The following is a 72,089-nucleotide window of genomic DNA, read 5'->3' on the forward strand; positions in this document are numbered from 1 at the left end:
AACTTGATTGGGTTCTAGTTTACTAGTCTACAAAGGTAGATAAAGAGATAGAAGGAGATATGAAGAGGGAGAGTGAATGGGTGAGAGTATGTCTGTGTGTGTGTGTGTGTGTGTGTGAGAGAGAGAGAGAGAGGGGGGGGTGGGGATATGAGAGGGATAGAAAGATTATGAGATAGGAGGGATGGGGAGAGAGAGAGGTAGAGAGATTATGGGATAGGAGCTATGGAGAGAGAGATAGAGAGGGGGGGGATAAAAAAGAGAGAGGGGAGATAGGACAAAGAGAGAATGAGAGAGGATGGAATGGAGAGGAGAGGGAGAGGGAGAGGGAGGGAGGGAGGGAGGGAGGGAGGGAGAGAGAGAGAGAGACACACACACACACACACACACACACACACAGATTATGGTATATGATAGAAAGAGTGAGAAAGATGGAGAGAGGGAGAGGGAGAGGGAGGGAGGGAGGGAGGGAGAGAGAGAGAGAGAGAGAGAGAGAGAGAGAGAGAGAGAGAGAGAGAGAGAGATTAGGGTATATGATAGAAAGAGTGAGAAAGATGAAGAGAATAAGAGAGAGGGAGAGAAGGGGATAACATAAAGAGACGGAGGGAAGAGGACAAAGATAATGAGAGAGAGAGAGAGGATGGGATGGATATAAGAATTAGAGGATATGAGAGAGAGAGAGGATGGAATGGATAGAAGAATTAAAGGATATGATAGAGAGAGTGAGAGAGAGAGAGAAGGGGATGAGAGAGGGGGGGGGAGAGGGAGGGAGGGAGGGAGGGAGAGAGAAGGGGGGATGGGATGGATAGAAGAATTAGAGGATATTATAAAAAGAGTGAGTGAGAGAGAGAGAAGTGGATGAGAGAGGGGGGGGGGAGAGAGAGAGAGAGAGAGAGAGAGAAGAATTAGAGGATATGATAGAAAGAGTGAGAGAGAGAAGGGGATGAGAGAGAGAGAGGGAGAGGGAGAGGGAGGGGGAGGGGGGAGAGAGAGAGAGAGAGAGAGAGAGGATGGGATGGATAGAAGAATTAGAGAGAGAGAGAGGATGAGATGGATAGAAGAATTAGAGGATATGATAGAAAGAGTGAGAGAGAAGGCGATGTGAGAGAGAGAGATGTTAGATTGTGGTGACCGATCAAGGAAGTATTGTATATACTCCATAGTTCCTTAGCGAGGATCAGGGCTACTATATTGGAATTTTATGGCCGATATGTTGTAACTAATTTTTTCCTAAAGTAGCACAAATACTTGTATAAAAGGGATTAGGGTTAGGAATTGTTTCATTATGGGTGATGCAAAAATTGCTTCTTGTGATAGTATTGAGTTGTAAGGGATTACAAATTGTAATCAGGTTGTAACACTGGATCATAATAATATTGGACTTTCTATTTGGTGGATGTAGCCCAGGGATTGGATGAACCATGTTAAATCTTGGTTCCTTGTGTTCTCTTATGTGCGATCTATTATTTTATGTTATTGTTTATATTTGCATGTAATTGTTATTTCTATCTATGGTTTTATCCTAGCATGAGAGAGAGAGAGAGAGAGAGAGAGAGAGAGAGAGAGAGAGAGAGAGAGAGAGAGAGAGAGAGAGAGAGAGAGAGAGGGAGGGAGGGAGGGAGGGAGGGAAGGAGGGAGATAGAGATATGAAGAGGGAGGGGGAGAGTGAGGTTTGGGGAGAAGATAGAAAGAGTGAGAGAGAAGGGAATAGGAGAAAGAGGGAGGGGGGATATTAGAGAGAGGACAAAAAGAGAGATATAGTGAGAGAGAGAGAGAGAGAGAGAGAGAGAGAGAGAGAGAGAGAGAGAGAGAGAGAGAGAGAGAAGGGGATAGGAGAAAGAGAGACAAGGATAGTATAAAGAGAGAAAATGAGAGAGAGGGAGTGATGTAGAGAGAGGATGGGATGGAGAAAAGGATATGATAGACACTTTTTTATTAGAATACATAACCTAATAGATCTCTCTCTCTCTCTCTCTCTCTCTCTCTCTCTCTCAATCTAACCTTGTGAATTAGTAAAACAAAACCCAATCAGATTTTCTAGAACTCGATCAGGTTTTGAATGCATTTTTTATTTTCATAACCCAATCAAATTTTTTGAATCCAAAAAACTTCATCGGGTTATGGCCTAGTATTAGCCTAGGAAAATGGCCCAAAGGCTTGGGAGATTGTTTTCCCTCCATTTTTTTCCCTTTAGAAATTTTTTCATCTTTTAAGATGAATTCTCATCTTTGCCTTCATCAGGTTTTCTAATAGTGAAGTGGGTATATCTAAAATCACCATTGTAATCATACACATCTTCTTAGCTTTCTAAACATATAAATTTTTCTTTTTCTAGACAAAATTAACATTGCAAACTTTTATCAGTTTTACCAATGCCTTGACATTCCTCATAGACATATGTCTACCAAATTTTAAATAAATTTTTATATACTTAACCAAATTCAAAATAAATTATATATAACTATTCTACACTTGATTCTATACACTTTACATTTATTTTTTTCATTTTCAATTATTTTGATGCAAGTTATGCTTAGCACACAAATAGGTACCAAAATTTTAGAATGTACTTAGTTCAATAATTCATGATTTAAAAAATACTCATCATAAAATCACAAAAAAATACACAACTTCTAGATATCACTCTTACCTATCATCCTACCAAGGGATATGCAAGATACTAAATATAACTTGGTCTTTTGTGCTGCACATGAAAACATTTATGTTATGTTTTCTAAAAAAAATTAGGAACTATTTTTCATGTACATAGAGTTTGACCCACCTAATCTTATCCATTTCATAAAAATTCTAGCAGTTTAGAAAGTATATTCAGAGTAATACAATTTATATATTTTATACATTTTGTCATTTTCAGTGGATGACCCTCAAATGTCTTGTCCAAGTTGAAGTTTACCTGATTTCAAAAAAAAAGATGTCCACATATACCCCCCCTTTTGCACACCTTTTTGAGGCACTCACCCCTTGACCAACGGATTTTATCATGCTTGCCTAACCATTCACCTTATTAGAGGATTTAACAAAAGTTCATACGTGAACTTAACTGTCCTATAAAAGACTTTATAGATATTATAGAAAACTAATTAAGTATTTGCATTGGATAAATTAAGTTATTTATTTTTCTTTCTTAAGCGTGTTAAATCCCTTAATGGTTATTTTCTTTCTCTATGATGACCTCCTCATTTTTTTCTCCATTCATTGTCTCTCTATCTCTCTGTCTTCTTAACTTGATTCCCTTATTCTTTATTTATAACCCTACACACAATCCTAACCATATATATTAGGGTTAATCTTGTTCTTTATCATATTGTTGGCTTCCAAAAAAACTTCTCTTGTGGGCTTCTGATTATGTTGATCATACTCTTCTCCAAAAGCAAGATGTTTTAGAACTATAAATATACTTGTTGGAAACTACAATTGGAATAATAGTTAGTTTGCATTCCATCTCTTCCACCCTCTTGAAATGGATATATTAAGACCTTTCCCAACTAATCCAACTAATTTTCAAAGGTTATGACCATTGGGAGGTGATATTGCAAAAATTGACAACTTTTTGTAAAAGTTAATAAGAAACTTTTGTTGAAAAGTGCAACTTTTTGCAATTTATGCAAAATGAACTCTTTACCCATGCTAGGACCTTCCTCTAGTGTCCTAGGGACCTAAAACATAATTAAAAGTCTAAGAATACATCTAACCTATCCTAGGACTAAGATGTGCCAATTGACCAAAGTAAAAACCTCATGGTTTATAAAACATGAATGGTGACTAGGCCTTATAAGTAGGCTTATTAACAAATAAGTAAATAAATTCTAAGACTCATAGGCATGAATTCCCTTGAGTTAATTTCATGACGATATTGAAGGAGTGGATGACTTAGAGAGTAGAGATAGGTGATCCTACCCCTGTTCTAAAAGAGACAGCCACTAATGAAGTATTGTTGCGTATAAGGCTGCAACATCAAAAAATGAATGAGGCTAGAATATTTCCTCGAGTGAATTTGGAACAATGGATACCCCTTAGTATTTAGACCTCAAGTGAATTTGGCATGGTGGATACCCCTTATTTCTTGGCTCTTTACCAAAGAGGTTCAACAAGTGGCTTCTTCTCCGGTGTCAAGTAGCTAAAAGCATTTCATGGAGGACATCCATAAAAAAATATTATATTATTGAGTCCATATAAAAAGAAATCCATCTACCAAGATACATGAGTTTCTAAACACTATACATGCTAGTTTTATAGGGATCCATTTTAGATATATGGCTCATCAATATGTTGAACCAACAAACTATGGGGTTAAGTACAACTTATAATGCACACTAACGTGTTATATGATAGATGATAAAGGCATAATAACATCAATATATCCTAATGTGTTATATGACATATATGAAATACAAAGAGCTAGCCTATTTATATGGGCAAGAGTTGGTAAGATACTTGGAAAAGTTTGAGACAAATTTCTCAACTTAAAGGAAGTAGAGTATGTTACAATCTAGAATTACCGTAGCACCAAAAGATCGACTTCTCAATGCCGAATACAACTACTAGAATTATAGAAAAATTGAAGCGGTTAAGCCATGTCATGAATCTCGAAGGGGAATGTTGGTGATTATTCCATCAATCTCCACTCAATATTACCTAATGAGATTCAAACTTGTGACCAAGCTCTAATGCCACTTGTTACAAGCTAGAGTTATCATTGCATCAAAACATCTATCAAAAATAGGGAATACTGGTGCGGGGTTGAATTAGTATTCTAAAAACTTATGTTGCCAACTAAATATTATTAATTACTTTGAACCATACATAAGAAAGAAAAAAGTAATGCTAAACAGTTTTAGTAACCACACACAAACATAACTCATAATACCATATTTTGTTAACTAGGGAAACCCTAGCCAAGGGAAAACCCCATTAGAGATGATACCCACTAGATAAAATACTGATATATATGTTCCTTGTTAAAGGATGGACCCTGTTAGGAGTCAATGAGAAAATTCTATATAGAGAGTCCCTGTTAAAGACTTTGAATCCCTTTTAGGAGATTCCAACCCTATAGGAGTTGTAGTACAATAGAAGCAAGATGAGCCCAATGCCCAAACATGCACTTCCAATTACAAGAACAACTCACTGCCCAAACAAGTAATTATTAGTCTTCAGGTATATAGGTGTTGTAACTCAAATTGCTACTCGGTTGGCTAAGACCATAATATACTTTTCCAACTTAGAGTAAACATCTAGGATGTTGATCCTAATTGGTCAGGTAATTATTTTGTAAACAAAATAATTCCTTTACCTTTAATTTCACCATTCTATTTCACTGGTAAAATGTGAATATCTCTTTTCTCTACTATCTGTAATGATGTCCCAGGTTATACACATCATCATGAATATGTATACTATCATGATCTAACTTTTCTAGTCATAATATGATGTCAATAGCAAGTTATATATAAAACAATGCACTTTTGTAAACCAATTTCATACTTAGACAATTTTTTGAGTGCCAACAGAAAAGTATCTTTATTTTTGAGGTTTTCTACAAGCATGTTCATCATTTTTTTCCATAAATAACAACAATTACATATCTTTATTAGCCAATTTTCAACAATCTTCCCCTTTGGCATTGATGGCAATAAAATAGGGAAAATTGGCTAAGTATCAAAACTTGTCCTAAATATTACAGTAACAATATATTAATCATCTTTTACAACTGATCCATCTTGCACATGCTCCCCCTTTCGATATGATTTCATACCTTACCTTACTTACAATTTTTTTATGCATCTCTCCCCCTTTGACATCAATGGCAAAGGTTAGAATGTCAAAAAGAATCTATCAAAAACTATTTATTTGTTGTCAAAAACTCTATTCATCTGCCTTAAGCTAATAACATCTTCATGCAATCATCAAAACTTTCCTTGAGATAGTTCAAACCTTTAACCCAAGTGTCCTTGGCTATTTCAGTAGAAGTGAGAATTACACATAGGGCATTTGATGTAATCTCAACTACATTGAGATTAGAGTATAAGAAATTTGAATAGGTATCTTTGGCTTTAACACACTCCTCCAACGATCTCTCAATAGTGTATATCTTTAGAGCAATAGACTCTCTAAATAATCTCTTCAAAATTTATCTTTCTCAAGTTCCAGTTTCCTGATATCACTATGAACACCGACCACTCATCCTTCAAAGTCATCAACTTTGTTGGAAGGTTGTTGTATCTGGCTTGTTAGAGCTTCTATCTCACTCATCTTTCCTTCAATCTTGCTATCAAAATCTTTGGTAAAATTATGAGATAAAGTACACTTAATGTACAATACCTTTCCATCTTGTTGACATCTCTGAAGTTCCTTGATACAAGTATCAAGACTTATCAAATCATTCTTGATATTCTGGCAAATGGTACTAAATAGATTATCATCATGAGAAATATGGGCCTTGGACTATGCAACATTCAACAAATTTTTTAATTCCTCATCAAAAAAATTTAATGCTACTTGTGCCCTCTATTTGGGATCTATCTCTATGTTCTTGACTGCCAAAGTACTATGTAATTTGTCAATTACCTCCATTAAGTTTCTTTGTAAGCTCATTACTTCTCTATTATTCTCAATTAGTTTTTCTAGAGATGAGATCAAGTTAGTTTGATCATCATCATCACTTGTTAGGCTAGGAAGTGAAAGTGGAGTAGATGAACTAGATGGTTTAGTTTCATCTTCCTTTTGCTTCTTCTCTGCTACCTCCTTTTCTTTTCTTTCCTTATTTCTCTTTTTCCTCCTTTTCTTTTCTTTTCTTCATCTTCTTCTCTTTTCTTCTTTTCTTCCTCTACTCTCCATTTTATTTCTTCTTCAAGCAAATTCTACTTGGCTTCTTTAATCTTTCTCTTTTCTACCTCTAATTGCCTCTTTTCTTCTTCAATTTGTTTCAACTAATCTTGAATTACCTCAACCTGAGATTTAGGTTGATTGAAACTTTCAAAAGGATTAGTGTCATCAATGTTGATAGTAACATTGGTCTAGTCAATCTGCATAGCATCACCACTTACTGACACTTCCAACATTTTAGGTGCTGGTGTAGGTGTTGTCTTTGACTCTATCATCATCTGACTAATAGCTACAATTGTTTCACTCCTTAATGTATTCTTCTCACCCACCATAAATAGAAATGGTGTTATCTTATTTCTCAAGTAGGGTGTCAGCTTGTTCAACAATTTCTTGACTTCTTTCTCATCATCTATTTTGCATATAGTCCTTAACATAGAATTTTGAAGTTCTATGTCCTCTTCCCAAGCTAGTATTTTCTTCTCTATAAGTTTTTCATAGGATTTATAATTTACTATACCTTCAATATCCTCAAGTTTCAGATTGTTAACAATCATATATCTCATAGTAGAGATATCAATCTAATACCAATTGTTAGAAATAGGGAATATTGGCGATGGGGTCAATTAGTATTCTACAAACCTTTTTCACCAACTAGATATTATTAATTACTTTGAACCATACATAAGAGAGTAAACAAGTAATGCTGAATAGTAATAGTAACCATGCACAAAGATAACTCATAACATCATATTTTGTTAACTAGGGAAACCCTAGCCAAGGGAAAACCCTAGTGGGAATGATACCCACTAGATAATATACTAATATATATTTTCCTTAAAAGAGGATGGACCTTGCTAGGAGTTAATGAGAAAATTTTGTATAGAGAGTCCTTGTTAGGAGACTTTGAATGCATGTTAGGAGATTCCAACCCTATTAGGAGTTGTAGTACAGTAGATGCAAGATGAGCCCATTGTCCAAACATGCACTTCCAATTACAAGAGGAGCTCACTGCCCAAACAAGTAATTAGTCTTTAGGTATATAGGTGTTGTAACTTCTTTCTTGACTAATCTCTGACCTCAGCTACATCTCAAAATTAGGTTATCAAAACTTCACATATATCACTTCACAGAAAGTTTGCATATCACTTATTACAATCCAATTGCACACTTCTTTTTGTAGCATGTCCTTTGCATAAATACCATGCCTTTAAAAAATCATTGCTAGGTTAGCTAAGACCATAATATACTTATCCAACTTAAAGTAAACATCTAGGATGTCGATCCTAATTGGTCAGGTAATTATTTTGTAAACAAAATAATTCCTTTACCTTTAATTCCACTATTCTATTTCACTGGTAAAACATGAATATCTCTTTTTTATACTATCCATACTGATGTTTGAGGTTATACAAATCATCATCAATATGTATACTATCATCATCTAACTTTGCTAGTCATAATATGATGTCAATAACAAGTTATATATAAAACAATACACTACTATAAACTGATTTCATACTTAGACAATTTTTCGAGTACCAAAAGCTAAGTATCCTTATTTTTGAGCTTTTCTACAAGCATATACATTATGTGTTTCCATAAATGACAACAATTACATAATTCATTAGCCAATTGTCAACAAGATCAACTTGTCAATGCTAGATACAACAACTAGACTTATACAACACAGGAGACGATTAAGCCATGTCATGAATCTCAAAGGGTAACATTAGTGGTTAGTCCAATAGAGTCCCGGAATGGAATCAACCACCTATCATCCACCTACAATCTAGAAGGGTTGTGTTCAAATTGAATTGAACCATATCTTAGGAGTAGTTGAGTCAAAAGTATGACTCAACAATATTCTCTTAATAATAATATACAAAATAAATAACTTCTCCTATTTATGAGTCCACCTAAGTAAACCTAATAGAAGAGTGAAATAGAAAATAACCATTTACTCTAACAAGAATATTTAGTGCTCTTTAATTTTCTTCCTTGTCAAAATTTATTGGGATAAAAGTACATTCAAAACTCCCAATATCAAAAAAGAGGGAGGCTATTAACTAAGAAAGATTTAGAAAAGGGAAGGGCTTACCTAAGAGTCTAATAATTATGTTTAAATAAAATATTAACTTAAGGAGGCCTCTAGAAGTGCACCCATCTTTGGGAAATCATATATATGGGAGGTTCTAGCACTTTTGAAGTGATCCAAAATTCTATTAAGCAGAGCGAAGGAGAGGATTTTGACCTTGCATTCAAAATCCCTTTGGACAAATACCCTAAAGAAATCTTAGATTCCTACTATAATCCCACTAAGTAGGATGATATAGAAAACAAAGATCATCTTCAATGCTCTTAAAATTCATCTCACACTCTAAAACAAAGAATTGCGAAAAAAAAGTGAGAAGCATAGTGATGACTACTAGAAGATGCAAGGAAAAGTAGAATAGAAAATATATTCATTTGATAGAATTTTTTAAGGAAGTCTCTCTTTAAGATGCTTGCTATTAATAAATATCTAATGGAGTTTGCTATGAATTTGCATACTATCTATAGAAAAAAGCACAACATGAAAAATAACTATGATCTAAAGGAAAAGAGATGCAAATAAAACATAAAACTAGGGAAAATTTTGGATTGAAAAGTGCACAAGGAGGGAACTATATTAAATAAGAGGAATTATACATTGAACCTAGTAATGGATAAGTAGAAGACTCTAGTGATCCCTCACAATATTAAATTAATTATTATTTTATTTTATAGTGTCTCTTTTCTTTTTCTAACTACTGCTATATTATTCTGATAATTTTTTATTTTTTGGGTGCAACAATTGGTTATATCTTTAGTCATGGGACACTTTTTCCAGCCTATCTAATAACATAATAAAATTGGAAGGATTTAAACTTCTTAAGGGACATTATGCATTAGATTTGAATTAAGAGTCATCATCACCAACATATTTTTTTGTCTAAACACTTCACAACATTGATGAACATGGTCATTTTCGAAGCAAAGAGCCAACCAAATGGAATAATTATTCGGTCTTTGCCATGTTTAATACCAATATAAAAGGTTACAATGAAATCATTATACATAAAATCATACAAATATATTTGATATTATTCATAAGAAAAAAAGAAAAAAGAGGGGATAAAAACGGTACCCATTATGAATATGTTCTAGGAGTAATGACCCTTTCATAATAGTCTCAATTTAAACTGATAAGTATAATATGTTTCAAAAAAAAATTGGTGTAAGTAAGACATCCCTACTTACTTCTATATTCTCTCCTGAAATTGTACAACTTAACTCCATAATAATAGCTTGAAAATTTTTTTGTTATAATGAAAAACTAAAATTTTATATAACAAAGAAAAATCCTAGATTAATTGTGGAAGAAATTAATATTCCCAACTCTAATAACATGACAAGTTTTTATGGCGTGTCGTCATTCTTTGAAAATGTTGTAGTATGACTTTGTTTCTCAATTCAGAATCCTCTCCTTTCATTTTAATTAAAGATGGTACAAGTTGAATAAAGATGAAAACTGAATGGCATATATTCTCGCCACCTCAAAGGTAACGTATAAATGAATAAAAACAGTTCAATTAGATGAAAATGAACCTAAAAATGGGAAAGACCGGTAAAGAAACATAGAAATGCACCTCAATCATTGGAAATTCCGGAAATATGAATTTAATACATGGTAAACTCAGACAACGTCTTACTAAAACCATGTTCTACATATGAGACAACGCCAAGGAAGAGGACATCTAAAATATTGCGATATGATTACTGCAATAAGAAAGCATGTTCTAAGCATATGCTTATCACTTCTCTGTAACACATCACATATGGCGAACCTCTTGTCATTCTTCATCTTCTTCTTTAGCTCCTTTCGTATGTTCTCAATCTGAGGAGATAGGGTGGAGTGAACTTAACTTCACTCGCTTTCTCCCTACCGATCTTTTGCTGCCAGGAAGTGCTATTATTGTTTCTGTAGAGGACTTTTCATACATCCCTCTTTGAACGACTTAAATATCACACATTAAGTTTCATTCCATCACACCATGGCCAATCAGGAAGGACAACTTAGCAAGCTCAGAATCGGATGTGTTCAGCTTTGGGGCAGTGTGTCTGGAAATTGCATGCGGGAGGCGGGCTGTGGATCAGAATCTGGATGACCATAGTTGGAGACTAGTCGAATGGGTTTGGGACTTGTACGGAATGGGGAAGATTTGGGAGGCAGCAGATGCAAAGCTGGATGGGAATTTCATTGCTGAGGAGATGGAAAGGGTGTTGTTAGTGGGGTTGTCCTGCTCTCATCCGGATCCCAAAGCGAGACTGAGCATAAGACAGGTGGTTGATATCCTGAAAATGAAATCCCCACTCCCTCTTCTTCCTCCGAGTTACCCAGAAACAGTGTACACTACCTCTCATGCTCCTGCCTTTGCTGTGTCGTCCATAATTGACAGAACATTTTGCACTGCAGAAAACACATGGAGTGTTGAGAGTGTCTAAACAATATGTAGGAGAGAGTGCAAATAATATGTAGGGAAATGTGTTTCAATGACCGTCATGACTACTGTTATCTATTTGTTCTAATTATCATTCATAAAAAATTTCTAAAAATGATAGCACATGTAGTGATACTCGATCATACATGTACTAATAGTTGATCATTTTTTATCTTTCTTGGTTGTTAATTGGTTCATTTGTGTAAAAAGTAGTAATTTCATGGTAAGTGGCAACGTTTTAAAATGATACTTTTAAACCACCTCGCACTCTACGGGTTCTACAAAGAGCTTTGTAAATATGGAAAAGTTGAAAGGTTAACTTTAAGCTCTTCCTTCACCTACAGAGGTTCACCGAAAAAATTAGTAAATTTTGACATACAGATTAGGAATTCTACATGCCAAAAGTTAGCTTGGATGACTACTGGATTGTCTGTAGTATATACCATCTTCCTATCTATTGTCTTTGGTAAAGATGTAATTTGTGGTCTTCATATCTATCATAATTACTTCTTTAGGTATCCAATGATTGGTTTAAACACATCATTATGAACTTTTTGTAATTCTTTTTTTTGGTAAATGAAACTTTTTCAAAAACTTTACTAGATGTTTTTAAGTGGTATATTATCAAGCATTAAAGTGGTGCATTAACATGCATGATAAAGATATCTATTATTTTGAGTTTAGAGCATATACTAGCATTTTATTTTTGGCAGGTGTAAAATGTTAATAGTATGATATATTAATGATGATATTGTGATGATGTCATGAGGGATTTAGTTGTAATATATATGAAGTTAAATGAAAAGATTGCATTAATAATTTTCACATGTAAGATGATGTTTGATGAAATAATTGCATTTTTGCATTTCTATATATGCAAATAATTACATTTTCCTCCTCCTTCCTCATCTTGACCTTCTTCTTTTTCTCAAGTTGTTCTTCATCCCTTTCTTCTACTACCACTTTTTCTCCTTCCTTTTGTTTTGCAATGGTTGATATCTAGGATAGCTCGTAAATATTTATTTTGTAACCATAATTGATGTCTATAATTGTTGGTTTCAACATCCATGCTAGATCTTAAAAATTTATTATGTAGCCCTAGCTAATGCCTTAAAACATAGTCATAGTTTAATAATGAAACTTTCAATTATATAAATTTAATTTAACTTTAACCTTTCTTTCATCATACTTTAACACTTTTTATAATTATATCCCTATTCCTTATCCATGTTTAATCCTACTCCAATTCAAACCATGATTCTAATCTTATTGAACCCTAACTCTAAACCTAATTGAATTGTAATCCTAACCATAAATATAATTGAACCTAAGACTAAACCTATTAGTTATATAATTAAATACAATTTATTAAATGTACATATGTGTACACACTTGTTCATTTTATATATTGAAGAATATAATTCATTTTGCAACTATAATATATATTTGAACTGTAGTCGTAATTGAATCATAGCAAAAAGTTTTCTATTAGATAATTTTAATAGAACCCTAACCCTTATTCAATTTTAGATGTATTCCTTACCCTTTTGATATCCTAATCCAGCCTAATTGAATTGTAATCCTAACCATAACTATAATTGAATATCATCCTCATGCAGTAGCATCTAACTCAGATTTTGTAGAACATTGGTTTGTGAATTTGGAGATATTTTTGAGGCATATTAGTAAACTTTTTCCTATGTGCACATGAAGATTGGAGTTATCGTCTTGGGGTTAGAGCCATTTTAGTGACTACTCGTCATGTGTTCCTAATTTACTAGAAGACTTTGGAGATTACTTCTACAAGCTTTGATCTAAGGGTGTTGGTGTGTGCACTCTTGAACTTGGATTTTTGGGTGGCATGTGAACCTATGCCTAAGGGCATGTAATCTTATGTTGTCATTTGAGTTAGTTATGCATTGTAAACTTGGGGCTTGTCCTAAGTAATTAGTTATTCCATTTAATGTTTGTTTCCAATCTGACTTGTGGTTTGAGGTTATATTTAATGTGGGTATATTTAAGTAATGTAACTTTCTAGACTGACTTGTGGTTTGGTTTAGTATAAGTAAGGGGTCTTGTCTTTTGTTGAGACACCAAGGGGTCATCATTCACAATGGATGAAGCATAGAGTAGTTGAGAGGAGTGAAGTTAGGTAGAGCTAGTAGCTAAGTGTGGCTTGGGAAACATGAATATTTCTTGGTGGCTTGTGAGCACAAGCTTAGGTTCTTCTTGGGGTTTTCTACCAGAGTGTGGATTTGGGCTAGCTAGAGTTTGGATCCTAAGAGGTGTTGCATAATTTTACTATTATAATAGCTTATATATTTGGCCATAATCCAGAAGGCCTTATAAGTGGACATGTTTAATGACAATCTTATGATTCTATAATGAGATCTACTTTGGCATTATTTGGATCTAAAACCTTGTGTTATTGTTTGTATTTTGTTGTGTGATTATTTGTTGCGGGCTAGGACATCTCCTCTAGGGATTCACTTGCCTTGCACTATATCAAGTGGTATCAGAGAAAAAGTTGGATCTAGTTGATCTTGTAGATTTTTTGCTTTCATTTTATAAAGATCTTAGAAGATGGCTCTGAGAAGATTGGATTCTAGGATGGTTGCAGATCTCTATGATGTAGTGGAGAAGAAGATAACTTTAAGACATTTTCTCAATTGGATGTTTCTTTGTCTAAACGAGTTGATGATAAAGAGAAAAAAATTGTATGCTCCATTAAGAAGGAGAGTGGTATGGCCTATTAGAAGGATTATTTAGAGAATAAGACACTTTCCTATTGAGAAAGAGATAAAGGATGACTTCACTAAAGCTCGAGAGGTATGTGTGTTAGTTCTATTGATCAATTCATGGAGTCTAATATGAAACCTGTAGAGAAACTTGTGGTTGTTGTTGAGATACTTGAGCTTATCAAAGAATTTCATAACCTTGTTAACCGTAGAAAGGAGATTTTTCTTCATGATCAATTGCCTGGATTTGACATGAAAATTACAAAGCACTTTGTCATGGAGAATTAGGTTGATGCAAGAGCATCCTAGGTTGCCTTGTAATCTTGCCTTTATTTTGTTCATTCCATAAGTTTTCTTCGAGTTGCAGTATAAACCTAAAATGTTAACCAAGTTGGGGTGTTAACTGAGTGGGGTGTAAACCTATAGTATTAACCAAATTCAATGTTAACCAAGTGTTCCTTCATGTGCCGAGTGAACTAGATATTTGTTGATGCTCAAAAGTGGTTTTCTCATGCTCAGTCCTGTCTTTCTTCTAGCTTTGCCCAAGTTGTTTAGGTTTAGTTTCTAGTGTGAGCCAACCTTGGCATTTAATTTGGTTTTATTTAGTTTCTATTGTAAGTCAACTTGTGGCTTAAATATGCATTTAATGTAAGGGTTTATCTAATTTGTAACTTACTAAGCTGACCTATAGATTACTTGGGTATAAGTAGGGGGTCTTGTGGAGTCTTTTTTCATAATCATCCATCTTGGAGAAGAGAATGTGGTAGAGGAGAAAACTTTGAAGAGATAGTATCAGAGGCTTGGGCAACAAAGAGATTGCTTAGTGGGCTTGTGAGAACAAGTTTAAATCTTCTTTGGAGATTTATACCAGAGTGTGGTTTTCGACTAGCTAGGTTTGAGTTTTAGTTTGGATCCTGAGGGATCTTGTAGAACTATAATTGTAATTTCTATAGTATTTTTCCATAACTGAGAAGGCCTTACAACCCCACACATTGCATGTAATCAATTATTTTATGAATAAAGAGTTGTGTTTGGTATCAGATCTTATATCTTGTATTGTATTTCTATTGTGTGGTTATTTTCTAGGGGCTAGGAAATATCCTTTGGGGATTCTCTTGCCTTGCATTATGTCAGATGGTATCAGAGTGAAGGTTTTCTTGAGCATGTAGATAGATCGCCAAAGTTGACGTAGTTTGCACTAGGACTTGGGGTGAAGATTATATGATTGAAGATTGGATCTGGTTGATTATTGTAGAACATTTGCAAAACCTTGGAAGATTCCTCTAAGACAATTAGACCCTAGAGAAATTGAAGATCTCTATGATGCTATGGAAGAAAGGAGCCCAGAGAAGATTAAAGTATAATTTAGATCTGAGATGACACTGATGAAGAGTGATATGACCACTAAGATCATAAGTGCTATAGGCAGTGTACCTTGGCATGCAGGTGTCAAAGATGGTTATGAGGAAGTTTTTGAAGACTTTAAGGTTACCAGATCAAGTGTTGAGGGAAGAACTAATTGTATGGAGAAACCTATCGAAGATAGGCCTAGTTAGTTTGCTAGACCTACATCTCAATTAAAGCTGAAGTATAAGTTGGAGGTTTCTAATTTTTAAGGTACTTTGAATCTTGAAGACTTGATTTAATGATTGGTGAATTGGAAGACTACTTTGAGTTAGAGGATAATGGAGATCTTCTTAGAGTGAGGTTGGCACATATTAAGTTGAAGGAGCATGCTTCTCTTTAGTGGAAGGAATTACATTGAGATAGAGAAGAGGAAGGTGAAATGAAGATCACTAGATGGAGTTTGATGGTGACTAAATTAAAGGTTAAGTTTATTCCTAATGATTATGAACTTGAGTTGTTTAAGAAGTTGCAAAATTTGAAGCAAAAAGATATGACTATGAAATATTATACAAAGGAGTTCTACAAGTTGACTATTTAGTCTGGACATAGAGAACTGTCCAACAGAAAGTTGGTTACATATATTAATGGTTTGAGATTTAATATTCAAGATGAGGTTGGTATGATGAATATTGCTTTAGTTGAGGATTCTTATCAATATTCTTTAAGAGTAGACTAAAAGTTGAATGGGAGACATCAAGGTAATCCTCGGGGGAAGGAGAAGTAGGACTACTTGGCAAAGGCTAAACTGAGTGCAGAAGATGAACCAAAACCTATTGATCAGAAGAGAAGGATAGGTAGACATGAGTTTAAGGGTACTTGTTTTAGATGTGATGAAGAAGGGCATAGAGTTTATGAATGTCCTAAGCCTAGTAATAGAAGAGATGTTGTTGTGAACAAGTTGAAAACCATATCAGTGAACCTAAGCAAGGGGAGAATTTACTAAATTGGTGAGTACTTGTTAGTCAAATGACACTAGAATTGTTAGAGGAGTAATTTGTTTAGGACTCATTGTAAGTCTAGTGGTAAAGTTTTCAATGTGAGTGTGGATAGTGGCAGTAGTGACAATGTTGTTGCTAAGAAGATGGTTTAGAAACTTTGTTTGAGAAGAGTAAAACATTCTTGTCCTTATAAGATTGGCTAGTTGCAAGATGAACAAGATTTAGAAGTGAGGGAGAAATGTCTTGTTGGTTTTCAGATTGGGTAGTATAAGGATCAAGTGTTGTGTGATATTGTGGATATGAAAAGTTGTCACATATTCCTTGGTAGACCATTGCAGTATGATTGTAGGGCTATGCATGATTGCATCAAAAATGTGATTACTATTGACAAGGGTGGTAGGAAGTATTCCATGATTCCTTTACAAAATGAAGAACTCAGAAGATGGAACCTAAGTATTGGAAGCCAAGTTGAGTTGAAGGATTCTAAAAGGGTTAAGAGATTAGTGTGGACAAAAAACTTGTGGAACACTAAGGTTGGATATGAAGAAGCAAAAGTAGAACAAGGGAAAGAGTGTGAAAGTTGAATACTTGGAGAATATGTATATGAAGAATCAGTTTGAGATTTATGTGGTGAATTCTAGAAGATGTTCTTCTAGCTATTGAGAACATCTTTTCACACCTGGGGTGTCTAATGCAGGAGCATCTTAGGTTGCCTTGCAATCCTTCTTTCATTTTGTTTATTTTGGTAGTTTTCTACTGAGATCTGATTGAAAATATTATTGTTGAGAGAGATTATTGAAAGAGGGAGATTGTTGAAGAACACTATGTGTTTCAATCATTATTATGTCACTAATATCAAACCTATTATTTGTTGCTAAGACAATTGCTTATAAAATTCAAGTACTATCACTTAATTGATTGATGAAGAGGATTCGATCAATAAGAGGTAACAATAGCACCTAGAGGAAAGGTTGAGTTGTGACTATGTAATGAAGTACAAGAATTAGTTAAGACAATTATGACATGATGTATTGATAATCTACTTAAGGTTACAAAGGCTAGTTAAACTTAGAAAGTTTAGAAGAACAAGTAACATAAAGTTTGTCTACCAAGCTTGACCGAGTGGATGGTAGATGCCAAGAAAAGTTAGTGCAAGCCGAGCAAAAAGTTAGTTGGAGCTAAGTAAAAGTTCATTCTAGTGTATGCCGTGCAAAATAGTTGATGCCAAGAAAAGTCTAGTTGATGTTGAGCATCAGTAAACTTTAGTAGGTGCCGACTAATTTCACAGTGAATGTTGAGCAATGTAGTATGTACTGAGCATCAGACAATTGATAATGCCGAGCTACTGCATTATTTAAAAGATCAAAGATTCGATGAATCTAAGCAAACAAGTTTGTTTTCTTGAATTTTGTGAACCAAGTGGAAGATAAGGTTGATGAGAAGGTGGCAGAGAATTTGAGGTAAACTATTTTTAGGTAAATTCAAATGGATTCTAGAAGAAGTTTCTAGAAAAGATATGAAATATGGGGTAGATACATTGCATCCTACCTAATCCATCGGAACCCTAAATTTGGATGATGGAAAATGAGTAGGAAAATATCTTAATTTCCTTCTTATAGGATTTTCTGGTCATGAAGAAAAGTAGTTATGTTCAAGAACCTAAGGGATACAAGGATTCAAGGGTTTTACTTCATCAAGTGACCTAAGAGAAGATCTACAATGGCATGTTAAGCAAGAAGGCTTAAAGAAGATGAATGCTTTAAGGGTGAACAAGCTATCAGAGCTACAAAGTAGGAAGGCTGAGCAGAATTGAGGACTAAATAGAGATCTGTAATCTGCAAGAGAAGTTGTAAGTTGTATCTGATCAAAGCTCTATTGCTACTCTCTAACAATTGTATTAGTTTAGGATAAATTTTTTCGATTAAGGTTGACCTAACTGTCATTTGTAAATCCTTTAACCAAGAGGCATTCCAAGTGAATGGCCTAAAGTCCTTTAAAAAGGTTCACTTCTAATAGGGTGATTGAAATTCCTTAACTGGGTCACATTTAACAGTGTGTATCATAACCTTTAATAGGGTTGGCCTTTCATAGGGCATCACATCAAAAGAGTGAAAAGAAGTAGCATGTTACTGGTGGTTTTTCCCAAATTGGGTTTCCACATAAATCATTATGTCAAGTTTTTTGATAAATCTTTTATGTTTCATGCTTTACATTTCTACAAGTTGATTTGACGGTAACCTACAAGTTTTAGTGATTGCATAATCTTATGGATGCATGCATGAGTATGAATGTTTTATGGGTTTACTAAGTTGCAAAAAGTTCTATTTATACATTTGGACCTTGGATAACTAATTCACCCCCCAATTGTTCTAAAGTATTCCAACATTTTCTGAGTTGTAGTGTTAACCTATAGTGTTAACCAAGTTGGGTTGTTAACCTATAGTGTTAACTGAGTTTAGTGTTAACTAGAAATGTTAAGTGAGCTTGCAGTGTTGATCAAGTTTGTAGTGTTAACTGAGTGTTCCTTAGTTGTTGATGCTTAAAAGTGGTTTTCAAATGCTTGATCATGTCTTAGTTCCAATTTTTCCCAAGTTGTCTACGTTCAATTTCTAGTGCAAGCTAACCTTGGCATTTAATTTGGTTTTATTTAATTTCTATTGTAAGCCAATTTGTGGCTTAAATGTGCATTTAATGTTTATTTAATTTGTAACATACTAGGCTGACATATGGCTTAGCTGGGAATAAGTAGGGGGTCTTGTGGAGTCTTTTGTCATAATCATCCAGCTTGGAGAAGAGGATGTGGCAGAGGAGAGAACTTTGAAGATCTAGTAGCTAAGACTTGAGAAAGAAGGAGATTTCTTGGTGAGCTTGCGATACAAGTTTAGATCTTCCTTGGAGGTTTCTGCCAGAGTGTAGTTCTAGACTATCTATGTTTGGATCTTGTAGAACTATTATTATAATTTTTATTGTATTTGGCCATAACTGGGAAGTCCTTGCAACCTAACACATTGCATGTAATTAGTTTTTTTATAAATAATTTTTTGTGTTTGGTATTAGATCTTGTATTATGTTTTCATTGTGTGGTTACTTACTGGGGGCTAGGACATATCATTTGGGGATTCTCCTGCCTTGCGCTACGTCACAAGTTGTTGTGGGTGAGGAGTTACATGTTGCAGAGCATCTTGTTGTGAGAAATGAGATCGCTGATTTGAGTTTGGCGTGTATTCATAACAAGATTTGCATATGGTTGGTGATATGGATCTGAATTCATATGTTGTTGCTGAGATGATTGAGGATGTACTAGTTACTACTGATATGGTTGATTTGGATTTCCATATTGTTCCTAATTTGGATATAGTTTTGGATTCACATGTTGCTTCTTATATGGTGAGGACTCCATTGTTTCTATTAGCGTGGAGTTGGATATTTCTAGTGTGGATTCATTAGTCACTGTTGGGTGATGACCTACATGATATTGCTGATTTTGATATGTATGTTCCTGATGTGGATATGCTTTTGGTTGACATAGCTAGAGATTTACATGTTTCTCTTATTATCGATTTGAGATTACATGATGCTGATTTAGCTTTGGAGGTACATGATATTACTAACATGGATTTCATTTGTGAGGATGTTAGTCTTTTCGGCTGTGATCAGTTGTAGAAATTGTTTGTAAAGCATTATGTTCAGTTTGTTCCTGAGAGTTAGCATGTTGATTCGGTTGTTGAGATTTTTTTTATTCTAATGTCTGAATGGATGAAGAAGAGATAGTTGATGTGTGAATTGGTTCTCTTTTCCTTGATGAATTGGTAGCTTTTGGTGAAGATGAGGTTGGTTGAAAAATTTCTTTGGTATTAAAGTATGGGACAAACTTTTCCATCTACCTGGGGAGTCTATGTAGGAGCATCTAGTTTGGGTTTTGTGAACCTATGGTTTGCATGGTTGGGGATACTTTTGAGGCATATTAGTGGACCTTTTCCTATGCGTGCATGAAGATTGAAATTATAATGTTGGAGTTAGAGACATTTTAGTGACAATTGGTTGTGTGCCCTTGATCTACTTGCAAACTTTGTAGATTATTTATGTGAGCTTTGATCCAAGGGAGTTGGCATGTACACTCCTAGATTTGGATCGATGGATGGCACATGAACCTATTCCTAAGGGTGCATACTCTTATGTTGTAATCTAAGTTAGTTATGCATTGTAAAATTGGGGCTAGTCCTAAGTATTTAGTTATTTCATTTAATGTTTATTTCCAAGCCAACTTATGGCTTGAGGGTGTATTTAATATGGACATATTTAATTAATGTAACTTGCCAGGCTAACTTGTGGCTTGGTTTAGTATAAGTAGGGGTTCTTTTCTTGTTTTGAGACATCAAGGGGTCATTATTCAACATAGAGGAACCAAGGAGTAGTTGAGGGAGAAAAGTTGAGCAAAGCTAGTAGCTAAGTGTGGCTTGGGAAAATAAAAAAATTTCTTGGTGGCTTGCAAGCACAACTTTAGATTCTTCTTGGGGTTTTTTACCAGAGTGTGGATTTGGGCTAGCTAGAGCTTGGATCTTGTGAGGTGTTGTAGAATTACTATTGTAATTGCTTATGTATTTTCTCATAACTCCAAAGACCTTACAGTTGGGCACATTGAATGAAAATATTATGATTCTATTATTACAATTCACATGATTTGGATTTGAATCTTTGTGTTATTATTTATATTCCACTATGTGATTATTTGCTGGGGACTAGGACATATCCTTTGGGGATTCTCCTACCTTGCATTATGTCAAGTCCTAACCTTGATTGATTACATACTTCCATTGAATCCTTTATAGACTTATATAATTTAACCTTAGCAAAGCTTTATGTATGAATGTGAGCATACTATTGCCTTGACAAAAACCTAGATCCCTATTGGTATGATTTGTGTAATGTTGTCATTTCTGGAAAAAAAATCTATGTTATAAAGATAAATGGAGATGTCCTTATGTTTATGTATGGAACACTATTAGAGGTAAACATTTTATTAGAACCCTATAAGGTGTATCTTATCAAAGATGATACTTAAGGTCTATTGGTATAATAAGAAAAAAAAGTTTAAAGAAGGTTTACGAAAGTGTCTAGAAACCCTAATCATGTCAAGAAGAATAAAAGAACAAGAAAGCAAGAGAAAAAGAGAGGAGAAAGAGAGATTATTAGAAGAGTAGAAAGAAGTAAAGCTATTGGAAGAAAAACTATGAAACACACTATCAAAGTAGGAATCGTAAAGCAAACTATCAAAAGGAGGATAGTTAGTAAAAGGAATAACAAACCTATCAAGTAGAGGAAAGGAAAAGCACAAGTCAATTTTTGTTGTTTTGACCTAACAATTTTTTTAAACATATTGTAAAATCCTTTTATGAGGTGGTCTTTAATATGTCTTAAAATTTCTTAATTTAAAATTATTTGTAAATCCCTTAATTGTGTGAACGCTGAGATTGTGGGATTAAATCTCTTAACATAGTAGTCTTTAATAGGTCCATTGATACTCTTAGTAGGGTATTAGAAAATTTTAATAGATTGTAGTCATTCAAATGATGACACTATTGTAAGCTTTTAACCAAACACCTTTCTGCTAAAGTGATAAGTTGTGGATATCATCCCTACCATAGATTTTCCTTCTGACCAAGAGTTTTTTGTGATACCAAAATTAGTGTGTTAAGTGCTATGAGTTTATCTAGTTTGATTTTTATTTTTACATTACTACTACTCATGAGAATACATTAACTATTGGTATCACTATTAGCTAACTATTGGTATTACTAGTGGCTATAGAGAATTGAACAATGGAAGACTAAAACATATAGACCATGATATTTGTAATGTCCCATTTTTTTTAGAGTTAATTAGAAAGTTAAAAATTAAAAAATATATATGTTACAAGGTAACTTTTAATATTAAATAAAAAATCTTCTAGAGGTTGCTGGAAGAAGCAGAGAAAAAATTAAAAAGGAGGTCGACCTATCGAGGAAAAAAGAATAAATAGGCATTGAGGGCTCAATGCCTATCATCGAGATTTATATTGATATTTACTTATGTGTGTTGTGGAGCCTAGGGTTTCTATAGGTAGTCACAATTGGCCATTGAGAATGAAGACTCTCAATTGGTACGCAATTTTGAGGGTGTGAAAGATCACCTGAATTATTGCAGTGGTGGGAAGGATATTTCAGTCCTTTCACTTGTTCTCGATTGCTAGTTTGGAGTTTCAGTTGGAGTTGCACTTTCATCATATCATCTTCAGCATTCAATCTCCACCATTTGATCAATCCAGGTTCTTCATTTCAATCTGTAGTTGCAACAAGTTCTCAATTGTATATAGCCAGTTAGGGTTTCTCTATAATATGCCATGTCATAATGTTTTGGTGCTGAAAATTGCCATATCATTTGTAAAAATATTTGGTTTTCATTGAATGAATACATTGGCACTGTTATTTCTTTTATTCAACAATATACTTTCAGCAGTGTATTAAATTTGGGGGTTTTTTTAGTGGCCTATTAAAAAGGGTCATTATAGTGGTATCAGAGCAGTTTCCTACCAGCCTGATAGGGTTACCCAGCCACCATTTAATTTAGTTTACAAAAGAACCAACATAATAAGAATATAGCTAAGAGACATTCTCAAAGACCATCTAGAAGTGTACAAGATAATGAGACTTTACAGCAACAAGAGAGGCTTCTACAATCAATAGAGGCAAGTACACAGGCAATGATGGTTCTGATGCAACATTTGATTGGGGAAAATAGGAGAAATAATCATAATAATGACCAAGATGATAGGAGCATAGCAGGATCACAACACAGGACACAGTCTGGAACAGCTGATAGACCCACACGTCCTACATTCAGAGAAGAAACTCCAGCATGCACACCTAATGCTATGGTAACAGATATTGTAGATGAACTCTGAAAAGCAAGTAATGAGTGGGATTCATTACCAAAATATGTACAGGATGGATGGACATTTGACAGGTACCTGAACTATAGAGTTGCCAGGCAGAAGCAAGTAGATAAATACAGTGAGTTGCAATAGGTCACCAACAAGTTGGTATTACCCACATTTGATGGCAGTGGAAAAATGATTGCTCATGCTTGGATTCATAAGGTGGATACTTTCTTATCTTTTAAGACTATGAAAAAATTTGAAGCACTCAAGTATGCCATTTTACACTTAGATGGGGCAGCACATGATTGGTGGACACATGGCATGATCACATTGCAACACAATCAGGTAACCACTTATCAGGAGTTTGTGGATAGATTGATAGAAAGGTTTGATAAAAAAAATCTTGAAGTTTATTTCTGGGAGTTGGCCTAGTTGAAACAGTTAGGAGGCTTAGAACAATTTATCAAGGACTTCCAAAAGCTTGCAATGATGGTGCCTGACATTTCAAAAAGGAGGCTAGTCATTTTATTCACAGAGGGATTAACTAAACCACTCAAGGGGTGGGTAAAGGCCTTTGATCCTCCTACATTACAGGAAGCCATGAAGAAAGTCTGCAGTATGGAACTTGTAGCTCCAGAAAACCAGTTTAGTTCAAAGGGTTCTTCATCATTTAGAGATAACAAAGGGGAATTCAGCAAGGGCAAAGAGAAGGTTAGTGACTCAAAAGGCAAGCTAGCTACACCTTGGGATAAGGAAACACTTAATGACCTACGTAGGAAAAAGCTATGCTTCTTTTGCAAAGGTCCCTATGAGTTTGGTCATGATTATCCTATGAGGCCTAAGGGGAAGGCTAATCGAGCGATGTGGGCTTATTACGATGGTTCAGATTCAGACAGCTCAGAGCACCATGATGAGGATCCTGATGAGGTAGAGGGTGAACAAGAGGTAGATAGTGCTAAGAAAAAAGAGGCTCTAGAGATTCATTTACAAGAGGCACGTCTATCTAGTATTCAAAGAGAGGGATCTTTTAGATTTCGGGGAGTCTTGGCAGGACAGAAGGTTATTACTCTATTGGATACAGGTGTCATGCATAATTTCATTGATGCACAATTTGTGGAGAGGCATGGACTCATTACTGAGGAGTTTGAGGGACTGAGAGTTAAGGTAGCCGATGGATACACTCTTCGTTGTGATAGGATGGTGCAAGATCTACCTTTGCGCCTGAACAACTATGAGTTTAAGGTGGACTATCATGTGGTCAACATGGGTGACATGGACATAGTACTTGGGATGCAATGGCTACATTCTTTGAAGGAGGTTACCCTAAGATTGGAGGATATGGAGATACGATTCATGGTGGATGGCAAGACTCATGTGTTGAAGGCTATCCGTAATGGTGATGTGAGGACTATCTCATTTAGGAGGTTGGAGAGATTATCCAAGCATAATAATATAGAGTGGGTGACAATATGCACCTTGATGCCTACCCAGGGGGAGCAACATAAGATTGAATATCATCCAGGTATTCAGAAATTGAGAATCAAGTATGGGAAGGTATTCAGTGAGATTCCACCAAGCAGACCACCAGACAGAGGTATTGAGCACATTATTGAGTTGGAGGAAGGTGCTAAGCCTGTCATGATCACAGCATACCGGCACCAAAAATGACTCAAAGATGAGATCAAGAGGACCATCAAGGAGTTGTTAGCGATGGGACACATCAGACCAAGTAAGTCACCTTTTGCATCTTCTGTTGTTTTGGTAAAAAAGAAGGATGGAACTCTACAAATGTGTATTGATTATAGGGTGTTGAATAAGAGAACTATAAAGAACAAGTATCCCATCCCATGCATCGATGAGCTAATAGATAAATTTCATGGGGCTTGTTATTTCACAAAAATTGATATGAGATTAGGCTATCACCATATCTGAGTTCGAGAGCAGGATATTGAAAAAACTACTTTCAGATGTCATTATGGGCAGTTTGAGTTTGTAGTCATGCCTTTTGGTTTGACTAATGCACCTACCACTTTTCAGTCCACTATGAACAAGGTCTTCCACCATCAGTTGAGGAAATTTGTGGTAGTGTTCTTTGATGATATTTTGATCTATAGCGGGACATGGCAGGAACATTTAGAGCACTTGGAGATAGTATTGAGCATTTTACAAAGTGAGTCCTTGTATGCCAAGGAGTCCAAATGTGATTTGGGGATGACAAAATTGTTGTATCTTAGGCACATCATTAGTGCAAAAGGAGTGTGAATGGATTTTGAAAAGATCTGTGCTATTGTTGATTGGCCACCACCACCTTACACAGTTAAGAGGGTTCCTTGGTCTATGTGGATTTTATCACAGGTTTGTTAGTGGCTACTCATGACATGCAGCGCCCATGACAGATTTTTTGAAGAAAGGGGCATTTGTGTGGACTCGGGAGGTATAGAAGTTTTTTATGCGGTTCAAGGAAATAATGACTACATGCCCAGTATTAGCATTGCCTGATTTTACGAAGCCATTTGAGCTTCAATGTGATGCTTCTAGAGAGGGAGTTGGTGTTGTACTCATGTAGGACAAGCATCCTATAGCTTATGAGAGTAGGAAACTCAGAGGGGCTGAGAGATAATTCAGTATATATGATAAGGAGATGTTGGCCATCATGCATGCCTTGGCCAAATTCAGAAAGTATCTTGTGGGCAACAAATTTTGTATTAAAACTGATCATAATAGTTTGAGGCACTTTTTGGGACAGCAGGACCTAAATGATCATCAGCAGAAGTGGATGAGTAATTTACAGGCATATGATTTTGATATCACATATGTTAAGGGGACATAGAATATTGTTTCAGATGCTTTATCCCATAGGCCATACCTCACTTCTATGATTCAGATATCAGAGGATTGGCGACACTTGATTGTAGCAGAATATGCCAAAGACACGTGGGCCTTTGCTATAGTGGAGGGAAAAAAAATTGACAACATATACACTCTCATAGATAATTTGATCATTTACAAGAACAATATTTACTTAGTCCCATGATCAAAAGTGAAGCAGTTGATTTTGAGAGCATTCCATAATTCACCTACAGCAGGCCATCCTGGGTATTTCAAGACTTACAGGTTAGTACGGGAACGGTTCACTTGGAAGGGACCTAAGGCTGATGTTTTGAAGTATGTGCGAGAATGTCATGTTTGCCAGCAGAACAAACAAGAGCACACTTATCCAGGAGGGCTCCTATAGCCACTTCCTATTCCTGACAAGAAGTGGGAGTGCATCTCTATGGATTTTATTATGGGCTTGCCCAAGGCTCAGGGGCATGATTTTATCTATGTGGTGGTGGATACGCTAACAAAATATGCTCACTTCTTCCCTATCGCTACTACATACTCAGCAACTCAGGTGGTCGAGGTCTTCTTCAGGGAGATTTTTAGATTACACGGTTTGCCTCAGAGCATTGTGAGTGACAAGGACAGCCGCTTCATGAGTCACTTTTGGCAAGAGATATTTTGGTTGTGTGGCACTGAGCTTACACCTAGTACTAGTTATCACCCATAGACTGATGGTCAAACAGAGATTGTAAACAAATGGGTGGAAGGGTATTTGAGAAATTATGTGGTAGATCAATAGTGAGCTTGGGTCAGATGGATATATCTCTGTGAGTATTGTTACAATACTACATATCATATGACTATACAAATGACACCCTTCATGGAACTTTATGGTTATGAGGCACCTAGTTTCTTAGATTTTTTGTTGGGAGACAGTCGAGTACCCCGTGCAGGTGAACTACTACAGGAAATTAAGGATATAGTTGCTACTCTCAGAGACAACATTGCTAGAGCTCAGAACCAGCAAAAGTAGTATGCAAACAAGAAGAGAACTGAGCATAGTTTTGAGGTAAATGATATAGTTTACCTCATGTTGCAACCATATAAGCAGTCCACTCTCAAGAAGAGTGGTGCAAAGAAACTCAAGCCACGCTATTAGTGACCATTCAGGATCATCAAATGAGTTGGTGAGGTGGCTTATGAGTTGGAGCTTCCCACAGACTATAGAGTGCACAATGTGTTTCATGTATCACACCTCAAAAAGGTGTTGGGTCATAATGTGATGCCTTCTATAGTATTACCTCCCTTGGATGATGAGGGAAAGTTGATCTTAGTGCCAGAATCCATTCTAGATAGTAGAGAGAAGCAGCTTCGCAAGAGAGTAATCAGAGAGTATCTAGTTAAGTGGAAAGATTTACCTATTGAAGATGCTACTTGGGAGGGGGAAGTGATTTTGCAGCATCTAGCATTAAGATTGCTTGAGGCCAAGCAATTTTAGGAGGGGCAAACCTGTAATGTCCCATTTTTTTTGGAGAAGTTAATTAGAAAGTTATCAATTAAAAAATATATATATTACAAGGTAACTTTATATATTAAATAAAAAATCTTCTAGAGGTTGCTGGAAGAAGAGGAGAAAAAAATAAAAAGGCGGCCGACCTATCGAGGAAAAAATAATAAATAGGCATTGAGGGCTCATTGCCTATCATCGAGATCTATATTGATATTTGCTGATGTGCATTATGGAGCCTAGGGTTTCTGTAGGTAGTCACAATTGGCCATTGAGAATGAAGACTCTCAATTGGTATGCAATTTTGAGGGTGTAAAAGATAACCTAAATTATTGCAGTGGTGGGAAGGAAACTTTAGTCCTTTCACTTGTGCTCAATTGTTGGTTTGGAGTTTCAGTTGGAGTTGCACTTTAATCATATCATCTTCAGCATTCAGCCTCCACCATTTGATCAATCCAGGTTCTTCATTTCAATCTGTAGTTGCAACAAGTTCTCAATTGTATACAACCAATTAGGGTTTCTCTGTAATATGCCATGTCATAATGTTTTGGTGTTGAAAATTGTCATTTTGTAAAAACATTTGGTTTTCATTGAATGAATACATTGGCACTATTATTTCTTTTATTCAGCAATATACTTTCAGCAATGTATTAAATTTAGGGTTTTTTTTAATGGCCTATTGGAAAGGGTCATTACAATATTACAAAAATGAAACATTTTTCCTTAAAACCACAAGGGTACACACTGGTATATCTTATTCCATATAGTAAAATTTCATAAAGAAGTTTTTCCCTATTATCCAAAAGATTTAAAGTCCCATATTTGTTAAAAAATTATTGGTGAGTTCCAAGGACCAATACTAAAAAATCAAGACAAAAGGTATTTTTTACAAATAAAAATATAACAAAACAATTTCAAGGATATTGAAGTTTTATCAAACCCAGAGAGAATTTCTAGGTTCAACAACCAGAGAAAGATTCAAAATAACTTTTCTTAAAACCCTCAAAGACGTCTAGAAAACTTTTAAGCCTTAGCAAGAAACAACCCAATGATTGCATTGAAAAGGTGAAAACTAAAATTTTCTTTAAATTTTTTATTCATTTAATCTTGTTACTAGGGTAAGATCTCTTTGCATCTTCCCTGCTAATCCATTACATTTATTTGCAGTTGACTTCAATGAAATATTCATGCAAATATACATTGGAGGAGTTTCTTATCCTCTCTTTTTTAGCAAATAGTTCATAAATCATGAGTTTTTCTTGTTGGATATGAAGAAATAGAGTTCATGACATTAAGTTGCTTTCGTCATTGTAATGCGTCATATAAATATTATTTATGTTTTAACTATTTCAATTATGCACAATTCTATATTTGAGTTTTTGAAATTAAAATATAAATTATTATTTTTCTATTTAAGATGACTTTTAGATAATTGTTATGTAAATAATTATTAATTTGAAAAAATAATTATTGTACTTAATTTTAACTTTAACATATTTAAAATAATAATAAAATATAATAATCTTTAATTTATGCTTATAAATTAATATTTTTAATTAACATTTAAAATGAAATATAAAAATTGTTTAAGACTAAAGCTCATTTAAACATCAAAAAATAAAACGAAGGGACTCCATTAAAATTTATTTGAATATGTGAAAGAAAAAAACACTAAGTGTCCATAAGAAAAAAGTGCTTCTGAAATTATATGGCATGAATACAAAATTAAATATTTTAAAATTTCCTATCACTGTATGGGTTTTGATTCCTACAACTTTCATGCGAAATAGTTGGTTTTAGGTGATGGTAGCCTAAGCTCGATGACATTTAAAGTTGATTTCACATGAAGGCATGGAAATGGATATGGGCATGAAATTTGTTGGGTGCAAATTTTTGGCTAGTTAGCTAGTGCCAGTGATGTAAGCTGCTTGTGAATTCTATTTGGTAGATCTAGCAGTCAACATTTTAACTGCTATTTCCTTTCCCTCTCTAGTTGTTTCATGTAAGGAAATCGCCAACTTAAAGATCATAAGATAGAGCTCTGATTCTACAAGGATGCAGTGAAAATGTTTTAGGTCCCTTACAAATTCAACTATTCTAGATATGGAAAGTTAGATTTTTGGGTTTGAACTAAATAGGTCTGAAATAACAAATTTTGAATTTTTTTTTTCCTTAAGCTTTGAATCAAACAATCTGAAACTAAATTTTGAAAATCATTAGCCCGTTTGGCTACAAGAATACGAGTGGAATAGGCATATGTAAATTTTTAGAATTTTAAATTTTCTGTTTGGGTGCACCAAATTGGAATTGCAAATAAGAATACAATAGGAATATATATTCTAATTTAGGCCCAATATTTATTTTTAAAAACATAATTTTTTGGGTCCGTGAATTGCCCATCAGATTGTGGCTGAACCAAACAGAAAATAAGAATATGTATCCCTATTTTTTTTTCCAAAACTCCAATTCCAAAATTCTAAATTGCAATTCCTAAATCTTATTTCACCAACCAAAAGGAGCTTTAAGATGAATGATCTATGAGTAAGAACAAAAATAAAGGAAGATTTAGATTGGTATTACAACGGGAGAAAGTCAAATAATTTAAATGGCATAGATATCGATTATTAAGATTCCTGCGAGTTAACATTTGAGTGGTTGCATGAGCCGGTGGCAGGAATGAGAGATTAGGTTAAAGTAGTTTGATGATATAGGGAGCCTTATTATTGTTGTTTTGTTTTGGATGATTCGTCATCTTGATGAAGTTACAATGTGAGGAAGATTTAATTGAATCTGAAAATAAACCAAAAATCATTATAGGCAGTGAATATGTAACCTATCTTAGCCTTATTATTAATGATTATTTATGTAAACCAATAAAAAATCCATTTGTTTTATGATCAATTTAGAATTATAGAACAACCAGTAGTGAAAAGCACTTACCTTCCATCTTAGAAATATGTTACCACATCCCTTACAGTGTAGAGAAACCCTCATTACCACCTGTTAAAACAAATGCATTGTATCTGTCGGTAAGTGTTTTGCAAATGATGGTAGTATTCCCAAAACAATGTTGTTTGATTAGAATCAACTGTGTATGCTTTTGTATCCATATAAAAAAATGTTGTTTGATTAGAATCAACTGTGTATGACCCATAAATCAATAAAAATGCGTACACTTATAATTAAAACATACACTATAGAAAAAAAATTAATAAAAATGTTAACAATGAGTTAACATTTGAGTGGTTGAATGAGCAGGTTGCAGCGATCAGGTGAAGCGAAGATAATGGGTGAGGCAACCAAAACCATACACGAAGAAAATGATGTCACCTTACAAATAAAACCAACCCTCGACGTAGACTAAAGCAATTTCAAATGTGTATTAGAAAGCAGGTTAACAGAATATCTTACTGGCTCGACTTATGGAGCCTCTATATATACAGAGTAATGCGCATTTATTCTACCATCAGCTCATTCGTATCACCCTTCGTATTCTAAAAAGAATTTTGAATTTAGAGAAGAAAATGGCACCGAGGGCCAACGAACTTTTAGTGATAGTTTTCATTGTGTGTTGTACCTATGTGACTGCAAGTAGAAAGTTATTAACAGACAGCCCACCAGCAGAAGAGGAGGGGTCTTCAAGTCCAGAGACCGTCACCTTCTTCATGCATCACATTGCGGAAGGACACAATCCCACTCTTAATGGGAATGGGTATGGGAACGGCCCTCTCCCATTAACCATTCCAAGTGGAGCCATCAACAATTCTCCTTTCACCACTGGAGGAGTCCAGGGAAATATAGGCTCCCTCATTCCCGGCTTAGGGTTTCAGAATTCCTTCCCCAACACAAACATTGTTAACGGGGGGCTGAATCCTTTTGGAGGGGTCTCACCCATCCCGTTCAATAATGTAAATGGAGGAACGCACGGCACCGGCTCTCTCATTCCTGGCTCAGGCCTTCAGAATTATTTTCCCAACACAAATAGTATTATTGGCGGTCTATTAAATCCTCAGAATCCTCTTGGGGGAGCCTCGGATATGCTGCTGAATAATATGATTGTGATTGAGGACACGTTGACAGAAGGGCCTGATCTTCATTCCTCTAACGTGCTTGGAAAGGGGGAGGGATATTATTATCACTTGCCCGCCCCTGCTGAGAAGGAAGATCTTAATACGATGTTGCTGACTTTCACAGCCAAATTCGAAGGTTCTGAATACGGAGGCAGCAGCATTGAATTCGCAGGCAAAGACAACATGGGATTAGCAGAGAGGGAGATCTCAGTGGTGGGAGGCAGCGGTGTGTTCCAGAATGCTCAGGGCCATGCTCTCATTGAGACCGTTTCCCACACAGTGGATGAGACGGTTCTTAAATTCACGGCCACTCTCACCTATGAATGAAGTCATCCTCCTGTTTCTCCCCCAACTTCGTTTCTTCTTGTGTTTTTGCGTTTTGAGATTATCTTGTACTATTTTATGGCTATGTTCATTGTCGGTAGGTACTTCCTATGTGTTATAAGTTTCACTCTCCAAAACTCGTTGTAAAAAACCATTCATTCGCTTAATGTGTGATGAATCTCGATCTCTCTTCGGTTTGCGCCGTGTTTAATTTCTTGTTTGTAACCCAGCCTAAAGAAAGTATATATTCAAAATGATTTGTTAAAAATGTATTTGTTAGTTCCTTATAGTTTATTGTAAGATATGAAAGAAAGAAAGGTTACTGAGTATATTCCGTTGCAAATATGACATATCAATGATTAATTCTTAAGTTATAAGTATTAAATAGTTAAAGTTGATTTATTTTTTAAATTAATTTTTCATTAGTGTCTAATATATTTCAGAGTAATGGGTAAGTATGGTGGAAGAGGTGTGAAGATTTGTAAGAAAAAAATGACAGGAATATGAGGTGAAGTTATGTTTAAGTTTTAGGTGGTACAATTTGACTCATCATCTAAGTAGGAAAGAAAGGATCATGACTCCTTGTCAAAAGTCAATTAGTTAGGCTTGCTTTTAGCCTTAAAATTTCTTGGTAAACATCTATCTTCATTTGTCAAAGCTTTATGTTTTATATTTTCTAGTTTCGCTGTTTTGGTTTCTCATGTAGTTGTTTCTTTTATCTACTTTCAAGGTTTTTCCGCTCTTTAAAATTATAAACTTGATGAAAAAAGGTTATTTAGTAATGAACATTTCTTATAATATTTGTTAAGCTAGGCACACACTTTTAAAAGAATTCAGGAGAGTTCTTTTTTGTGTTTTCATATTTATTTATGGAAAGATATCAAATAAAATTTTGATGAATGAGTAAAAGTCAATTTTAATTAAATTTTACAAGCCTGCTAAGAATATGAAATGTCATCTATAAAATAGACATAAACAAAGAAAATTAGTTGATAAAACCTTGAAAAATTAAAAAAATGTAGACAAAGACTGAAACTTGAACTTTAATCCTAAAATAGTAAATTCATAAATATATAATATTCTCCCCATTGAAATAAAATGTCACTTCATAATAATTTTTAAAATTAAAAATTAAACATTCATTCATGATCATCAATTTGCTCTTACAATTAAGGAAAAGATTATATCTTGAGAAAAACTTAAATAAAAAATAGAAATAACCTTCTAAACTACAATCAGTAAATTTAAATGATATTTTGATGATATCAATAATCTACTTCTTTAAAAATTGATGGTTCATTATTACTAGAATGATTTGTACCTTTCTAAATGTATAATGTATTAGAAGTGATTTTAAATGAAGAAACTATGATGTTCATGTGCTTAGATACATGAGGTGCAAATATAATTATTTTTCTTTAGTTTGTAGAAAGTTGAAGCTAATGTTTTCTGGATAATTAATAGATTAAATAAGTCTCAAGAAGATCACATTTCTATTCAAACTTTGAAGAATATTCAACATATTGTAGAGAGATGTGAAATATATAGCATATTCTTGAATTTTTTTTTTACTACTATTGTGGGGTTTAGTATCATAATTATGACCAAAATAAGAAACACAATTTATAATAAAAAATTACAATAAAACAATAGAACCAAATATTTGTTTGGAGCAACCAAATCACAAAGTCCCATAGACAAAGCTATGGAGATTTATACTTGAATATTTTTACTTACTCCAAATGTTGAGTTGAAGACTAAAATGCATTCTATATTTGGTAAGTAATCAATAATCCTCATAATGATTCTTAAAGATTATTGAAATAAACCATTCATGGTGTTCATTTTAATATCATACTCTTGTTATTCATTTTACACAAAACTTATCACTTGAACAAGCCTACTTTTTACTATTGTGAAAATAATTTTTAATATATATACTTTAACAAAATTAAAATTTGTAAACAACTATTTAATTCCAATTCATATTGTCACAAAAGATAAGAAAATAAATAAGAAATTTGGCTAGTGACAAACACACTATATTCAATCTTCAATACACAACTTAGAATATCAAGAAATCTACAAATTTAAAAATACCATATGACACCACCTAGAACTTTTCATGCAACATGCATAATGTGCTCATTGAATTTTGAATCATGCTAGTATGAAAATAATCCTATGTTTCCATGATCATTCAAACAACTGAACCCCAAATTTACTAACCCTCTAATCATCATAAAATTATGTAAGAATAAATATTACTTGCTTTTCCATGTGATTATCAATTCTAGATCTAGGGAGTGACCTATACAAAAGATTAGATAAACCTAATTTTGTTGCATGAGACTTATTTTTTCATCATAAAATTAAAGCACAACTATCACTTTCTTTTCCATGTGAATCATAATCATAGATCTAGGGAGTGAACTTAATAAAATATTCTCAAAAGTTAAATATGTGACTTATTAATCAGATAAAAAATAAGATGTTAATTTATTAAATTTATCTAATAATTACTTTTTAATATAAATAAATCCTCCTTATAAACTATGAAAGTATTATATTTGTAATATCTTACAATAGAACCCATAAATATGTAAATAAAATAGTTGAAATTTATAATAACATTTGATATGTATAAGATACATATTTTGGATTTTTATTGAATTTTAATTAGTATACTTTTTATTTTTAATGTTAAAAGGTAGTTATTGAATGGATGTAGATGATAATAATGGTGAATAACCTATCCAATTGAGACAAGTAGAACAAACTTTTTCTATTTGTTTTCACAAATAAAAAAATTTGAAAATCTATACATCACTACAAATTCAAGTAAACTTGATACCATAAATGACTAATTCCAAAGAATATTGTGTGGTTTCCACTCAATAAATTCCATATTTATATTTTGATTTCTAAACACATCAACCTAATACCTTATTGAAAAGTTTAGAATTTTATATTTGTCTATCTAATTGGTGGAACATTGTACTAGTTTTTAATTATGTAGGGAGGGGAAGGTCCTTGATCCTTGACATAGAGTCTCATGTTATAATGAACAACACAATAAAGAAGTGCACAAGATCAGGCCAAAATGGCTTGAAACCACCCAATGCCTAGTTTAAAATATTCAAAGTAGAAGTAAAAAAAGAGTAACCCTTGTTCCATCTATCCCTACTATTCTAGTTAATCTTAGTTAACCAAATGTTACAATAATTATAATTATATTTATGAAAAACAACTAGATAATAATCACAAGCATAGTTCTTAATCCCTTAACTCATAACATGGTATATCCAAACATATAAAAGAGTCTTAGGAATATCACTAACAAAAAAAGGATAGAACAAATAACAACTAGGAATGAAAAAAATCAAAAAATAGTTGATCATTTGAAAATTCTCCCAATTTTCGGTAAGACTAAGAAAATTCTTCTTAAAATTTTCTTCTTTGTCCCCATCCTTTTCTAGGTTCTCTTGGTCAACCTTGTCCCCTTTTTAGTGATACTTTTTAATTCTTCTTCTTCATCTAATCATCCCCACTATTGAGTTTTACATACTCTCATCTTGAATCTTTTACATAGACAAGACCACCTTGTTTAAATCATCTCAAGGGACCATCATGGGAACCACTTCTCCTATGGTTGTAATTATTGTATTTAAAGTATCTAAGTCTTAGAAAGTAAGATCCACATAGATACTTTAAGATATTCTATTTAGAGTATCTCAATGTGTGTGTTTGATCAAAACCTATTCATCACATCTTCTACCTCTATCTAAGTTCACATAACTAGATTCTATCTCTATTAGTAGATATAATCCAAATAACAAAAACTATTATCCAGAAACGATGTTTGAACAATGTCTTTACCAAATCTTCAATACCTTTGCATTGTCTTTGAATTTTCCTATGCACTCTTAATTGTAGCATGAACACATTATTTACAACATTATTTCAAGTTCACATAGGCTCATCTAAATAATCCTCGATCCTTGTGAAGCCGATCTCTATCTATTTCTCTACTAGTCTCATAGAATAACTAGTATGTTGACATTAATGAAAAACTCTATCATTAATGCACCATAGAACTTATGAATCACGTCTCCAAAAATTCTAGGATACCCCTTCCCATAGGAATATCATCAACATTCATGCTTAACAATCTCCCCCTTTTTCATGAATAAGGGATACTCTCCCATGTGTAATTGTGAAAATTTTTAACGTAACGTAAGTGTAATATCTTATGATGGTTTTATATTATAATTATAAATTAGGAAAGCCTCAAGGATTAATCAATAATTTTTTCTATAACTTAGTACAAAGGAAAGATTTTTTTCCTTGCGGTAGAGTGTGGTTTTTGTGTGTAAATAAAGTATGCAAACTTGTATGTGATATTCAGTGAACATGATAAAGAATATCTTTTGATCATAGAAGTGTTTGGTGCAGCTAAGGCACATTGAGCTTACAGAGAGACTATTTTTGGAAAAGAATTTGTTGTTGGATAGTTATATATAGGTATTATTATGTGAAGGATAGTACTAAGGCTAGTTGGACAATGGCCTCCATAGACATTCCATAAAGATGTTTGGAGAGTGGGTCCTTTTGCGTTTCACAATTCCTAACAGGGTTGAAAAATCCTAACACAAATTGAAAGTCTCCTAATAGGGAGTGATATGTACTAAATGTATTTCATTGACTCCTAACATTGTTCATCCTCTTACAAGGAACATATACGTTAGTACATCATTTTATGGGTACCATAGCCTTCAGGTCTTTCCCTTTGATTTGGTGTTACTATGTATGGTGATCCTTCTATGGTTGGTGCATCTATTGTTTGCATGATTTTGAATTAATAACTTGAAAGTAAGAGTTGTTTTAATCTGATAACTGATTCACCCCCCTACTTAGTTATCTTGGTGGACTTTACTTTCTAACACTAAGTAACCTTTAATATTCTTCATAGTTTCTTATCCTTCTTCAATTTTCATGGGGATTTTGTTGCCAGTATTCACATGCTCATATGAAAGGGATATCCATGAGGTTGTCCCCTATCTCAATAGAATGATTATACTCTTACTCAACCAATTCCTCTTCTTTACTGATGTAGTTTTTATCATTTGAGTTATTAGTGTTCTCTTCTCCATCTTTTAGGGAAAACTCTTAATCTCTCTTATGTATCACCTTTTCATCTAAATCCTATTATTTTTACTTTTTTATCTTTAACCTAAAATATAACATTTCCCTAGAATTCCCTTCCTATAATTTTCTCCTCTGTCACTATATATATTTCATGCTCCTAATTTTTCTTCTCGAAATATTCTTGGTCAACATCTATATACATCTTCCTTTTGGATTTAGTTTTTCTAGCTTTGGAAGGAGTAGACATTTTAGTAGGGGCCTTAGGACATTGATATGGACATTGATAATGACTATGAAGAGCTACTAAACTACATAGAGCGACATGCAATATGTAGAAAGGGTGAATGCCTACCAAAAAAAAAGGAAAGAAAGTTTGCAGGTAATAATGTAACCAAATAATATTTGTATGTCGGACATTTATATCTACTTAGAAAAATATGATATGAATTCATTTTCCATATTTATTATAGGTACAATGCTCCTTGGCCATTAAATTTTAGGAGATCCAAACTATATTAAGATATAGAAACAAGTGAAAGAAAGTTTGAAGAAGAAAGAAATGAGGATAGAGTGAATTCAAATAATCATCACATTAACAACTATGGAGAGGAAATATATATTGGCAGCCTATTTTTTGCAAACATATAGTGATAAAATACTTTGCAAAGTATGCATCAAAAGCTAAGAAAATCTTAGAAACATACCTTGACTCTACTAAAGAGAGAGAAGGAAAATATTTTTACCTTGCCTACAAAATCCGAATCTACATCTACCCTAAATAAATCTTACATTCCTTCTACAATCCCACTAAGTAGGTTGCTACCAAAAATAACTCATCTTTGATATGCTCAAACTTCATCTCACACTTTAAAGTGCAACATGTAAAACTATGACCTAGAGGATAACATATGAAAAGAAAACATAAAACTAGGAGAAATTTATGAGTAAAAAGGTTACAACAAGGTAACTATATTAGACAAGAAGAATTATCCATTTAACCAAATAATAGATAAGTAAAACACTCCACTGATCATTCACAATATGATATCTAATTATATATTAGTTGGTTATGACTTTAGGCATGGGAAACATTTTCCACCTTATCTAATAAAATCAGTGTAACCCTAGTACTGCCCAAGTATGTTGAAACGAGGGGACTTTGGGGCAATTTTCTGAGACAAGGGAAATATAGAACTTGAAATGCTAGTTATGAAATGATGCTTCAATAGAACATACCAAATTAAAATACTCAAATAAAGAAAAATTACAACATGAGCTAGAACTATTGAATATTCAACATAGTATCATATTACATACCTAATAGTAACATTCAAAAATAAAAAATCAAATAGAAATTCAAGTACCCATCCTAGCAGCAACATGGTTGTGGAATAGTAGAGGTGGGGCTACTTGGGTACTCAAGTACCCAGTGTAGGGACGTCTTGGTGACAAGTACTTCGAGGTTTGGGAGAGGGGTGCAAGTCCCCATGTTAAACTAAATAAAATTAAAGAAAATGGGCAAGATTTGAACTTCTTATGGGACATTTTGTAGTTATATTTGAATTAAATATTAAGAACTATCATCACCAAAATAATTTTGTGGCTAGACACTTCACATCATAGGTGGACATAGTCATTCTCAAAATAAAGATTCAACCAAAGTTTTTATATTAATATAGAAGATTGCAATGACATCATGATACATAAAACCATACTAATATATTTGGTATGATTACTAATTAAAAATAATAAAAAGAGGGGAGGCAAACATGATCCTCTTGTGAATATGTTATAGGAGTAATGGTCCTTTCATAACAGCTTTAATTTCAAATAATAAGTATAATATTTTTCAAAGCTTTCTATGTATCTAGCATCCCTAATTACTCTAAATTCTATAAGAATCGTACTAATTAGCTCTAAATATAATTGCTTGATACTTTTTGTCACAATAGAAAAATGGGACTCTATATGGCAAAGAAAAATCTAAGATTAATTGTAGAAGAAATTATAGCATTAGAAGTCTTTATAGCCTATTATTATTCTTTGGAAATGTTAATAATCTGACTTTCTTCTTTATGTTCAGTGTCTTCTCCTTTCTACCTTAATCAAAAACATTATAAACCTCAATAAAAGTGCTGATCGAAAATAGGGACAAAAATTGAACGGCATACATTCTTACCACCTCAAAGCTAGAATCAACGGAGTCTCACTACATCCACAATTGGGTGTTTTCTTCTCAATATTCATGGCAAATCGACACTCATCTGCCAGAAAATCCAGTGCACGAGAGAAATAAGACAAGACATGTTAGTCCGCTACTTGTCACAGCCTGTGTGGCGGTGGTATTGGCAACAATGGTGGGTTTTGTACTGCTCGTAGCGTGGTGGCGGCATGGTAACACCAACAAATTGAAAAGCAGAGAGCTGGACAAACACTTTGCTTAAGGCCCGCAAAAGTTCTCCTATTCTGCCCTCCGCGCTGCAACGAAGAACTTCAGCAATTATCAGATGCTTGGAAAGGGCGGCTTCGGGCAAGTCTACAGAGGCACCTTGTCGAAGCAGTGAAGAGAATAACGCAAGGGTCGAAGCAGGGAGAAAATGAGAAAATGAGCATATAATCTCCAAGCTGAGGCACCGGAACCTTGTGCAGCTTCGCGGATGGTGCCATGAAAAGGGCCTACTTCTTCTTGTCTACGAATTTCTCCCAAATGGAAGTCTGGACAAACATTTGTTCGGCGAGCAGAAGAAGGGTAGATTGAATTGGGATCCGAAAGCGAGACTGAGCATAAGACAGGTCGTTGATATCCTGAAAATGAAATCTCCACTCCCTCCTCTTCCCCCGAGTTATCCAGAAACAGTGTACACAATTTGTCATGCTCCTGTCTTTGCTTTATCGTCCATGTTTGATAGAACCTTTTGCACTGCAGAAAATACATGGAATATTGAGAGAGTCTAAATACTATGTACATCTGTCATGACTCGACGATATTTGGATGATTTGATTATATTAGACTTAGACTTATGATCGACTCGTGTCGAAATATTATAGATTTCTATTTAGACTCATTAATTGATATTGCTAGATGATTCAATTATATCAACATATTATTATCTCTTTGTTAGACTATTTTATTGATAATAGATGGTTTACATGTTCGATTTCATGATTATGATGTATGGTTAATGTTTAACATTGTGATGTATCTATTGTTTAGAATATAGTGATATGTGATGTTATTATTTATAATGAGCATTAATTAAATCAATATATTTTATTTCATTTGTTGATGTATTTCTTTGGATCATGGTAATTTGGGAATATTAACTTATTGATATGTTTCAATTTTGTGAGTTGTGCAGGTTAGAAGGCAAGAGTGTGGTTAAGGTAGATGAGGTTAGTTCCTGGGGAGGGTTGGTATGTGATCCTCTGGTGTGTGTACACATGCACTTAGATAATACACATCATTTTTTTTCAAACTATGTCTCTTTGATCATGATTATAATTTTGACTATGTGATTGTTTAAGGAAAATGTGATGAACAAAGCATGCAACTGGTTTATTTGTTTTTTTTATTAAAAATTAGATATTATGTGCAAGGAAAAGAAATCAATGCTTTCTATTTTTGTTCTACCTAAATAATGTCACATGTCTCTCCAATTTCAGTTAGAAATTGGCAAAAAAAATAATGCATCAAGTAGCAAACTAATAGTTGCCTCATTATATAATACATAGGACCCAGTGGGAAGTAGGTTCTTTAGCATTAAAAATATAATTATTTCCTTGATGTTAAGTGGAATAGGAAGAGCAAGAATGGCTTGAATATGTGTTTCTCATAACAAGGGAGTTAATTAGTAACTAGATGAAAAGTACCACTTCTAAGCACGTCAAATGCAAGAAAGACTTAGAAAATTTACTTGATCAACCAAAAATCTATGGAGATTAATACAAAACACTAACTAAACCTGGAGTAATAAGTAGGGAAATAGGAGCATAGAAAAATGAAAAACAACTACACTTTCAGGAAGGAAGGGGGATTGGTTTTCTGGGATTGAAGAGGATGTGGTCAAAGTCATGAAACAGATTGGAAAATATAATTGGAGGGTAAAATCAGCTCGAGGTAGTCGTAACTTGGAGGTTGCAACCACCTAAAGATCATCCATTTGTGTAGGTTTTTCTTGTTGGAATTTATTGATTTTATAAATCAGATTTTGCCCAGGTATGTCAGAGGCTTTCTTGAGTAGCTCATTTACTATTCAGGAGCTTCCAGGTGCTTGAGGAGCTTGAGCAGCAGAACAATATTTATGGTTATTTAGAAATCTAATCCATCTTCCTTCCAATGACATGGTGGTGAAGGTTTTTGAAGCAAGTCAAGTTTACTTAGTAGTTAAGTTTCCTAAATTATAAAATAAGGAGAATGCTTTCAATTTATAGATATCTATGCAACCAAAACAAAGCCTACAATAGAAGAAAATAGCAAGTTCAATTTTTAGTAGCAAGTGGGTCTTTTGTATTATGGTTTAACGAAGAGGATTTAGCATTAAGTCATCTTTTCTATTGCCTTGTAGACCAGTGATTGCTCCAGTTTTGTATACAACCCTATAGTGTTGTAGAAGTTATTTTGTAACAATAGTAGAAAGATTTCTTTTGTAGATGTTTACTAGTTGTAATTTATTTGTTTTAGTTATTAATAGAAACATCCAGTTAACTATATATTCTATACCTATGTTACTTCTATGTTTTAATGTATGCTTAAAACTAATTTAAGTTATATGTTAGATTAGTTTTACTAGGTTAACTACATTTAAAATAAAGTTAACTAGAGTTCATCTATGTTAAATCTACATTAACAATTTTTAGTCTACAACTATGGTTAACTAGGATTAAATTTGACAATGATTATCTACATTTAATCTATGTGTAGGGTAAACTAAGTTATATTTGACTATAGTTATCTATATTTAATTTCATTATAGTTTTTTGTAGACTTTTAATCTGCATCACTAAATTAGCTATCATTTAATTAAAATATCAAACTACAAAACATGTTAATTAATTTTAAAAGTATAACTAAAATAAAATATACTAAAAATAATCTATAAACATATACAAACTAAAAACACTAAAAAGAACTTTTGAAGAATGACCTACCAAATGTGATTGAAAGTCCAAATTGACTTCTCTAAGAACTTTGGAAACCGCTATAGTGAAAATGAGTTGCTAAGAGCTCATTTGGACTATATATAGATTAAGGGGGTTCGACCAAAATCATTTCAACCAAATTTATTATATCTAAAAGGGGTCTAGCCAAACCCATTTTTCCAGCTAAACAATGTCACTTATGTCATGCAAGTTTGACAAAAAACCTTCTTGTTGGACGTATGCTCATCATAACCCTTCAAGTTGCAACTCCCTTATATGTCCTAAAAGGAAACATAATTTGTTTCTTTTAGCTGAGACTCTCTCTTAATGTATAGACTTTCCCTTTTTAATTTACTATGGTGGGAAGTAGGCAAATCTATATAATCATGGACAAATAGAATAACTTGGGTGGAAAGAATCTGAGAAGGAACATTGATATCATTAGTAAGCATAATATTTCCATACATATTCTTGATAAAAGAAAAATAGTAATTATTTTTCTTCAACTTGAATATATGAATAAGGATGATCTAATAAGAATCAAACTCATCATTAATTATCGTACAATAGAATTCAATTTCTAAAATGGGTTCATAAGAACGAAGGATTTAAGTAATTATTTCAAGAAAAGTATTATAGAGATTAAAATTAGCAAGTAGGCTTAAAAATTAGAAGAGGGAGTGGAATGGATTTTGACAATGTCAAGTAATCCTCCAATGGGGTCCATACATCTTATCAAGTAAAATATCTTAATTGCCCATCATTCTAACTTGGATTTTAAAATCTTAGGGTCTATTTGAAAATAGGAATATGAGTGGAATAGGCATATGTAAATCTTAAATTTTCAAATTCTTTGTTTGGGTGCACCAAATTGGAATTGTGAACAGAAATATGTATTCCAATTTTGATCCAAAAATGAGCATTTGGAATATGTATTCCTATTCCAGTTTTATTTATTTTTAAAAACTTAAATTGTTGGGTTTGTGAATTCCCTATAAAATTCTGACTGAATCAAACAAGAATAGGAATATATATTCTTATTTTATATTCTAGAATAACAATCCTAGAATACATATTCCTATTCTCATATTCTTATTCTCACAGCCAAACAGACCCTTAAGGATTATTTTTATTTCAAAGCCTAAGTTTTTTTCTCCTATTATTCAAGAATATGTCTATTATTTCCTATTATAATTTGACTTTGAAGGGTTCTTTAAAGGGGTCTCTGGGTAGGATTAAAATCAAATGCATCAAATCCGAAGGCCACTAAAGAAGGTTAAGACTAGGGATTCTAAAGAGATTTTCCAAAATAAGGACATTTACTTAATATCTTTGTAGGGGTATGATTGTCTCTATATTTACTTGCAAGGAAGGGTTTTAACAATTAATTATCCATTTAATTTGTCAATTCCTAGCATGAAGGTCAGATAACATTTGAAAATGTTTGGTTTTTGGTTACCCTAGAGTCAATAATGGAGGCTATCAAACTTAAGTGTGACATTGATAGGGTGGAAAGGAAATGCATAATAGATTGAAAATATTACAAAGAGAGATTCTTCAAGAAAGATGAGAAACTAGCAATGGTTCCCTCAAGAAATGGGTATAGGACAACTTATCTTCCTCCTCATTACTATCTTGTTAACCTCGTTGTCATGAACTTTTTTATTCTTGAAGGTCTATTCACCATGCTCCATGGTCACAACTTTCCTATCCTTAACCATCTAAGACACAAGGGAAAAATTAATATCTCTTTTTCATATTCTCATCGCTCTGTAATAGCATTAAAAAATGTGAGAATCCCCTTTAACACCAATTTTTTATTTATCTCCTCTACTAGCATGTGTTTAATCATACACCTTTCGTTGGCCATTTTTTAATCCTTCCCTCAATTGACCCAAAAACCTAAAAGCTCAGTGTGTATTAAACTAATTAGTTTTAGTCCCCTTAAGGAAAATTATCCCTCCCCTTTTCCCTACCTCCCCCCCCACCCCAAAAAAAAGAAAAAAGAAAAAAAGAAAAAGAGAAAAAAGGTCTGAAACTTTTAAGAATCCCACCAAGGACCATATTCTCATGCTTGTTTCCTTTGAAGAGAAAATCTTGGGTGTGACCTTCCTAAAGCCTAAGGTGGCCCCTACTAAAATGTCTACTCCTTCCAAAGCTAAAAAAACTAAATCCAAAAGGAAGACGTATATAGATGTCGACCGAGAATATTTTGAGAAGGAAAATTAGGAGCATGAAATATATATAGTGATAGAGGAGAAAATTATAGGAAGGGAATTCTGAGGAAAGGTGATATTTTAGGTGATCAAAAAGGAAAAATAATAGGATTCAGATGAAAAGGTGATACATAAGAGAGATTCAGAGTTTTCCCTAAAAGATGGAGAGAACAACAATAACTCAAATGATAAAAACTACATCAGTAAAGAAGAGGAATTGGTTGAGTAAGAGTATAATCATTCTATTGAGATAGGGGACAACCTCATGGATATCCCTTTAATATGAGCATGTGAATACTGGCAACAAAATCCCTATGAAAACTAAAGAAGGATAAGAAACTATGAAGAATATTAAAGGTTACTTAGTGTTAGAAAGTAAAGTCCACCAAGATAACTAAGTTGGGGGGTGAATTAGTTATCAGATTAAAACAACTCTCACTATCAAGTTATTAATTCAAAATCATGCAATTAGTAGATGCACCAACCAAAGAAGGATCACCATACATAGTAACACCAAATCAAAGGGAAAGCCTTGATGGCTATGGTACCCATAAAATGATGTACTAATGTATATGTTCCTTGTAAGAGGATGAACAATGTTAGGAGTCAATGAAATACATTTAGTACATATCAATCCCTATTAGAAGACTTTTAATCTATGTTAGGATCTTTTAACCCTGTTAGGAATGGTGAAAGGAAAAAGGACCCATTCTTCAAACATCTTCTGGGAAAGTCTATGGAGCCCATTGTCCAACTGGCCTTAGTACTATCCTTTACATAATAATACCTATATACAACTATCCAACAAAAACTTCTTTTCCAAAAATAGTCTCTTTGTAAGCTCAATGTACCTTAGCTACACCAAACACTTCTCTAATCAAAAGATATTCTTTATCATGTTCACTGAATATCACATACAAGTTTGCATACTTTATTTACACACAAAAACCACACTCTACCGCAAGGAAAAAAATATTTCCTTTATATGAAATTATAGAAAAAATTATTGATTCATCCTTGAGGCTTTCCTAATTTATAATTATAATATAAAACCATCATAAGATATTACACTTACAGGTTATGTTAAAACTTTTCAAAATTACACATGGGAGAGTATCCCTTATTCATGAAAAAGGAGGAGATTGTTTAGCATGAATGCTAATGATATTCCTATGGGAAGGGGTATCCTAGAATTTTTGGAGACGTGATTCAGAGGTTGTGTGGTGTATTCATGATAGAGTTTTTCATTGATGTCAACATACTAGTTATTCTATGAGACTAGTAGAGAAACAGATAGAGTTTGGCTTCACAAGGATCGAGGATTATTTAGATGAGCCTATGTGAACTTGAAATAATATTTTTAACAATGTGTTCATGTTACAATTAAGAGTGCATAGGAAAATTCAAAGACAATGCAAAGGTATTGAAGATTTGGTAAAGACATTGTTCAAACATTGTTTCTTGATAATAATTATTGTTATTTGGATTATATCTACTAATAGAGATAGAATCTAGTTATGTGAACTTAGATAGATGTAGAAGATGTGATGAATAGGTTTTGATCAAACACACACATTGAGATACTCTAAATAGAATAATTTAAAGTATCTAGGTGGATTTTACTTTCTAAGACTTACATACTTTAAATACAATAGTTACAGAGCTAGGTGAAGTGGTTCCCATGATGGTCTCTTGAGATGACTTAAATAAGTTGGTCTTGTCTATAAAAAAGATTCAAGATGAGAGTATGTAAAACTCAATAGTTGGGATGATTAGATGAAGAAGAAGAATTAAAAAGTATCACTAAAAAGGGGACAAGGTTGACCTAGAGAACCCAAAAAAGGATGGGGACAAAGAAGAAAGTTTTCTAAAGAATTTTCTTAGTCTTACCAAAAAATTGGGAGAATTTTCAAATGATCAACTATTTGTTGATTTTTTTCATTCCTAGTTGTTATTTGTTCTATCCTTTGTTTGTTAGTTATATTCCTAAGACTCTTTTATATGTTTCGATATACCATGTTGTGAGTTAGGGGATTAAGAACTATGCTTGTGATTATTATCTAGTTGTTTTTTGTAAATATAATTATAATTATTGTAACATTTGGTTAACTAAGATTAACTAGAATAGTAGGGATAGATGGAACAAGAGTTACTCTTTTGTTACTTCTATTTTGAATATTTTAAACTAGGCATTGGGTGGTTTCAAGCCATTTTGGCCTAATCTTGTGCTCTTCTTTACTGTGTTGTTCATTATAACATGAGACTCTATGTCAAGGATCAAGGACCTTACACTCCCTACATAATTAAAAATTAGTACAATGTTCGACTAATTAGATAGACAAATATAAAATTCTAAACTTTTCAATAAGGTATTGGGTTGATGTGTTTAGAAATCAAAACATAAATATCAAATTTATTGAGTGAAAACCACAAAATATTGGTTGGAATTAGTCATTTATGGTATCAACAAGTTTACTTGAATTTGTAGTGATGTATAGATATTACAAATATAATATTTTCATAGTTTATAGGGAAGATTTATTTATATTAAAAAGTAATTATTAGATAAATTTCAAAAATTAACATCTGATTTTTTATCTGATTAATAAGTCACATATTTAACTTTTGAGAATATTTGTAGAATATTTTATTAAGTTCACTTCCTAGATCAATGATTCAGAATTGCATGGAAAAGAAAGTGATAGTTGTGCTTACATAATTTTATGATAAAAAAATAATTCTCATGCAACAAAAATAGGTTTATCTAATCTTTTTTAAAGTTCACTCCCTAGATCTAGAATTGATAATCACAAGGAAAAGCAAGTAATATTTATTCTTACATAATTTTATGATGATTAGAGGGTTAGGAAATTTGAGGTTTGGTTGTTTGAATGATCATGGAAACATAGGATTATTTTCATACTAGCGTGATTCAAAATTCTATGAGCACATTATGCATGTTGCATATAAAGTTCTAGGTGATGTCATATGGTATTTTTAAATTTGTAGATTTCTTGATATTCTAAGCTATGTATCGAAGATTAAATATAGTGTGTTTGTCACTTGCCAAATTTCTTATTTATTTTCTTATCTTTTGTGAGAATATGAATTGTAATGAAATGATTGTCTATAGATTTTAATTTTGTTAAAGTGTAGATATTAAAAATAATTTCACAATAGTAAAAAGTAGGGAAATATTACTTTTTCTATTGTTCAAGTGATAGGTTTTGTATAAAATGAATAACAAGAGTATGATATTAAAATGAACGCCATGAATGGTTTATTTCAATAATATTTAAGAATCATTATGAGGCATATTGATTACTTACAAAATATAGAATGCATTTTAGTCTTCAACTCAACATTTGGAATAAGTAAAAATATTCAAGTATAAAACTCCATGGCTTTGTCTATGGGACTTTGTGATTTGGTTGCTCCAAACAGATATTTGGTTCTCTTGTTTTATTGTAACTTTTTATTATAAATTGTGTTTCTTATTTGTTGGTCATAATTATGATATTAAACCCTACAATAGTAGTTTTAAAAAAAAAAATTTATTCAAGAATATCACATATATTTCACATCTCTCTAAAATATGTTGAGTATTCTTCAAGGTTTGAATAGAAATATTATCTTCTTGGAACTTATTTAATCTATTAATTATCTAGAAAACATTAGCTTCAACTTTCTACAAACTAAAGAAAAAGAATTATATTTTCATCTCATGTATCTAAGCACATGAACATCACATTTTCTTCATTTAAAGTCACTTCTAATACCTTATACATTTAGATCCAGTAATGATGAACCATCAATTTTTAAGGAAGTAGATTTTTCACATCATCTAGATATCATTTAAATTTACTAATGGTAGTTTAAAAGGTTATTTCTATTTTTTATTTAAGCTTTTCCCAAGATATAACCTTATTCTTAATTGTAAGAGCAACTTGATGTTCATGAATGATTTTTTTATTTTTTATTTTAATAAGTATTATAAAGTCACATTTTATTTCAATGGGGAGAATATTATATATATATGAATTTACTATTTTAGGACTAAAGTTCAAGTTTCAGTCTTTGTCTATATTTTTTTAATTTTTCAAGGTTGTATCAACTAATTTTCTTTGTTTATGTCTATTATATAGATGGCATTTCATATTCTGAGAAGTCTTCTAAAATTTTATTAAAATTGACTTTTACTCATTCATCAAAATTTTATTTGATATCTATCTTTCCATAAATAAATATGAAAACACAAAAAAAAAAAAAAAAAAAAAAAAAAACTTTCCTAAATTCTTTTAAAAGTGTGTGCCTATCTTAACAAATATTATAAGAAATGTTCATTACTGAATAACTATTTTCATCAACTTTATAAATTGGAAGAGTGGAAAAACCTTGAAAGTAGATAAAAGAAACAATTACATGAGAAACCAAAATAGCAAACTAGAAAATATAAAACATAAAGCTTTGACAAATGAACACAAATGTTTACCAAGAAATTTTAAGGCCAAAAGCAACCCTAACTAATTGACTTTTGACAAGGAGTCATGATTCTTTCTTTCCTACCTAGATGATGAGTCAAATTGTACCACCTAAAACTTAAACATAATTTCACCTCGTATTCCTATCATTTTTTTCATACAAATCTTCACACCTCTTCCACCATACTGACCCATTACTCTGAAATATATTAGACACTAATGAAAAATTATTATTTTTTTAAAATCAACTTTAACTATTTAATACTTTTAACTTAAGAATTAATCATTGATTTGTCATATTTACAACGGAATATACTTACCAGGATGTCAGTAACCTTTCTTTCTTTCATATCTTGCAATAAACTATAGGGAACTAACAAATACGTTTTTAACAAATCATTTTGAATATATACTTTCTTTAGGCTGGGTTACAAACATGAAATTTAACACGGCGCAAACCCAAGAGAGATCAAGATTCATCCCACATTAAGCGAATGAATGGTTTTTTACAACGAGTTTTGGAGAGTGAAACTTATAACACATAGGAAGTACCTATTGACAATGAACATAGCCACAAAATAGTACAAGATAATCACAAAACGCAAAAACACAAGAAACGAAGTGGGAAGAGAAACAGGAGGATGACTTCATTCATAGGTGAGAGTGGCCATGAAATTAAGAACCTTCTTATCCACTGTGTGGGAAACGGTCTCAATGGGAGCATGGCCCTGAGCATTCTGGAACACACCGCTGCCTCCCACCACTGCGATCTCCCTCTCTGCTAATCCCATGTTGTCTTTGCCTGCGAATTCAATGCTGCTGCCTCTGTATTCAGAACCTTCGAATTTGGCTGTGAAAGTCAGCAACATTGTATTAAGATCTTCCTTCTCAGCAGGGGCGGGAAAGTGATAATAATATCCCTCCCCCTTTCCAAGCACGTTAGAGGAATGAAGATCAGGCCCTTCTGTCAACGTGTCCTCAATCACAATTATATTATTCAGCAGCATACCCGAGGCTCCCCCAAGAGGATTCTGAGGATTTAATAGACCGCCAATAATACTATTTGTGTTGGAAAAAGAATTCTGAAGGCCTGAGCCAGGAATGAGAGAGCCGGTGCCCTGCGCTCCTCCATTTACATTATTGAACGGGATGGGTGAGACCCCTGCAAAAGGATTCAGCCCCCCGTTAACAATGTTTGTGTCGGGGAAGGAATTCTGAACCCTATATTTCCCTGGACTCCTCCAGTGGTGAAAGGAGAATTGTTGATGGCTCCACTTGGAATGGTTAGCGGGAGAGGGCCATTTCCATTCCCATTCCCATTAAGAGTGGGATTGGGTCCTTCCGCAATGTGATGCATGAAGAAGGTGATGGTCTTTGGACTTGAAGACCCCTCCTCTTCTGCTGGTGGGCTGTCTGCTAATAACTTTCTACTTGCAGTCACATAGGTACAACACGCAATGAAAACTATCACAAAAAGTTCGCTGGCCCTCGGTGCCATTCTCTTCCCTAAATTCAAATTTCTTTTTTGAAAACGAAGTGAGATACGAATGAGCTGATGGTAAACTAAATGCGCATAACTCTGTATATATAGAGGCTCCATAAGTCGAGCCAGTAAGATATTCTGTTAACCTGCTTTCTAATGCATATTGGAAATTGCTGTCGTCATCATTCCACTAGTCCACGTCGAGGGTTGGTTTTATTTGTAGGGTGACATCATTTCTTTGTGTATGGTTTTGGTTGCCTGACACATTATCTTCGCTTCACCTTTCCAGTGCAACCTAATGTACTCCCACCGGCTCATGCAACTATTCAAATGTTAACTCGCAGGAATCTTTTAATAGTCGATATCTATGCCATACAAATTATTATTTGACTTTCTCCCATTGTATTACCAATCTATATCTTCCGTAATTTTTTTTCTTACTCTCAAACATCTCGCTCTGTTTGGTTACGAGAACATTAATAGAATTTATAATTCTGGATTTGGGGTTATAGAATTTGAAATTCAGATTATTGTTTTCAAATTTTAGTTTGAAACCATTTGATTCAAATCCAAAAGAAAGTGATATTTGAAATTTGTTATTCTACACCTGTATGATTCAAACCCAAAAATTTGACTTTCCATATCTAAAACAGTTGAATCTATAAGAGACTTAAAAAAAATCGCTGCATTCTTCTAGAACAAGAGCTCTGTGTTGTGATCTTTAAGCTCGTGGTTTTCTTACATGAAACAACTAGAGAGGGAAAGGAATTAGAAGTTAAAACATTGACTGCTAGATCTACCGAAGGTAAACTAGAATTCATGAGCAGCTTTCACCCCCCAATCCCAAAGGAAAAGGCTTTCATTCCCACAATCCCAAAAAAACCTCAACCTGTAGTAACTCATAGAGTAGAGACTAATGGGACAGATTTTCTCATATTTTTCAATCCTTCCTTCAACTCGTCTATTTTTATAATCCTTCCATTAACTCATCTATTAGAGAAAAATACGTGGTGGTGTGTATATCATGTAATGCTTGTGAAAATTGACACTATTGGAGTCATTGATTATTAATCTCCTATCATAAACGATTATTAAATTGCTGAAAATAAATTTCTAGCTAATATTGAAAAATAGAACAACTGCAACTTCATTAATAAAATATCGAAAGAAATTCAGAACACAAAGAACACAATATTTTCGAACAAATCATCCTTGGAAAAACCCCTAAGGGAAAACCAATTCTACAGATGAGGAATTATATTAACTTCAACAAATCAAGAGATACAAAATTTCTTGCCTCTCACTAGCAGAATTCAAACAACCTCCTAATTTCTCCTACTGATATTCCCCACTATTATCCCCAACGCTATCACTATGCCTTTGCTAACACTGCAAGACTATTTTCTATCACTATAAACTCATTTGCTAACACTGCAAATGCTTCTACAACTCTTATTGTTCTATGTTCTGTTCTGTACTCCAAATGACTCCCTTGGCCCCTTTTTATACTACTTAACCAAGAGGTTTCCAGTTGCTTCTTGATCAAGACAACCTAACCAAGAAGTTTCTAGTTGCTTCCTAACCAAGAAGTTTCTAGTTGTTTCTTGATTAAAGAAACTTTAACCAATAGGTTACAAGTGGCTTCTAGAAGGAGTCAATTAATTAACAAATATTTGTCACAACACTAACAGTTATTTGTCAATTAATCACATATGGATGAACAGTTGTCCAAGCTACCTAAAACTAACACTCCTTCTTAGCGAGGAAGTTGTTTTGCATGACACTCAACTTATCTCTGAAGAAGATGAATTTTGCCTTCCCCAATGCCTTAGTCAGAATGTTTGCTACCTACTCCTCTATAGGTATGTGTTGTAGCTGAACAACACCCCATTGTACATAATCTCTGGCAAAGTGATATTTGATGTCCATATTTTTTTACCTATCATGAAACACTGGATTCTCAGACAACTTGATGCAACTTTGATTATCATAGTGTATCACAGTAGTCTCAACTTTCTAATCAAACAAGGCTACTAACAACTTTTGAAGCTATATAGATTCACATGTCGCCATGCTAGCTGCTATGTGTTCTACTTTTGCTGAACTCAAAGCCATGGATTTCTGCTTCCTATTGAACCAAGATACAACTCCTGATCCCAAACTAAAACAACACCCTAAAGTGCCCCTTTTGTCCATTGTACTTCCTGCCCAATCTACATCAGTATAGACCATCAACATGATACCTTCACCTCGAATATATCTAATCAATCTGCACACATGCTTCTCTTTGTTGTGTGCTATAAAGCCTTCTAGTTTCTTTATGTATACCTCCTCTTTTAACTCACCATTAAGGAACGCTATCTTGACATCCATTTGATGGATCTTCCATCCCATCTGTGTTGCAAACGAGATCACAGCTCTTATAGAAGTATACTTGGCCACTAGAGAAAATGTCTCCTCGTAGTCTATTCCCTCTTTCTGAGAGAACCCCTTGGCCACAAACCTTGCCTTGTATTTCTCAATACTACCATCTACACCGTGCTTTATCTTATAGATCTAGCATGATCCAACTACTGCTCTATCTGTTAGTCTAGGAACTACCTCCCACGCATCATTTTGCATTATTGAGGAATACTCCTCAACCATAGCATCCATCTATACCTAATGCTCTGCAGCCTCCTAATAGCTAGAAGGTTCACTGTCTACCAACTGACTAACTAATGCCACATAGTCATTGAACTTGGTTGGTTGTCTCTATTGTCTAGTACTTTTTCTAAAAGCTCCCACAAACTCCTAAGTATCCCTTAGTATCTCTTGAACCTCATGGTTCCTGCTGCCAATTGTAGAGGATGAGATATCAACCTCTAAGTCTTCTAGATGCATTTCCTATTGCACTTGTTGCTCCATGCTCTATGAAACTTCACCACTTGAGCCTACACTTGTACTGGTAACTGTACTTGTGCTTTGTTGCCCTTGACTAGGCCTTGGAGCTTTTATTGACTACTCACTCTGATCATCCATTGACAAATCTTTGGGCCTTCTAAATGTCTTGTCCTCCATGAACTTTACATCACGTCTAACAATAATTCTTCTAGTCCTAGGGATAAAAATCCTATATGCTTTTGAGATTTCACTAGACCCAACATATCCCCTCTATGTAGTCAGATCTAACTTGGTACGTGTATCACCTAGAATATGAAAATATGTCAAACTCCCAAATATTATAAAGTGGCAAACATCCACTAATGCATTTAACCCTAAATTTTGACCAAAAATTTTGACCAAGTCTTTTAAATGGGTTGGTTGGTCGATTTATAAAAAAAACTTTTGTTTTTTTAATAACATGCCCGTGTTGGTTGCAATTGCGACCAATTATTTTGGTCTCAATTGCGACACACATGGTAGCATAAAACAAAAAAAAAGGGCAAAAATCACATTTTATTTGAGCGCAAGTCAATGTCAAGGGTTGTAGAGCATTCTAGCAAGTCGGTGTCGAGGGTTCCAGAGCATTCCAACATTTTGCATGAGGGCATAATATATCTTGGCATTTGACTCATCCTCTATTACTTTCAACTTTGCAATTTTCTTGTCCAATTCAACCAAGGTATCATCTTGAACTGACATTTTTTTTCTACTTGCAACTAGATCATCCTTGGCATTGCTCTTAGACAATAATCTTTTCAATGTGATAATAGGTTTTCTTTACCATGTTAGAAATAAGAAATTTGTTTTGTGGGTTTATAAATCTGCCAAAAAGAGATGGGAAAAAAGAGATGCTCCTTGTGAAGGAGGGATTCCTAGATTTAGGACACTTAGCTTGGCTCCAAATATTTTGATGTTGAACCAAAAAATCTACTGGGTTTCTTCAAATGGGGATTATGTGTTTGTGTTTGATTTGAATGGAGATGACATTGTCAAGAATATTTTGATTCTAGTGGGGAGGCAAGGTATATGGCACAAGACCTTGGGAATTTTTATGTACAGGGGAAAAAATATATTGGTTTATAAAGGTGAGCCACCAGTACGTACAGATGCTCTCATTTTTAATGAGCTTGTTGAGTTTGATGGGAACTTCAGATTTATATATGAAGCAATTGTATCGCCCAAAAAATTGTTTCTTAGAGTAACTTGTGCTGACGAGGATTGTATTTGGGGAATTCAAGAAAGCAAGGGTTATGGCGGCCATATAATTTGTTTAGATTTTGATAGTTTGAAACTAAAAAAATGGTCAGTAGAAGATTACCCATTTATGTTGACAGCCAAAAACTGGTGTTCCATGTCACTAAGCTTTTACCCATGCACTTAGACTTTATGAATCTATTGTTCTAGATGATTTCAAAATTTTATAGGGTATTGGAAATTACTTTCTACGAATATTGCTATAGACAAAAGTGTTGTGAGGTTATATACAGCCAAATAAACCTACCTTAAAACAGTTGAACATACTTTCTTTAGACATTGAAAGGAGGTTAAGAGGTTTCATGAAAATGCTATATCAGTGAAAATAAAAACCAATTATCTTACTTTTGTCAAAGTTTCTTCAAGCATGTGTTATATATAGGAGGCATTTCATATTTTTCTCAAGAAAATGAGTGTGTCTCAAAATATGTCAACAAAATGTCAACAAACCAATCTTTTGATGGGGTAAACTAAGAAATAGTCAACAAAATGTGTTCCTTATATTGTGAAACAATTATTTGGATATAATTTTCTAGTATTCATATGCAAGGGAAATTTAATTTGTTATCAACTTGACATCATAAACATAATGTAGTAGACTGAAAAAATAAGTACTTTGTGGTCAGTTCAGGGGTAGTTACGGTTGGTTGTCAATTTTAGGAGTTAGTATAAGTTTATAAAATTTGCAATGATCGATGACATGAGGAGAATGAATGTAAACCTATTTTGAACAAATAAAGTATTGAATTTCCTGCATAATTCCTATATATTGACATTTTTGGTAGTCTAATTCTTTTTTCATAGTTTTGTATTGTGTTGCTAAAGATCCACTAGTATAGATGGTGGAGTATTGAATATCCATTGCTTTGGCATTTGCAAGGATTAAGACCCTGTGATATTTGTAGAGATCAAATCATTTTCCTAGGAATTGTCAAAACCTTAATATAGGTTAAGTAAGAACATTATGAAATGTATTTTAACATTATCTTACATGCAATAAGACTTAACATTTGGGAAATAATATGGGGGAAGGTATATAATATCTATCCACAAGGATGCGGGATGTCATGCAAAAAGAAACATGTGCAAAAGGTGCAAGAAGGGTCTAAGAAAATCATCTTACTACTAAGAGGATGGAGACAAGAGTGAGTAGATGTGGATTTATCCATACAAGACAATAGGGAAGCATTGTGAGGGGTATCAAAAGAAGAATGTGGAGTCTAGAAGATGTCCAAATATATGTGTATTCAAATCATGTTTGGTTCAAAGACTATTTGGAGGAGTAATCAACTACTTGTTTTGATAATAAAGAACATTCAACATTGTTCTTGGGTGAGAGATTTGTGATAGGGTGGGTTATTAAATATTGAGGTTAGTGTGGAAAAAGTCTTGAAGTTGCAAGGGTTGAGTTCCCAAGGGCAAGGGGAAGAATACTATCTATTAGAATTAAAGGGCATAAGATCACAATTATTCAATATATCAACACTTGATGCATTATCTGAAGAATTTTATTTTGTGTTACCTTGTTTAGTATGATGATAAATATTTCTTTAAAGTGTATGAAATTATGATGGTTTCCACTACTTGTAAATCTATTCTTTGTTTAGCTAAGCCTATGCTAAATCAATCAAATTCAACTCTACTTGTCTAGTTCTCTTGACTAAGATTTCAAAATCCAATATGGCAATTGGCCATGGAGAAAATGGGAGCTTGAGAAGCTTAAGCCTATGCCAAGTCAATTAGATGCAACATCACTTGTTCTAGTTTCTTGACTGAGATTTCAAAATTCAATAGTGCAAAAAAATTGACCATGGCCAAAGTGGGAGGTTTAGATGATTTATCCAAGTATCTATCCTTAGGTCCTCAGGATGTAGTAGAAGAGGTTGCAATAGAGTTTAGGGTTTAGGGTACTATGATTAAAGCAATAAGTGCTATTGTCAAGTTTAGAAGGCATAATCATCTGTACAAAATTAATATGGTCAGTGATCAATTTTCTCATTGGAATCTAGATACATGTTAACTATAGAACTTAGAAGGCATTAAGCTGGTATCTAAATTTTAGATTCATATAGGCATCAAATTTAATGAACTTTGACTACAAACCATCTTTGGGAAGGATCTCCAATAAATATATCTTAGAGAATTACTACTACAGTGTAATGTCCCAAGGTGATGTATTAGCTTATTTTGCTAAATTTTTAGAAATAGAATACAAATGATAGCACATTTATTTTGTTTTGATCACTGAGATCCCAATATGAGAAAGTTGAGAATATATAGTAGCTAGGATGTGAATAGTAAACAATTTATTTTACTTACCTAGTTTGAACAAGTTAAGAGTACATGGTAGTTGGGGTGTAAATAAGAAGCAATTTATTTTGCTTACTGGTGTTAAGTTGCATAGTATATAGGCTAATCCATAGAGCTAGAGACAATTGGTGGTGCACTAAAAATGTTGAAGTTATGATAATGCAAGAAACAAATTGGAGTTGTCTCTCTCTCATTTTTTAGAAAAATTTTGTCCACGCATGCTTAGAAGAGAAATAGTTCATTAATTAGTGTGTAGTTTATAGGTAATCAACATAGATATATTATGGGTAGGAAAAGGCAACAAATGAGAGAAATAAGAATGTTAAATGATTACTAAATATCATAATGATGTAGTAAACAAAATGCAATGGCCTTTCACAATTTATACACTTAGTGTCTTTATATATCTTTATATACAAGTACAGACTAGAACCTGATACTCTCACAGAACTAGTCCACGAAAAGTAGGGGTTTCCCCTACAGTAACAAAGAGAAAGCTATCACACACACACACACACACACACAATTAGTTAGTTAGTTTCCAGCATCACAATGGATATATCTAGTTTCTTTCATCAAACAGTGGATGTTTAATATAGCCATTGACAATATACAAGTATGAATTAGTATAATAAAAGTGATGAATAAATATTGGAGAATATTATGATGCATAAAACAATTGCAATCACCTCTCATCAAAAAATTTTCCTTGTCTAAGTGTGCAGGCATGCACACTGCACACACATGATGACACAATTTTGTGAGAGATGACTATAGTTTGTTTTATGCATCATCGTGATCTTTAATGTTCAATCAAATTTTTATTGCATTCACAAATGTCTTAATTCTTATTTATTTTTTATAACTACATTCTTATAACCAACCATTGTTTGGTAAACTGCTACATTTTCAAAAACATATTTAGGTAATAGGCATAGACTTTCTTGATAGAAGACTTTGCACATTACAATGTTCTCATGTATTGATGAAACTTTCTTTCCTTAGGCACATGTTGTAGGTTACATTGGTTATTAGTTTTATGTATTATACATATTTATGCATAATTTTTGGTAGTTTATATTATATATTTCATAATAAGTTATCAATTCTTGATAGTCTACACATCTTATAAACCACTCATTGTTTGAGTCATTTCTCTTGCTGAAGCATTCTAAGGAAATAATGATAGACTTTCTTGAGGCAAGACTTTTCATATTATAAAATTTTCTTTCGATCTTTCAAATTTTAGCCTAAGGATTGATGACTTTTCTCTTCTTAGGTACATCAGGCGGGTTTAAGAGTATGTGCAGGATCATGGTGTGCCAAAAAGTGGCGATGTGAAAAAAAAAGAGTTTGAAGATGCCTAAAAGTGCTTCAAAATCTGCTCTGACTTTTTTTTACCTATCCAGGAACCAAACCTGGAAGGTTAAGCCGAGCCTTATCGGATATCCAATACGATATCGGATATCCGATTTTATATCCAATATCTAACTAATAATTAAAATCATATAATAGTATGATATATTATTTAATATTATTATTATAATAATTATTATACTATAATATAATAATATTATTATTATAATAATTATTATACTATAATATAATAATATTTGTATTATTATACTATAATATATTATTATTATTATTATTATTATTATTATTATTATTATTATACTATAATATAATATTATTATTATTATATTATAATCGTATAATATTATACTATAATAATAATATTATAATCATATAATATTATACTATAATAATAATATTATAATAATATAATATAATATTTCATATATTATAATATATAGTAATGTAATATTATATATATATATATAATATAATATAATATAATAATAAAAAGTAATATCTTATAATATAATATATAATAAAAAAGTATAACATATTATAAATTATAATAATATTTTATATTATAATATATAGTAAATTAATATAATAAATATAAAATATAATATAAAAATATATAAAATGTAATATATATGTTATATTATATATATTTCCATATCGGATATCCAATATAATATCGGATATCCGATACCTGCGCATGGATTAAACACAAAATCATAGACCCGCGGCCCTTATTTTCACGTGAATTTGGGCTAGTCGATTAGATATCAGATATCAAATCGGATATCAGATATCAGGTATGTTCCCCCCCCCCCCCCCCCCCCTGACTCATTTTTAACCTAAATTTAATAGATTTTAACATGATTTTGTTTGTTTTAGTTGAATCTAGGGTTTTTTTGACAAAAATGGTTAAAATTTAGATTTTTTTTTAATATATATTACGTTTTGCAATTCAATAGGAATGGCTAATCAAAATGATGACACTGAGGCAGGGAATAATATTCCTCGCAACCCACCACCAAACGATCCAGTATCCCCACAAAACCATCCACCAAATGATCCTCTACCTCCTCAAAACCCTCCTCGAATCGAGGATTTGATAAACGAAAATCTCACTGAGTTGAGAGGTTTGCATAGAACATACAATAATGTACCTACACTGGCTCCTATGTTATCCACATTAAACACCATAGTGGATAACATTAAAACCCTTACAAACCAACAAAATGCCGCTCTTCGTTGGCGTGATGAAATGCACTAGATGTTTGATGATGGTTTGGATTATGATGAGGTCGCGGCCCTCAACATAACCAAAGATGATTTGGCAAGCCTTTTTGCTAACCCAAAAACAGGTATACCAGTTGACCCAAAAAAAACCAAACTATCAATTAAATGGTGCACAAATGATGCCATACGTGCAAATTTTTGGGATCATTGGTGGATGGTCTTTGATATCCCTCCACATGGCAATTTAGACATACCATTTTATTTCCTAAGAAAATTATATGCAGAATTTGTGTTGAAACTTAAAGTGAACTATTGGAGCATGAAGCCCAACATGGGCTTAGGACTAGGAGCTCCTCAGGATAGACCCTCTTCCCAGCGGAAGAAACTTGGCACTTTTGTCCCCCCCCTGATATCTCCCCCCCTCCTCAAGTGCAGCATCCAGATATTATGGCAGAGGCTAGCTCTCAGACCATCAGAGCCATTCATAGGCTGAGTAGCCTAATGATATCTCAGGCTAGGTCAGTCCTACCTCCTCGTGTTGATGATGTTGGTGCCAGTTCATCATTAGCTAGCTCATCACATGTTTGTGTGCCTCACACTTGCATTACATGCAAGAATATTTTCCTAGGTCCCATAGGTGATCTTCCTGAGTATCATTTTGTATTAGATGAGGATACACCAGACGCACGTGCAGAGGCTACAGACCCTGATGCGAGAGAGGAGGGGAATGTAGAGGCATGGACTCCTTCAGTGTCAGTACATATATACATTTTTTTGTTATGACATATGTGATTTAAAGTTAAATTTTATAATAGAGTAATTTTAATTTTTAAGCCATACTAACTTTTACATGTATGTGATCTTCATTCATGTTTAGTTGATGACCGAGGAGGAGCTCAGACAGATAGATGATGCTACACTCTCGGCCATTTCATTTGGCCTTGAGACATCCATTTCATTTGGCCTTGAGACATCTATGGTACATTATGTTGTGTTCGCATTTCTTTTTTCTATTTGATATTGTAGCATATATGGTTGCTAATCTTTCTTTTATTTTGCAGATACCACCTGCCCCGAGGGGACAAAGAACGAGGGGTGAGCCAACATGCATTGACAAAGGAAAGGTAATTAGATGTTTTCTAATTGATTAAATATTGATGCATTCTTGTAAAATGTTTGTGGTAATCTCATTTAATTACATTATTTATTGTATATAGGGTGTGGCTACTGGCGATGAGCCTGTACAGATTCGGTGTCCTAGATCATCAGGGATTTTCATTCGCACAGAGAGCCCTATTGTATGTATAAGTATCATTTATTTTTTATTTTTTTAATTGATGCAGAGGAAAGTATGATTGTTTTTCTATACAATTTCTATGATTTTTTCCGTACCAATAATGATTCATGTCTTGCATATGTTCATTACAACTTAAATAGGCTTATATGCACCTGTCCAACCGACCAAGTTGGTTACAAAGGTTTATTTAATCAAACAAATACCAAATTACTACTTTCCCTCCAAAACTAATATGACCATTTGAATTTGAAATTCAAATTTCAAACTATAGTTTTTATGCATTCCCTAACTTTCTAAACTATTCCATTGACTCAAAATTGGTCATATGGATTTATTATATGAAACTAAGTAAATTTCCAAAAAATTGAAGTTTTTATTGTTTTTTCTCCAAACCACCGTACACTCTGATCTCCCCCTTTCAACTGAAATCACATATGACATATATAAAGGTCTACATGACCATTGGAACAACCATATAGGCGTTCCCAACCATAAAACAAACAAACAACCACTTTTTGCTAATACTATTTAGCTCTAAATACCCTATTCTAAGGCCTTTTGGTCCCATGGAGTCACTTGGTTTATAACCACACCAAAATGCTTCTGGGCCTTACATGTGCCTTTATTACAAAACATAGACCAACTTGTAAAATATGGACCAAACCTTTATTCCAACTTCCTAATCTACTTGAAATCTCGCTTTCATGGAGTGCAAAGGTGTCCGGCAACAAAGATACTTGTTCCCCCCTGCCACATAGGTTAGGTTCCCCGTACCACCTTTCCTCTCTCTCATTCTAAAAACTAGTCCACCAAGTGAGTGATGTTCCTCTCAGTCTTGCTGTTGCTACTTTTACCTTCTTATCTGCCTCTATGTCTTCAAGATCAAAGTAGTTCTCAAGGGCCTCTATCCACCCTAGCACTTCTTCACTATCCATTTTACCCTGGTATATTGGAAAATCAATATGGTTCTTCCCACCATTACCTTGTACTGCCTTAATGATTCTCATAAATCTCCTTTATTTAGGATCATCTGTTGTCTCATGCTCTTTCCTTGCATTACCAACCTCTTCTTCTTCATGGTTCTCTCCATGATTTCTTCCTCTAACTTCTTCTCCTCTAGGTTCTTGCTTTTCCTTTTCTAAGGATTCTATCCTTGCAATAAGGTTTAGCCTCTCTCTTCTCATCTGTCTTTATTCCCTCACTCTAGATGCTTCAAGTTCTCTCCTCTCTCTTTTCTCTTTTGCCAACTCTTCTCTCAATTCTTCAAGTTCTCTAGCCATTTGATTTTTAGGAGGCATTTTCACAAGAAGTTTTCTTCCTTCCCAAGGGCCAACTCACTAATTCTCTTTCTTTCCTCACCAAGAAATCTCTGGACACCACTTATGTACCTTTCAACTTTGGGACACACAAGGAGGAATTAGACACGCTAAGGCTTCAACAAAGAGACCGGCACACTAAGGATTTTCAAGATTATAGGTCTTGGTCACACTCCTAAACACCCAAACTTAAAAACCCTCCTTAAAATGGCTTAAAAACTAGGGCCTGCTTGTTCAAACCCCAAAACTCAATTCTAGAACGTTTTGACTTGTCTAATGACAAGATATAATCATGACAACCTACATGAACCTATCAAATGACTCATCTACCATATGAAATCCTAAAATCCTATCTCATGCCCAATTACAACTTTCTTACACATATGAGTCCAACATTATAACTTTGTATGCTTCCATGAGCCATAATTGGTGCAAGGATTGCCCAATTTACTTCAAGAGATGTTCCATGACCTCTGTAATGCCTTGGACGTTCAATGTTCCCCTGATGAGCATGGGATGCTCTTGCATCACTTATCTTCATAAATAAATTCAAAACTAATTTCCGTGATATTAACAACTACTATTTTGTATCTCATAGGAGACTCCTGGTGCACATGAGGTTCGACGGGACAGTTATGTAGATTTGATGATGTGGCCACTCACTCCTGAGGAGGAGCCTACAATAGTAAGTTGTAGTTTGAATTCATGATTAAATATGTTATAAATTTAGCATGCTATGAATTATAATGTTATAGTTTAAATTGTAGATTCATCTGACAAAGGTATTTGAACATATACAGCCCACAATCACAGAGGTACCAGCATTGCCGAGGGCATACGAGAGGACTCCTGACCGGCGTAGGAGGTCGATGAGAGAGTTATTTATTATGAAATTTTGATAGTATTAATCTCCAATACGGAAAAGATCATTATGCATTTGAGTAATTCAATGTTAGATACATAGAATCATATAAATTTAGTAGTCTAACTTTGGGTTTTCTTTTTTGTTTATGTAGGAGGCATCCGATCCACCTAGTGCAGCGAAGAGGCTGCATTTTGATCATCCACCAGCACCCTAGGATATTATAGTTTTCTTAGGATGCATCATGAGACATTTTGAGATGGCATATGCCACATTGTATATAGAAACATTGATATTATACACATTTTGATGGCAAGATCAGCCACATTTTGTATATGGATCTATGTATTTTGATATATATATATTTGAGTACTTTTTCTATGGATACATGATCTTTGATATATATTTGTGTAAAATTTTGTCTATGGATACATGTATTTTGATATATATTTTTGTCATTTACGTGCACAATGATATACATATTAATTTAGTATCTAGTATTGTTCAATTTATCGTGGATCATGTGTCATGCCCTAAATTTTACTAGTAAAAACACAACAATTTTTTTTTTTTTTTGTAGCTTATGAAGTCGCATAAGAAATTACATATTGTAAAACAAGGTTATCATTGAATAGGAGTTCAAGACTCATGTGAATAGTGTGAAGGTGTTAACATTTTAGTCACAGGTGGTTTTCAAATAGATTAGATGACAGTCTAGTTCAAGTTAGCGTCACGAGTCAAATGAGCAAGTTCAAGATACAACACTCATAAATTAGTGAGGTAATTCATATCCTAACAAGCCTCTGATACTAATATTCTATTAGGGTCTATCGGTTGTATCATATGGACTAGGTCGTGATTCTAGCATGTAAGGGAAGGGGATCAGAATTGCTTATTATCCTCATTACCAATGTACACACATTCATAAAAATTAAAATCAATGTTATCCATGCATGTGATATGAACATAAAAATTTCCTTCCAAATTATTGAGTGCACAACAAGATTGTAAGAAATCTACTAAGTTTTAAATTTATACAATCAATGGTATCACATAACATCTATGGATTGTTATTATCAACTAGTCATTTACAATTTCACAAGGAGAAAACTTTCTTTCACATTTTCAAATGATAACAATGATGTCAAAGCAAATCTGTGACTCGTACCAATGCTTTCATAATAATATAAACTCCAAATGAAACATGCATATACAACCTTATCAATTATTTCTTCTACATGTACATTAGGTAACAATGATACAATCTCCTTCCATCACAATGGGGCAACATAAGGGACTTTTCAAAATCATAAGGGACATGAACATTGAAAGATATGGACAATGAGTAGCATGAACATTGTCCAACATGATCATTGAGAACATGAACAAGCTGGTGAATCCTCCTTCACAAATGAGGGCATAATGTCAAGTTTTCTCATCCAACATCAATCTGCAAGATGATCATTCCAAACCATTTCCATTGCTCCCTTGGACACAAATTTGCATACGCAACACAACAAAATAACAAGGACCATGGGTGCTTTCCACCCAACCATAGGCCTCAAAGAGACCACCCTTGCGCTAGGGAACAAGGCTCAAACTGGGATACACACACAATCTTTCAATGCATAAACATTACATTTCAAACTTGAACAATTTCCCCCCAAGACTATTTCACAATGGCCTCACAGATGGAACCATAAACATAGGGTGAAGGTGTGTTCTAAAATGGAGACTTGCCATACCAAACCATATTTGCAATAAACAATTTTCATGCCCTCTCGGGGCTATCATAATTCACCAAATTTCATGCCCTCTCAAGGCTATCATAAATGAACCATTTAATCCCCTCTCGGGGCCTCCACATTTCCTCCTCCAAACCCACTACCATCAGCTGTAACTCCTCAAACTTCCTTTCTACACCATACTTTCCTTATCACCCCTAGCAAGATATGAAATGTTATGGCATACAATGGAGCCCATACTCCAAGGTTCTCAATACATTTTTTGAACCCAACTTAAGCCCTTCACCCTGGACTTCTCTTCCCTTCCCACAAGGGTGAGTGTAAGTCCCACGCCCATAACAATACTCAAGCACAAAACAAGAAAACAAAACCAAGTAGAAATAAAACAAGAAATTTTCAAGAGCACATCACATTTTCACAACACAATATCAACACCCATAATACAACAAGGAAATAGACAAAATCCAAACCTCATACTCACAATACTCCACACAATACAACAAGATGCACAATGGTGTCACACTAATCTACATGGAATGAACACCATTGAAGCACTCACATGAATGCTACTCCACAATGCAATGCAATGCAATGCATACTCCATTGATAAACTCCACACTTGCATATTTTCTTAACCATGCTAAAAGAAAGAAATGGAAAAGAAGCAAGTTTGAGATACCAACCTTGGTCCAAGCTAGGGTAAGGATAGTTGTAGTAGAGCTCCCCTAATCTCCCTCCAAAACCTACGTGTCTCTAAAATTAGAGAGTGGGCAAACACCCCACTAGTTTGGCCAAGACCTTCTAATAAAGCCTTCCCACTAACTTATTTTAGCAAAAACACTAAGCCACTACATCCTTACAAACTTGTCTCCTCTAACGGTTCATCGATAGCCCTCACAAGCTCTGAGTTATGACCCTCGAAGGATCGACCTCAAAATGCACTTAGAGCACCTTGAAGACTCCTCGATACGGGGTGGCCGCAAATGATGGATGGTCTTCATGGCCAGAACAAGGGTGTGACTAGGGTTCACCTGCCCATCCGGAGCTAATGGCACTGAGGTTTCGATGCCAAGATCAACGGTTTCAAAGTTACGCTGTGGTGCACCTATGAACTGAGGCACGCTATGAGTTTTGGCATCGAGCGAGATCGTTGTGCTGAATCCAAACAGAATGTGATCTCTCAAAATTGAGATAGGTTATTTTAGGCCTCAGGATCACCGTCCTGTAGTATTTGACAGTTCATCGATAGCCCTCACGAGCTCTGAGTTATGACCCTCGAAAGATCGACCTCCAAATGCACTTAGAGCACCTTGGGGACTCCTTGGTACGGGGTGGCCGCAAATGATGGATGGTCTTCGTGGCTAGAACAAGGGTGTGACTAGGGTTCACCCACCCATTCAGAGCTAATGGCACTGACAATTCGATGCCAAGATCAGCAGTTTCAAAGTTACACTGTGGTGCACCTATGAACTGAGGCACACTACGAGTTTTGGCATTGAGCGAGATCATTATGCTGAATCCAAACAAAATCTGATCTCTCAAAAATGAGATAGGTTATTTTAGGCCTCAAGATTACCATCCTATAGCATTTGACAGTTCATCGATAGCCCTCATGAGCTCTGAGTTATGACCCTCAAAAGATCGACCTCCAAATGCACTTAGAGCACCTTGGAGACTCCTTGGTACGGGGTGACCGCAAATGATGGATGGTCTTTGTGGCTAGAACAAGGGTGTGACTAGGGTTCACCCACCCATCTGAAGCTAATGGCACTGACGATTCGATGCCAAGATCAGCGGTTTCAAAGTTACGTTGTGGTGCACCTATGAACTAAGGCACATTGTGAGTTTTGGCATCGAGCGAGATCGTTGTGCTGAATCCAAACAGAATGTGATCTCTCAAAAATGAGATAGATTATTTTAGGCCTCAGGATCACCATCCTATAGCATTTGACAGTTCATTGATAGCCCTCACGAGCTCTGAGTTGTGACCCTCGAAAGATCGACCTCCAAATGCACTTAGAGCACCTTGGAGACTCCCCGATACGGGGTGGCCGCAAATGATGGATGGTTGTTTGAAGACTAATCCATGTCTCGGTATCTTTCTTGGAAAAAAAATTGCTTTTGAACATCAAGCTTGCAATATTATCAATTATTGTCAAACTTTTTCAACGAAGTCAAAACATCAAATGCAAATATTTGTTTGCATTTTTTTCTAAGGGGAGTTTCATAAATTGACTTTGATTTTCTATGTCTCTAGTGCTTGAACATGCTTAAAATGGCTCTTTGGTATTAGAGCTATTGGTATTTTCTAACTTCATGGTGTATGATATGCATACTAAGAATTTCTTTCACTAAATGGTTTCCTTGATCTATTGACTACACTTAAATTTGTTCACTTGTCATCTCTCTTTCTATATGTTCAATACAAAGATCTAGAAGAGACAAATAATCTTTCTTACCTTCATCTCTCTAAGCACATGATAGAAATCAATTCTAAACTTGAGAAAAGGTTAGAGGAGAATATTGCATTCTTAAATTAATCTCCCTTAAGACCTTTACATACACACGGGGCATTCTTAAATTAATCTCGATGGAAGAAAATTTCATAAAAGTAAAGATTCCATAGTGTTGAAACATAAAATCCAAGATCTCATTTATGATGGGATTGTTGATACCTCTAATGACTCATCCACTCATAGCCTTCATATCCAACTTAATATCATGTCATTATGCATGTGCTATCTTGCTTATTGGCTTTAATTGCTTATCCTACATGCTATCTTCTTTCATGGATTTTATGGCTTATCCCAAATGTACTTCATACAACTTTTCAATATGAAAGTCTTTCAAAACATTATACAATATTATGACTCTTTATGCTTTCAAATGCTATGATTGGTTGCAAAATGGAAGAAATCAAGTATTCTAATTGTTCATCTGTACTTTCTAGATTTTTCTTGTTTGATTAGTTTGATAAAAATAGTTTTAATAATCATAATGTCAGCTTTATGTCAAATAAGGAAAAACCAAATTTGTAATAAGATATCCGCATGCAATTATCTTTCATATAGTTATAAATGCTCTTAAAATTGTCGTTGTAGCCTTGTATCACATGCAAATATGATTTGGAAGAACTTGTTGAATATCTTCCTCTTATAATTCCTTACAAAGAACCTACTAAAATACAAAAACCATATACAAAAACTACACATTTTACATCATAAATTTTAGAAATTCTCCCCAATACCACCCCCCTCCAACTCTTCATGATGTACCTACATTCCAATATCATACAAAAATTAGTAACTTATTGTATTAAACAAGATAATCATCAATTCATTAAATCATTATGAAAAAAATAACATAAGAAGTATATATACCTAGTCGAGTATTCCAATAGGGTCCTCTCTCTGTTTTAGGGTCTCCAACAAGGCTTCATGATCAGCATTAGCAATAGTAAAAAGTTCTTTTACTTTTGGTCTTCCTTGATGCTTCAATAACTTTACATTTGTTGCTATAATAAGATGCGAATATATGAGAATTACTTTGTGTTTCTGATAGTCTTCGAATGTAGGAATTCCGTTCCTTCTAAGCATGTATGTCCGTAGCCATGTTCCAGCAACAACCACTAAACCAGTAGGATACGTGAATCCATCATCATTTGTGATCGGTTGTGCAATTTTTTGTTTGCCTCTTACACAACATGCTAACCAATAATCGGATTTCTCATCATTCCCCTGTGGTGCAACCAATGCAAAGACATGTCCTGGCTGAAGTAGATCTGATAGATGGTTATGCTCAAGTGAACTTTCCATGTCATCATTTTTGATAGAGGGTATGATAGACAATGGAGTAAGATAATGTGGAGCCCATGTGTCCACCCACTCACTTGACTCACAGTGATCCCAATCACACTGAAAACAAGTACGACAAAAACAAGCTAGTTGTTGTGTCCAAATGGTCCATGTACTAGAATTAGAGCTCCGAAATGAAAGCATTTTTGATGAGTCTCTCATTGTAGCACAATCTGATCTATCACCTATGGACCCTTCCTCAACCAACCAAAAGAACCTGCATACCACTGAATTAAGAGTCCCCCCCTGTGATAATGCTAAACTACACCAATCAACAATGCTACGAGCATCAAGAAGCTCTATTGTTGAAATCTTTAGTTGCTCCTTAACTAGAGCTCTCTTCACACATGCCCCTACTCCATCATGTTCCCCTTTTCCATGGCCGGACTCAAAAAAACTCCAAATATGAGGCACCCCTCTCTATACGTGCATCCTACACAACCAATAAAACATGCAAGCATTCTTGAATTGACTTGTACAGTTATCTGACCAAATGATATGTCTATCCATAGCAATTGCATGCTCGTGTAAGAAATCAAAAAAATTCTCGAAACAATGTTGCACAAACTTGTGAGAGTGAGATCTATCATCACTCATATAAAAATGATACTCTCTAATAATCTTTCGATTATCTTCCGCACTATCAGGGGCATGTCTATATGTTATGTGAACAAAAATTTCAATTTGAATAGAGTTGTAATACTGAGATTGTGTCTCATTTTGAGGTTGCAATGTGTAGATCTTAGCAAAACCAAGAACTGATATAATAGTGCCAATGGGAAAAGTCTCCTTACATGTTCTAAATTGTTGATCCAACCACTGAGACCTATGACTATGTCTTGCATACTTGTAAAAAAGATTTGCCTTGAAATCTGAAATAAAATTAGCCACATTGATATCTTTTCCAACCAATTCACATCTAGAGCTCTCACTCCCACTCTTCAATGTGTATTTCACCATTTCATAGACTCTTTTTTTCACTATTGTCTTTCTAAGATCTTGTTCACACCCCTCATGGAAAGATGTGTCAAACTTGGATAAGCCACCACATTCTGAACATTTCTCATTTAAGCAATCATTTTTATAAAAGGAACAACCATCAACTCTACGACATAAGAGTTGATCTAACAAGTCTCTTGATGATTTTGGAAGCCCACTAGCCCCACAATCCTCCAACATTTCTTTACTATGCAAAGTAGAACGGATGGAGCGTAATAGTTCATGGTGCATAGAAAACTCAACATGATATTTGCAACAACATGTATTTCGAAATTTGAGTGGCACATAATAAAATGGCTTCAAAGATTCAAAAGCCCTTTGTGATATATGAACACTTGGATGACTCTCTCTAAATTGTTAGAACAGCATAGTTTGACTTACCTCCAAATAGTGTTTAGGATGTGGCGTGCGGTCTTTGATGTCAATTCTCAACTTTAAGACATCTTTAGCATTGGGTGATACTCATGAGTTAGAGTGCCAAAATTGTATAATTTCTTCCTTCACATCGTCGGATAGCTTCTTATCAAAACGTGGAAGTCTCCCACCAAATGCCCATGTTTCATTTTGAAGAGGATCATCAATTTTCTCTCGTCGACTAAGTGCTCTTCTCAAAGTAGTATGATTTAGATTCAAATCAATACAAGTTTGTCTCATATATCTACCCTTTCTCAAATGATGACTTACCAAAGAGGTTGTAATAACCCTTCGAGCAGCTCTATTATCCTTCTCTCTGCTATTTTTTCCAACGCTATTGAGAGCACTGAAAAGATTCTTCACAATAATGGCATTTCTTTCCAACTTTTTATTGACATGAATTTTCAATTTGGAAAGCATAGGTCTCATCTTTTGCATCTTTAATAAGTGCATGAAAAGCTGACATTTCTCTACCACTGTCTTGTTGCCGAAAAATATCTGATATAGTCTTGAAGCCCATAACCAAATGGTTCTTTCTGATTTTTTTCCTTCCAAACTAGTCATAATCGTTTCATCAATTTCAATTATCCATTTTGTTGTTTTAGAACCTTCATGTCGATTATAATTAGGAGATATGTAAGGTTCTTGAGCATTAGCTTCCTGTGCATTGTCATCTTCGACATGGTCAATTATGCAATTTGAATTATGACTTGGTGGCATTTCTTCTTCAAAATTTTCAATCTCTATATTATCAATTTCAATAGGTACATTTTCATTCCCCAACTGTACATTTTCATTATCTGACTCTATGATTTCACCTTCTATTAATTCATCATCAACTTGATTGATATTTAGCATACCTTGTCTTTTTTTTTCGGTGTTTCATTTTGTCCTTTACCCTATATGCCGCAATGTCTTCATTGGATATCTTCCTTTTACGTTTATTCTTTCGACGACTGCTTCTCCCCATTCAGATGACAAATTCGAACACCTAAGGTTATATTTTCGAATTTTTTTCGATTGGTTGGGCCCCAAAACATGACTTTTTACAAATCCCATGAAAAAAGAGGTAAAAAAGTAATGTTGTCGGGTCTATAGGGACAGTCAAATATTTGAAATTGATGCTAGTAAAATCGGATATCCAATATGAAATCAAATATCCGATATAGGAAAATGCTTTTTGGGGGGAAAACTTGCTAAGGTTTCTCTCCTTTGCCACAATAATATTAATATTATGAAAATATTTGGAGGCAAACGACCTTAATTTATAACTAAGTTAATAGTATATTAGTATTAATATTATTAATATAGATATAACAGTGTAAATATATAGTGTTTATTTACATTAAGCTACAATATATAGTATTAATATATATTATTATTATAGCTATAATAGTATTATTATTATAACTATACATATAATAATATTAATATTTAGTGTTTATTTATATTATAATTATTATCCTAAAATAGTATAAATAGTATATCCTAAAATATTACGTTATATATACTAAAATATTACGTTATTATATAGATATCTTAAAAACATACATATTAATATAACAATATTTATAATATATATTATATTTAATAAAAATATTACATTGTTATATATATATTATATTATTATACATATTAATATAATAATATTTATAATATATATTATATTTAATAAAAATATTACGTTGTTATATATATATATATATATATTATATTATTATACATATTAATATAATAATATATAATACAAAGAGGGTCGTCGTTTAATGGGTCAAAGGAGGTCATAGGTCACCCTATGACCCCCTTTGACCCATATGAAAGATTCGAATATGTCCCTAGCGGTCCTAGGACCCCTAGGGACATATGTCATCGTTTAATGGGTCAAAGAGGGTCATAGGTCACCCTATGACCCCCTTTGACTCATATAACCCATTCGAATATGTCCCTTGGGGTCCGAGG

At 33.8% G+C, this 72,089-nt stretch overlaps 1 protein-coding gene across 1 annotated transcript; it reads left to right on the forward strand.

Annotated features, from left to right (window-relative positions):
- Positions 1–19,701: 19,701 nt before the first annotated feature.
- On the forward strand, positions 19,702–32,429 carry LOC149531023 (uncharacterized). The gene is made up of 3 exons (XM_089808283.1): positions 19,702–19,833; positions 19,894–20,040; positions 31,136–32,429. The coding sequence occupies exons 1-3, from the start codon at positions 19,702–19,704 to the stop codon at positions 32,087–32,089; spliced, it is 1,233 nt and encodes a 410-aa protein (XP_089664409.1). The 3' UTR covers positions 32,090–32,429.
- Positions 32,430–72,089: the final 39,660 nt, after the last annotated feature.

The sequence above is a fragment of the Cupressus sempervirens genome, chromosome 11, assembly GCF_028749045.1.
Source record: "Cupressus sempervirens isolate cs-2001-9-10 chromosome 11, ASM2874904v1, whole genome shotgun sequence".
Classification (NCBI taxonomy): domain Eukaryota; kingdom Viridiplantae; phylum Streptophyta; class Pinopsida; order Cupressales; family Cupressaceae; genus Cupressus; species Cupressus sempervirens.

Bases quoted from the DNA above. Each gene is read 5' to 3' on its own strand.
- LOC149531023 (XM_089808283.1), top strand. From the start codon at position 19,702: ATGGATCTGAATTCATATGTTGTTGCTGAGATGATTGAGGATGTACTA. The intron at 19,834-19,893 runs GTGAGGACTCCA...TGGATTCATTAG, and splicing joins CACATGTTGCTTCTTATATG to TCACTGTTGGGTGATGACCT. The intron at 20,041-31,135 runs GTACATGATATT...CTATATATACAG, and splicing joins ATGCTGATTTAGCTTTGGAG to AGTAATGCGCATTTATTCTA.